At 49.3% G+C, this 68,106-nt stretch overlaps 8 protein-coding genes and 1 long non-coding RNA gene across 10 annotated transcripts in view; 3 read left to right on the top strand and 6 right to left on the bottom strand.

Moving 5' to 3' along the window:
* The window catches only part of LOC131913312 (histone H2B type 2-E-like), a 1,522-nt gene extending 793 nt beyond the window's left edge, over positions 1-729 (bottom strand). The window contains exon 1 of the mRNA XM_059265897.1: positions 1-729. This exon is cut by the window's left edge and continues 793 nt beyond it. Within this exon, the coding sequence (XP_059121880.1) occupies positions 1-10 (10 nt within the window). The 5' untranslated portion in view covers positions 11-729.
* LOC131913310 (histone H2A type 2-A) lies at positions 329-760 on the top strand. Its single transcript, XM_059265895.1, has one exon. The coding sequence runs from the start codon at positions 346-348 to the stop codon at positions 736-738; it is 393 nt and encodes a 130-aa protein (XP_059121878.1). The 5' UTR covers positions 329-345; the 3' UTR covers positions 739-760.
* On the bottom strand, positions 733-1,295 carry LOC131913311 (histone H2A type 2-B). Its single transcript, XM_059265896.1, has one exon. It carries the CDS (start codon positions 1,271-1,273, stop codon positions 881-883), a length of 393 nt encoding a protein of 130 aa, XP_059121879.1. The 5' UTR covers positions 1,274-1,295; the 3' UTR covers positions 733-880.
* A 21,231-nt stretch (positions 1,296-22,526) lies between these two features.
* Bola1 (bolA family member 1) lies at positions 22,527-23,486 on the top strand. Its single transcript, XM_059264896.1, has 2 exons — positions 22,527-22,696; positions 23,008-23,486. Exon 2 carries the CDS (start codon positions 23,011-23,013, stop codon positions 23,422-23,424), a length of 414 nt encoding a protein of 137 aa, XP_059120879.1. The 5' UTR covers positions 22,527-22,696; positions 23,008-23,010; the 3' UTR covers positions 23,425-23,486.
* A 1,482-nt stretch (positions 23,487-24,968) lies between these two features.
* On the bottom strand, positions 24,969-37,939 carry Sv2a (synaptic vesicle glycoprotein 2A). 2 transcript variants are annotated; one of them, XM_059264895.1, is made up of 13 exons: positions 37,842-37,939; positions 33,429-34,399; positions 31,701-31,881; positions 31,039-31,190; positions 30,798-30,931; positions 30,119-30,208; positions 29,801-29,911; positions 29,540-29,628; positions 28,802-28,966; positions 28,475-28,608; positions 27,686-27,892; positions 27,050-27,209; positions 24,969-26,681 (listed from the first exon to the last, which is right to left on the bottom strand). In XM_059264895.1, exons 2-13 carry the CDS (start codon positions 34,048-34,050, stop codon positions 26,498-26,500), a joined length of 2,229 nt encoding a protein of 742 aa, XP_059120878.1. In that variant the 5' UTR covers positions 34,051-34,399; positions 37,842-37,939; the 3' UTR covers positions 24,969-26,497. The 2 variants fall into 2 exon arrangements, with proteins under 2 accessions (XP_059120878.1, XP_059120877.1); XM_059264894.1 differs by lacking the exon at positions 24,969-26,681 and having other exon boundaries at positions 26,857-27,209.
* Positions 37,940-41,999: 4,060 nt separating this feature from the next.
* On the bottom strand, positions 42,000-47,010 carry Sf3b4 (splicing factor 3b subunit 4). Its single transcript, XM_059265893.1, has 6 exons — positions 46,707-47,010; positions 46,210-46,338; positions 45,384-45,926; positions 44,948-45,154; positions 42,711-42,884; positions 42,000-42,404 (listed from the first exon to the last, which is right to left on the bottom strand). The coding sequence occupies exons 1-6, from the start codon at positions 46,738-46,740 to the stop codon at positions 42,217-42,219; spliced, it is 1,275 nt and encodes a 424-aa protein (XP_059121876.1). The 5' UTR covers positions 46,741-47,010; the 3' UTR covers positions 42,000-42,216.
* LOC131913309 (uncharacterized) lies at positions 46,858-52,195 on the top strand. The gene is made up of 3 exons (XR_009379863.1): positions 46,858-47,045; positions 48,446-48,573; positions 50,756-52,195. It is a non-coding gene; the product is annotated as an uncharacterized LOC131913309 (long non-coding RNA).
* On the bottom strand, positions 47,890-57,874 carry Mtmr11 (myotubularin related protein 11). The gene is made up of 17 exons (XM_059265892.1): positions 57,576-57,874; positions 57,143-57,233; positions 56,646-56,767; positions 56,218-56,278; positions 55,940-56,082; positions 54,448-54,526; positions 54,208-54,343; positions 53,906-53,993; positions 53,694-53,782; positions 53,488-53,612; positions 52,247-52,313; positions 51,813-51,883; positions 51,172-51,338; positions 50,728-50,901; positions 49,954-50,136; positions 49,311-49,604; positions 47,890-48,546 (listed from the first exon to the last, which is right to left on the bottom strand). Exons 1-17 carry the CDS (start codon positions 57,639-57,641, stop codon positions 48,400-48,402), a joined length of 2,103 nt encoding a protein of 700 aa, XP_059121875.1. The 5' UTR covers positions 57,642-57,874; the 3' UTR covers positions 47,890-48,399.
* A 5,788-nt stretch (positions 57,875-63,662) lies between these two features.
* The window catches only part of Otud7b (OTU deubiquitinase 7B), a 21,332-nt gene continuing 16,888 nt past the window's right edge, over positions 63,663-68,106 (bottom strand). Inside the window, exons 8-11 of the mRNA XM_059265891.1 lie at positions 67,787-67,936; positions 67,185-67,299; positions 66,333-66,417; positions 63,663-64,865 (exon numbers count right to left, since the gene is read on the bottom strand). Of these exons, the coding sequence (XP_059121874.1) occupies positions 63,663-64,865; positions 66,333-66,417; positions 67,185-67,299; positions 67,787-67,936 (1,553 nt within the window). The remainder of the gene's footprint in view (positions 64,866-66,332; positions 66,418-67,184; positions 67,300-67,786; positions 67,937-68,106) is intronic.

Genomic DNA, 68,106 nt, shown 5'->3' with positions numbered 1-68,106 from the left:
GCTCAGGCATGATTGAAAATAAACACAAGAAGGTTGCCTAGTAAGTGGGAAAGCAAGCTGGAACCCGGAGGACTCGAGCCTTTTATAACCACCTTATGTAAATTAGGCCTCAAAATACTTCGCATTCCCATTGGCCCATACACGAAACTTCCGTTTTCAGTACAAGCCTACCTAACAAAGACTCTGAATTCCAGATTTCATTGGACTTCTCTGGGGCCAAATTACGACCAATGAAAAGCTGGCTCCTGACCCCACCCCTAGGAAAGCTTATAAAGGCCTTAAGCCGGTACACCCTAGTACTGTAGTAAAGTCTGCAAGGAGTTGGTTTTACTGTAGATTAAAGTCATGTCTGGTCGGGGTAAGCAAGGAGGCAAGGCCCGCGCCAAGGCCAAGTCGCGCTCGTCCCGCGCCGGCCTGCAGTTCCCGGTGGGGCGCGTGCACCGGCTGCTGCGCAAGGGCAACTACGCGGAGCGCGTGGGCGCCGGCGCGCCCGTGTACATGGCGGCCGTGCTGGAGTACCTGACGGCCGAGATCCTGGAGCTGGCGGGCAACGCGGCCCGCGACAACAAGAAGACGCGCATCATCCCGCGCCACCTGCAGCTGGCCATCCGCAACGACGAGGAGCTCAACAAGCTGCTGGGCAAAGTGACGATCGCGCAGGGCGGCGTCCTGCCCAACATCCAGGCCGTGCTGCTGCCCAAGAAGACCGAGAGCCACCATAAGGCGAAGGGCAAGTGAAACTGACGTCAGTCCAAAACGGCTCTTTTTAGAGCCACCAAGTCTTCCCAAAAGGAGCTAATGCGCTAGTTTGTTATCAGCCCTTCAGTTGACTCTTTGGTGGCTCTTAAAAGAGCCTTTATGGGTGGAGAGGGATATTAAGTTATTTGTTCTTGCCGGGTTTGTGGCTCTCCGTTTTCTTTGGCAATAAGACAGCCTGGATATTGGGCAGAACGCCGCCCTGGGCGATGGTGACACCTCCTAGCAACTTGTTCAGCTCCTCATCGTTCCTCACGGCCAGCTGCAGGTGGCGCGGGATGATGCGCGTCTTCTTGTTGTCGCGGGCCGCGTTGCCCGCCAGCTCCAGGATCTCGGCTGTCAGGTACTCCAGCACGGCCGCCATGTACACGGGCGCGCCGGCGCCCACGCGCTCCGCGTAGTTGCCCTTGCGCAGCAGCCGGTGCACGCGCCCCACCGGGAACTGCAGGCCGGCGCGGGACGAGCGCGACTTGGCCTTGGCGCGGGCCTTGCCTCCTTGCTTGCCGCGACCAGACATGATGGCGGAATAGGCAATAACGGCTGCTTTTTCAAGCAAAGGATATGGAAAGGTGAAGCAATTTGGTGTAATTTATAAGATCTGTCGGGAGGGGTGAAGGAATAGTAGTTTGATTGGCTGAAAGCGGAGCTGCCTCGAACAGCCAATGGGAGAGCAGGAGCTGGACGCAATGGTTTACATCCTGCAGTACCGGAAATGACGGATTTTTTTTTTTTTAATTTACCAATCGATAAGCGCCACATTAAAGCTCCCTATTTACACCCCAGGATTTTTAAAGGCAGAAGACTTTCGCGGAGCTGTTTATTTTAATATGGTAACTTATAAGGGTTTGGTTTGCCCAGTTCAGAGCTGGAAAATCCAAAAAGAGCCTCCCTCCTCCAAGAGCACAAAAGGCGACAGCCACTCCCCTCAAGAGTATGGGATTTTCCTCTGAAGCTTTGCATTACTCTTCAGGGCTAACCTTTCCTGTCTTTCATAGGCAGGCTCCGTAAGGGAACTAAAGAAGTCGCCTCCCTTAGCCTCGTCTGTGGTTCGCCCAATCCCCACCTCTTTGCTCCTCGGAATCGTTTGCCGGAGGATTGGATGCGATTGCCATTCTCCTCTTTGACCTCTGGGAGGCGTCTGTCGCCACGTTTCTCGTTCCCCTAGCTTTCAACATGGCTCCCTCTTTGGATCTTTTCTCCGATTTTCTTAACCCTGCTCCTGTTCTCTCCCTACTTCTAAATCCACGAGCTTAGCTGAACTGTCCTATCTATCCCCAGCTCTCAACTCTGGGGAGGTTTACACGCTTCCAGCTAATCCAGACTCGTTTCTCTATCTCGGACCGCTGTATCAACCAACGCTTACCAGATACTTAACTGTTTGTCTCAACAAGCACCTTACAGCATTTGAACGTGAGCTCCGCATTCCTTTGCCCTCTCCCAAGAATTGCGCCCACAAACTTTCAGGTACCAAGATAGAATCTAATCTTGCCTTTGTCACAGCAGCGTAATGCTGTCATTTACTTCCTTAACATCAATCCGCCCTTTTCCAGTTCGTATTCTTCCCAAAGATTCTAGCGACAGCTCCCAATGAATCGTTCGGTCTGCAGACTCTGGCTTAACGATTGTCCCCACCACCTCCACCCCAGCACCTTTCCTTTAAAGTCTTTCTGGAAACCCTCTGTTTCTTCCTTCCCAGTGTCTCCTCCGGCCCCCTGTTCAGCAAAATTCTCGCCCTTTCCTTGGTAATCCTGTGAAGGCAGTATGCTCATAAAGAAGACAATAGAGGTCAATTCTACGCTTTTAGCGCTCTTCTAATATTCTTTCTCATCCTCATTCTTTTTGGAGTTTATTTATTTTATGTGTATGGGTGTTTTGTCTGCACCTGGTGCCAGCGGTGGGCAAGGCCTCGAATCCCCTGGAACTAGAATCGAATCCCCTGGAACTAGAATTGCAGACGGCTGTTAGGGTGATGGGAATCGAACCTTGGTCCTCTAAAAGACTAACCAGCGTTCTCGATGGCTGTGGAGCCGCCATCTCTCCAGCCCGGTCAACTGGCATTTATTGAATGTGCGCCACTGGCCAATGAACAATACGGGTCATTAACACTAATACAAATGATGAAATGTCTAGAAATGGCAGAAGGCTAGTGAATTATGCGAATTGAAATAATATTAGCTATAGAAATTAGCCTGGATGTTGTTACACACTTGGGGAATGCCCAAATCCAGTCATAGGGCATGAGGTCACAAGTCTAACCCCAGCATTTAGAAGGCTGAAGTATGAAGATTGCCAGGAGTTCAAGACTAGCCTGGCAATTTAAAAAAAAAAAAATTAAAAAAAAAAAAGTCAATGAAGGTGTTTCCTCAGTAAGTGAAATGTAGCATAATTCAGAAAATAATCCTAATCCTTTTTTGATGGTTTCATTTCATTTTAGAAAGTGACGGGCAGTGGTGGCAGACGCCTTTAATCCCAGCACTCGGAGGCAGAACCAGGCCTCTGTGAGTTCGAGGCCAGCCTGGTCTACAGAGCGAGATCCAGGACAGGCACCAACACTACACAGAGAAACCCTATCTCAAAAAAAAAAAAAAAAAAAAAAATAGAAAAGAAAAAAAAGAAAGAAAGAAAAGAAAAGAAAGTGAAAGAGTTTACAGAAAGGTATGATTCACAGATTTCACACGTTGCATTTATGATGGGAGTGTGTTGTGTTTCTCCAACGTTAAGAATATAGAGAAAGGCCGGGCGGTGGTGGCACACGCCTTTAATCCCAGCACTCGGGAGGCAGAGCCAGGCGGATCTCTGTGAGTTCGAGGCCAGCCTGGGCTACCAAGTGAGTCCCAGGAAAGGCGCAAAGCTACACAGAGAAACCCTGTCTCAAAAAACCAAAAAAAAAAAAAAAAAAAAAAAAAAAAATAGAGAAAGAGCCCTTGCTACTCTTGCAGAATTGGGTCCAGTTCCAAGCACCCTCATGGTGGCTCACAACCATGTGTAACTCCAGTATCAGGGGATCCATACACCCTCTTCTGACTGTGGGCACCAAGAAATACATGCAGGCAGATACAACATTCATACACATAAAATGAATCCCTGGGCGGTGGTGGTGCACACCTTTAATCCCAGCACTCAGGAGGCAGAGGCAGGTGGGTCTCGGGGCAATTTCCAGGACAGTCAGGGCTACACAAAGAAACCCTGTCTCGGGGAAAAAAAAGTAAAAATAGGAGTTTTTAAAATGAGAGCCAGTTATGGGAAATGTATCTAATGCTGAAGTTATACTTTCATTCTAAACTGTTCCTTCCAGAGTATTTTGTTAGCATAAGAAGCCATTCCACTACACAGCTTCTAACGCTGTCAACTTTTGAGACACTTGGGGTCGAGAACAAAACCCAGATAACAGGGAACACCCACACATAGCCCTGGCACCTTGTAAGGCCCTGCTTGAAGGGCCTCTGTCTCCCTTTCCTCGAACTTCCGGATTTCTCAGTGGCCGTGTTAGGAAGAAGGCTAGAGGAAAAGGGACTGCCAAACTCTGCTAGAGGCTGGCTACAAAGTGGATGTCACTTTCTGTTTGACAGATAAAGGAGCTCACGGGGACTTAGGCCCTTGTTGAAGGTCACGTACTCACTCACTAACCCAAGTTTTTCAGACTCAAAGAACATACTCTTTATGACTTCGTTCATAATCTTTCGCTAACCAGATGTTGGGCATAATGAAGTTACAAACAGTACAGCTCGGATGGGAAGGTATCCTGGCAGCCAGGAGCCAAGGAATACCACAAACTCACACCGTACAGCAAACCTCACACTAGATGTTTATTGGGAGGGAAAAAGCCAGAAGGGTGGCTGCCTCTCCTCAGGCGAGAAATAGTAACAAACCGAACAGGATAGAGGGCTTCTGTAGATTTCTTGGGAGGGGGTGGAACTTTCCAGGGTGGAGCTATCCAGGGTGGCAGTTGATGGGATTGCAAGTCCAGAGACTGGGCTTTTTATTCTGTAGGGTGGGGGCAGGGTCCAGCAGTTAGAGCAGTTAGAGGTCCTCGGGGGGAGAGGCCTGGCCATTCATGTGGCTCTGGGGACTTACAAAAGTCACTTGTCCACCATCACACCATCTCTTTCCTCCTCCGTAAAAGAGAGTTATTTTGAGACTTGAAATTTCGTACATAACTGTATTAGGTAAGTTTACATAGGCCAGTGGGTATCAGGCCCCATTATTGTCTGTTGCTCCCTAGAACCCCCTTCCCAGCATTTTAATCAGAGCCTTCCTAGAACAGACAGAACGGCCGTTTGCTAAGTGCACACCATCACTAGCAGGCTGTTTCCCTTTGATACTGCGGGGATTATGGGCCAAAGGCCGCTGAGTTCCTTCCCAGGCAATTTAATTAAGCAAACATTGATTTTGTGCTCTACCTTGTTCCCCTCCCCTCCCCTCCCCTCCCCTCCCTTCCTCTCTCTCCTCCCTGCGCCGCAGTCCACTCATGAGATGAGCCAGGCCTTTCCACAGCTCCTGCACTGAGCCTCCAGTTGCCTGGCTCACGTGCTTCCCCTTCCCTTGATCAGCAAGTTGTCACCCGTCCAGTTTCAGCCCCACATCCTCCCTGAGAGCCCCATTTCCACACACACAGTGTCCACACAGCTCCGTTCACATCCTAGTGACAGCGTTTGCCCCTCTACCTTTTATTAATGTTTATTTCACCTCCATGTCCTTTTTTTTTTTTTTTTTTTTTTTTGGTTTTTCGAGACAGGGTTTCTCTGTGTAGCTTTGCGCCTTTCCTGGGACTCACTTGGTAGCCCAGGCTGGCCTCGAACTCACAGAGATCCGCCTGGCTCTGCCTCCCCATGTACTCTTTATATTTGTGACAATAGTCAGTGATTCCTTCTACCTGGCTTATAGTAGGTAATTAACTATTTTGATATAAATTAATTAAACAAAACTTTTAGAGAATTCATGGTTTTTGTTTTTGTTTTTTTCTACAATATTTGTTTTTACTCCACAACACTTTCCAAATGCCACCAAATTCTGGACTATTGCTCGGCTGGGAGAGTACTTGCCTAGCATGCACAAGGCACTGGGTCGGATGTCCAGCACCCCATAAAAGGGGCATGTGGTTCGTTCCTGTAATCCTAGCAAATTAGGAGGTGGCATCAGAAGTCCAGGGCCATCCTTGCCTACAAAGCAAGTTTGAAGCTAACCTGGGATAGATGAGACTCTTGTCTCTAAAAAATATTGGAGGTGGGGTGCTGAGGAGAGTTACCCTGCCCTAAAAACTATAAGTATTTAAAGGTTGTGGGAAGAGAGACAGAGACATTTTCTTCAGTTCTGGAGCCAATGATAAGTTTTATTTTCCTGCAAGTAACCCCTCACGCATGCTCCTATAACCAATAGCAGTTAAACTCAGTGGGTCACAAAAGGGAAAAAAAAGACATGAAAAATTAGAAAGATTTTAGTAAAAATAAACATTTACAAAAGAAAGATTTGATGACAGTTCCCTGTGAGCCAGTAGTATTGACTCCCTGGGTGCCTTCTGAAGCAGTGGAAATTTCCTGTCTCTTCATACGGTGCACTCATGCACTGGAGATTTCCTGTCTCTCCATACGGTGCACTCAAGCACAACTAAGCTGCACGGTCACGATTTCTGAATTTCGTATGTGTAAATAACGAACACAAAAGTTAGTGAACAAATAATAAAGTGATGTCATATCATGGGGGGGGACAGTGAGTGGCTTGTTGGGCACCCCAACCCTCATGTTACAGGTATTTGTTGTGTGTTGTGGCCATACAGGGTGTCCACCATAATTTCTCAGAACCTAATACCTAAAATATCTTGATCTGCCCAAGACAGACCCTTCAGCAAATAAGATAGTATTGCAACCATGAATTTATTGAAAACAAAGACAATAAGCTTACTATACACGGCTTACACTTAAATTATTTTCTTTTAAAAGGACTGAATAAACAAAAAATAAAAAAACAATTTTGCTTGTCAAGTTCAGTGCATGTGGTGACTGTGAGTAACTGAGGTGGATATTTGGACATATTTGTTACATCTTTATGTTTCTGTTTAAGTTGTTTTAATATGCTTCTCTTACTCATTCATTTTTATTGAATGACTGGCCATTATACATTTATAGTCATCCTAAAAGTTAAGTTAACTTTTAAAATACTAAAATGATCCAGTATCATAAGCCTTCAAACAAGAAAAACACTGTAGAAGCCCCACAAAACTTTCTTTGCAAATGCAGTAATAATGTTGGCTCCTTCTAGTTGTACTTATCCACCCAGTGCATTTTCTGGTTGTTAATACAGGTCTTACTGTATTGCCTAGTCTTACCTCAGCCTTTTCTACTCATCAGAGTCATAGACATGTGCCACCAAGTCCAAGATATTCCATCTGATACATCCTACTGAACACCTAAGGATGCTCACCGTGAACCTGACCTCACACATTTAGAATATAGTAAATGCCATGTCCTCTGCTGGAGGCCTCTTTCCGTGGGTTAGTTGTCTATGCCCATTTAGATAGTTAAATGTCATCTGTTCAGCTTCCCCAGTATTCCCTACCACTGAGGATTAGCAAGTCTCCAGGCCTTGACCTGAATGATCGAGCCTTTCTGTGGCCTTTGAATCATGACCACCTAGAGTGTGTCCTGACTTCACTCAACTTCCTTTCACCCACAATATTGACAAAGGCTCCTCTTGTCCCATGCTACCTCAAATACATTCCTCACACACTAGCCAGGGTTGTCATTCAAGTAAACATTTCTATTCTTTTTTCTTTTCTTTCTTTGTGATTCTGTTATGGGTCTGGGGTCACTCAGAGATTCGCCAGTCTGACTGTTAACAAATTCTAACAAAGAAGAGGCTTTTAATCAGATTCTTGTGCCAGGTCTATACCCAGGACTCAAGATTCTGAGCCATTTTAGTCAGAGGTTTTTATATATGCTGCGGAATATTTGTTTAGCTACTCAAAGATATGTTGCATTTATTTATGTTAAGGAATATTTAACTATGTAAAGATGTGTTGCTGTTTCATCTTTCCTGCCTAAGGCACCTGATTGGTCTAATAAAAAGCTGAATGGCCAATAGCAAGGGAGGAGGTACAGGTGGGACTTCCAGGCATGAAGAATAACTAGTAGGAGGAATTTAGGTGGGGAAGAAAGAAAAAGAGATGCCAGGAGTCAGCCAGCCACACTGAAGGAATCAGGAAAGCAGGACATATAGAGGCAAAATGTAGTTGAATAGAAATAGGTTAAATTAAGTTAAAAGAGCTAGTGGGACAAGCCTAAGGTAAGGCCAGACATTCATAATTAATAATACATCTTCATGTCTTTATTTGGGAGCTGATTGACAGCCTAAAGAAAATTCCAACTATATATATAAGCAAAGAACATAAAGTTACACTCTGCTTACATCAAGAAGAAGGTTACATTTTGCAAAGCCTTGGTTATCTGGAACAAAACAAGCTTTTGTTTACAGAAGCAGAAACAACAGTTAACCTTATGATCTAATATCTTGCATAAACAACACTTTTGTTAAAATTATATAAGATCAGACAATTACAAAAACAACCCTTAACAGCTCTTAACATTTAGAAGTCCAATTTTGCTTTATAGTTCTCTTAAGCACAGTAATTTTAAACTTTTAAACATAAAGTTGGCATCGCAATTCTTTTTCGACCATATGCTTTCTCTTCAGGTGACTTCATATACACCCCCAGGCACACTCACGTACCCCAGGAATTGTGTTTCATCTTCAATAACACAAGACTAAAAGACACCTCCAGTATACTTCCAAAATGCTAACAAAACTTTAATAAGAAACAAAAAAAAAAAATACTTACACTCAAAATATAGTGGTCCTCCCTATCCTAAAAGAGAAGCATCCCAAGATGCTCAGTTGATACCTGGAACCTCAGATAATGCAAACCCTCCACACTCAGTCATCCCTCAAGGGATTGGTTCCAGTATGGGTATCAATACTACGGGACTCAAGTGGCTCATGAATGATATAGTATTTTGTCACTTCTTTTGTTTGTGGGTTTTTTTTTCAGTGCTAGGGGTTAAACCTAGGGTTCTATGCACAGTATTGTGTAGCAGTTTCTTCTATGATTAATACATTCCATCCTGAAGGGAAACTTCAGACAGGAAGTAACTCAAAATAGCTTCAGGAAGTCCCTGAAACTGATCAGATTCACTAGGTCCCTCCCTCCCAAGAGTAAGCAGTAAAGACTTCTGAGAGTCACTCTCCGAGAAGCCAAGCTACAAAAACTCTCAGATACACAGACCAGCTGCCTACAAGAAGCAGAAACCAGCTGAACTGCCTGGGAAAGGTTTAGACAAACCGAGTCACTTGGAAAAGACACTCTCATGCTGTGGATAATGCTTTTATACACTGTAAAGATTGGTCACTGGAACTGGTTTAATAAAATGCTGATTGGCCGGTAACCAAGCAGGGTGTATAGGCGGGGCAGGCAGATTGGGAGGAAGGGCAGAGTCAGGAGTCGCCAGCCAGATGCAGAGGAAGCAAGATGAGAATGTCGAACTGAGAAGAGGTACCAAGCCACGTGGCTAAACATAAGATTAGAATTATGGGTTAATTTAAATGTAAAACCTAGTAAGTAATAAGCCTAAGCTACCAGTTGAGCATTTATAAACAATATTAAGCCTCTGAGTCAATTATTTGGGAAGTGGCTTCTGGGTATTTGGGAACAGGCAGTCGGGAGAGAAACTTCCACCTACACTCTCCAACCTGTTGAGCCGCCTAAATGCTATGCAGCATGCTCCAGGTTCCCAGATTGTGAGCTGTCACTCATGCTGGGGTGGGCTTGGGTGATGAAGCTGCCTCGGAGTCCTTTCTGTTCGTGTAAGTGACTCCTTGCCCATATTCTTATAAGTAAACCCAGTAAAACTAATTGGTTCACCTAGTTGGACATTGGTGATCTGGCCACATTGATCTGTCTTGGGCTCTCTGTCTGGGGTGAGTAGATGTGTGTGTTGATCTCCCCAGATGTTCTGACTAGTGCTGTGGGATGGTCTTTCTGTGCACTGTGAATATGTGTTGCTATGATTGGTTAATAAAGAAGCTGCTCTGGCCTATGGCGAGTCAGGTTATAGCCAGACAGGAAATCCAAGAGAGAGAGACAGGAAGAAGAAAGGCAGAGGCAGAACAGATGCCAGACACCGCCAAAGGAGAAGCAAGATGCCCGCAGACTGGTAAAGCCACAGAATACGTGGCAAAACATAGATTAATAGAAATGGGTTAATTTAAGATTTAAGAGCTAGCTAGCGAGAAGCCTGACTCATAGGCCATACAGTTTGCAAATAATATAAGCCTCTGCGTGTTTACTTGGGATCAAGCAGCTGCTGGATGCAGGTAGGAGAGATTCATCCTGACCACAGGGCGGGGCAGGACCGGGGAAACCTTCCAACTACAGACTAGTTATTATGAAACTAAAACAGAGGCCGTGTTGTTACTAAGTCTCCTTACCTTACAAGAATAAGTTTCTGTCTCTTAAGCCCAATAATGTATCCTGCAAACCGTGTTTTTCAACCTCCCCTGAACTTGTGACCCCCATGATGTATTCTGAAACTTGGCCTTCTGAAACTTCTGAACTTGTGATATGTGATTGCCCTTTTGCCTTACGAAAATGTGTCTTCCCTGATACCTTGATGGCTCCCTTTCTACATGATGGATTCTTGCACTTTTTTTTTTTCCAGACAAGGGTTTCTCTGTGTAGCCTTGGCTATTCTAGAACTTGCTCTGAGATCTGTCTGCTTCTGCCTCCTGAGTGCTAAGATTAAAGGCATGCACCACCACCACCGGCTTTATTTTTATTGCCTCCTTTCTAACTGCCAATTATCCCGACAGTTGTTTTCTATTACACTTATCTACGCCACAGGCAGCCGGGAGCCCTGAGTCCCCCCCACCCACCCCCCAGACACACACACACTCTTTTGTCCAGGTATTAACAGCCAAATTATCTCAACAGCTGTTTTCTATCAACCTAACCCTCCCCTCAAAAGTCAGTGAGAGGATGAGCTCAGAAATCCCGACTTAGGGGGAGGCAGCCATGTGGCCAGTCCCTTGGGCACCTCTAAATGCAGCTTACTCAATCAGATAGTCATGGAATTTGTTTTTCTCAGGTCCAACATTACATATCAACTTGACGCAAGCTAGAGTCTTCAGAGAGGAGGGAGCTTCAGTTTAAAAAAAATGCCTCTGTAAGACTGGGCTGTAGGAAAGCCGGTAGAGCATTTTCTTAATTAGTGATGGATGAGGGAGGTCCCAGCCCATTATGGGTGGTGCCATCCTTGGGCTGATGGTCCTGGGTTGTATAAGTAAGAAATCAGGCTGAGCAAGCCCCGAGGAACAAGCAAGCTAGTAAGCAGCACTCCTCCATGGCCTCTGCATCAGCTCCTGCCTCCAGGTCCCTGCCCTGTGTGAGTTTCTGTCCTGACTTCTTTCTGTGATGAACAGTGATGTGGAAGTGTAAGCCAAACAAACCCTTTCCTCCCCAAGTTACTTGTCATGGTGTTTCAGCACAGCAGTAGTGACCCTGACTAGGACACCAGGAGAAGTCTGTCACAGAGCAGATAAACAAACACTTTAACACTGATCCATATTATATATAACCCTTTTTGTTATTTTTGAGACAGGGGCTCACTTAGTTGCCCAGGATGGGCTTGAACTCACTATGTAACCCAGGTAAGCCTTGAATTTGAGATCTTCCTGCCTCAGCCTCTTGAGTAGCTGGGATTCCAGGCCTGTGTCACCACACCCAGTTCTTATATTTGGACATAATGTGTTTACTTGAAGTCATCTCTAAATTACTTATAATGCCTAATACTGTGTAAGTGTCATGGAAATTGCTGTTATACTATGTTGCTTGGAGAAGAAAAAAAAGCTGTAACTGGTCAGTATGGATGCAGTTTTAGTTTGTCTGGGTTGTTGTTTGTTTGTTTTTAAGGCAAGATCTCTCAATGCCAGGGTGTGACAGCACACATCTTTAATCCAGCACTCAGAAGGCAGAGGCAGGCTGATCTCTGTTCAAGGCTGGCCTGTTTTACATAGGAAGTTCCAGGACAGCCAGGGCTACGCAGAGAAACTGTGTTTAAAAACAAACAAACAAACAAACAAACAAACAAAAAGTTCTCTCACTTGTATAGTCCTGGCTGGCCTGGAGCTTGTAACATAGACAAGGCTAGCTGGCCCTGAACTAGCAGAGATCTGCCTGCCTCTGCCTACCCAGTACTGGCATTAAAGGTGTACCACCATACCCATCTTTATATATACACACATACACATATACCTTAAAAAAACAAACCACACACACAAAAAAGTTTCCTGAATAAACTCCAACTTTTATTTCACACTGGCTGGTCCTGAAATTCTTTTCTACAGCATAAATCAAGGATCCTAACTTAACATGAGTAAAAGTTAGAACTCCACAGACCAGGTGGCAATACAAGGCTGGGTCTCCAGCTGCCACTGACAGTCCAGCCACTCAGAAGGCTGAAACAGGAGCATGGTCCGGAGCTCAGGAGCTTGATACTAACCTGAGCAGCATTCCAAAGCTCCAACTCTGAAGGAAAATAGTCAAGCTCCAAAAGTCTAAACTGAGGGACTAGTCCCGAATATTGAGGAAAGAGACAGCTGGAGAGCAGCCTTCGATTCGGGGGTAAGGGTCGTGGGACTGTAACTAACCATTTTCATTCTGGTTGTTATGTACCAAAGTGTCTGGATTTTTAAATGTTCTGGTAAAACACTAGGAACCCTCAGAGAAATAGAACCACAAGGAGAGAGAGATGGACAAGGGATATACAGGGATCGTTTGTATTATTTTATAATTTCAGATGCACAAAGGAAAATCACTATAACACTTTCCATCTCATAATCTATCGCCACAACCTGTGTGTTTTCCTCTTGGACTGTCTTGTGGTCACAGTGTCTCTCCATTTCTACTACCACCTTGGCTCAGGCTGAGACAGGGCAGATAGATAAAAAGGGGAAATCCAGGGGATGTAAGAAGGAAAAGGAGTCACTGACTCGAGTCTAGTTCAAGTCTTTCAGGAGCTGAGATGGAGACACTCCAGCACAGTTGTCAAAACCTGCTGTCAAAACCGGGAGGTTGCCTACCTGGAGGCAACATTCCTTTTATGTAGAGATGTTTCAAATAAGAATATTGAAATAGCAATGAAGCATGCTTGTAGCTTGAGTTTTCCTGCCTGGCCCACAGTCAGGGCAAATCTCTGTCACCCGCCAGTCCCACAGCCACTCAGACCCGACCAAGTAAACACAGAGACTTATATTGGTTACAAACTGTATGGCCGTGGCAGGCTTCTTGCTAACTGTTCTTACAGCTTAAATTAATCCATTTCTATTAATCTATACCTTGCTACATGGCTTGTGGCTTACCGGCATCTTCACATGCTGTTTCTCATCATGGCGGCTGGCAGTGAGTGTCTCTCTCACTCAGCCTTCCACTTCCCAGCTTTATTCTCCTCCTTGTCCCGCCTACACTTCCTGCCTAGCCAATGGCCAATCAGTGTTTTATTTATTGACTAATTAGCAACACATTTGCCATACAGAACATCCCACAGCACATGCTATTTGTATACATGGCCTTTGAATGTAATCTTATTCCTTTCCCAGATGTAAATGTGAAAATCCAAACGTTTCTGGGAATCTTACAATTAAGGTTTTAATTGTAAAGTCTTTTTTGTTTACAGTAAAGACACCTTAACTTGCCTGTGTCCTACTTTATCAGCTGTGATCCTAGTCATTGCTCCCTAGGGACCACTCTGTGATCTCCTTCCAGTTCTTCAGCAACTGTGAGACCTAACCTCAGAAGATATCAAAGTCCTTCACATGGAAAGACACTTGAGCGGAACTCTCTAGAGCTCAGGAACACACCTGAGTGTTGCTTCCCACTCTGTGCCAAAGCTCTTCCTTTCCAGCTCCAGCTCACCTTCATCCTAGCTCAGCCTGAAATTCTCTTCTGAGGTGACATGGGAATCCCAGCTGAATCTGAGGCAGGGCCCCGGGGAGAAGGCAGGGCTGCTGCAGGAGGCGGCGGTGGCCCGTGCCTCTCTCTCCCTGAGAAGGCCTGGGCAGCTGCACTAACATCCCAGCTCAGCTCCCTGTTTCATTTCTTGCCTCTTTTATCATCATTTTCCACACAGTAAACGGTGATCTTTGCAAAATGGGAGTCTGAAGCCGAGTAAGTGCAATGCGTGATCCTTGACTGCGTTTCCAAAGACTCAGCATCGGATGAGACGTTGCTTTTGTCTATTGTACTGCTGTACCAAAATAGCACTGGCAGAGTGATTTATAAAGAACAGAATATTTTTTTTAAGTTCTAGAGACAGAAGGCCAAGATCAAAGTGCTGATGGACTTAGTGTCTGGTGAAGGCCAGTTCTCAAGATGACACCGTCCAGATGTCTTTGAGAAGGGCTGGAGGAGTGGCCTTGCTTCCTCCAGCCCATTTCTAAGGCACTAATCCATTCTGAGAACAACACCCTCATGGCCTCATCACTCCTAAAGCCCCGCCTCGTCGTAATACTACTACCACAAGGACTAAGATAGAACACGAGTTTGGAGGAAGCCGGTAAAGCATGGCAACCACTAGAGAGGACTGCGTAGACTGGGTTATCAGCTGGGGATTAGATAGGTGGGTTCTATGAGTCTCCATTATGTGAGGTGTGAGAACGGTCTTGTAGGATGGCATCCTGGTTCTTAGAGGACATGTGAGTGTATATACAGCAAATAGTAAAAATATTTTTACTTATTTTATTATTTTATTTTTTATAGTAAGAAGTAAGCATTAGGTATGGACAAAAGAATTTTTACAATTTCGAAGTTCAAACTTAGAGACCTATTACATTTTAGGATTTACAATTTCTGCTCACAGGGTTTTTGCTTAGTGATATTGGCAGAAGCCTGCAGCTTTTCTGACATGGCTGTACTCCCTGTAGCCGGGAAGGATACAAAACAATGCAAGGCAGAAATTCACGTAGGGACAGTAGATAAAGGTTATGGGATGGGATGTACGCTAGGAGTCGCGTAGAAACAGCTGTTAAAAGTTAACTTTGGTCCACGGCAGGTTTTGGCTGTAAGAAGCAGGGGGGTTATTGTTAAAAGTTAACCCCTAGCTGCTGACAGAGGAGCTGGCCGTAAGGCAAAAAAAGCCTTTGTTAAAAGTTAACCTTGGATAGCTACGGAGCTATTGGCTGTCAGCTCTCATCTCTTTAGGCTTACAATTTTATATTCCTGTATTCCTGGACCCTTCAAATACTGTCATCTTTCTGAAAGTTTTAAATGTCTCAGAGGCTGGGGAAAATGTCATTGCATGTCAAATATCTTGGATCTGACGATCAGTGTTATGGTTGTATCTTGCCCTCAGGACATCCAGGCTGGACCACTTCAGGTATGTAAAAATTATTTTCAAGTTGCTTAGCAAAACAGAAGTATAAAAATATGTCTTAAGTGTACACTGTGGGGAGCCATCCCCCACCCCCACATTTCCCCAGAGTACTCTCTTGAATAGAAGCAGCAGGAAATATTACATAGAAGAATAGAGGGGAGAGAAAAAGAAAATACAGAATAGCCTCGAGAGGGCCTGGATCCTAATCCATCGGGTCCTGTCTCTGCCAAGGGGTGGAGTAAAAGACCTCCCCCAGCACAGCCAAGTGCAGACCGTCCCAGACACCTGGTCCTCAGGCCCGTGGTCTAATCATCCTCTTTATGCAGACCTGCTGGGTAAAGCCACTAGGAAAACTACATGGGCTCCCACAGTACATAAAGTACTTAGACATGCAAATGCCTGTGTGAGTATCCAAATGTACGAAGCGGTGAGTCTAAGCCAGGCACAGTGGCTCTGAGCACGGTGCATCAGCCTGTCAGCCCAGGCTGAGGAAGAGGAAGGGAGACTGTGAGTTTGAGGCCAACCAACCTGGGGTTACAGTTAGTACCAGGCCCCAGCACACCCACCTCAGACTGCACAGAAATCCACAAAACAGACCAACAACAACAACAGCAGCAGCAAACCTGGTAGAAAGGAGAAGGCATTGATTGCTTCTTGGGTTTGTCATCGTTGGAAGCCAGACTGATCCGAGGCTTTCTCAGAGACCCGGATGAAAGGACAAAGGGAACAGGAGTTCTGCGTCCTTACCTAGGGGCAGACTTGGCAAGGTCTGATCTAGGGTGGAGCCAGGGCCTCAAAGGAATTACAGTTTCAGTTCCTGGGAAAAGGACTCCCCCCACCCCCACCCCCACCCCGCCAAGGGCTGCGGTTATCAATCCTAAGGCAGATGTGTCTGAGGTTATCCTGCCTTCTTTTGCCAGCATTGTCTGACTTAGCTCTCTGCTGACCTTGGCCATTTTCTTCTGCAAATAGTATATAAGATACGACACTTCTTAATGACCTGGCTTGGCATGAGACATGGCTTACGCAAGACCTCCTACCCCAGCTTTCTGTGTTCTTTATCTTCTTATCTCCTGACCCTCCCCCTTAGGACCCTGTCACTGAGGAGTGACCTCCGCCTGCCTGCCTGCCTCGCTCTCATTTGTTTTAATTTTTTTTATTAGTGTTATGCGTCTGTGTGTGGGTGTGGGCGTGGCCATGAAGGTGCCTGCAAAGGCCAGAAGCAGTGTCATGAGCCGCCTGACGTGGGTGGCGTCCAGGACTCAGGTCCCCGAGAAGAGCAGAAAGTGTTATTAACCACTGAGCTGCTTTTCCAGGACTAGGACTGAAATTTTTCAAAATGAAAAATTGGCAAGAGTGTGTGTGTGTGTGTGTGTGTGTGTGTGTGTGTGATATGAAAGAAACTGTTAAATGATATAACATCTTGGAAATGTTACATTGTCTCTAAAACCGTTAGCTTTCAACTGCTACCTAAGGGCTAGAGAGAGAAAATCTCCTAAGAAAGCCGTCTGTAATCACCTAGACCTGTAATCCAGCAGGATCTGGCCGCTGCCTCTTCTTCCCACTACTGCCCACTCACTCAGAGGGTACAGCAGCAGTAAAGACCCATCAAGGGAAAACTGGCTTCTTCTGGTCAAGAAGATGAAATCTCTGTCCTGGGTGGAGCCCTAACGTTCCAAGCTGCTCATACATGAATTGATAATCCAGTTAAGGCTATTCAACCACCTGGACAACGGATCACCGCTGGGTGAGGCAAGGCCATCCTTAGAAAGCCAGGCTCAGCTGGCCAGTGCTGGCGCACACCTTTAATCCAAGCACTCAGGAGGCAGAGGCAGTTGGATCTCTGAGTTTGAGGCCAGCCTGGTCTACAGAGCGAGTTCCAGGACAGCCAGGACTACAGAGAAACCCTGTCTCAAAAAAATAAAAAAATAAAAAAATAAAAGAGAGAAAGAAAGAAAGACAGAAAGAGAAAGAAAGAGAGAAAGAAAGAAAGCCAAGTTTACCTTAAGCCTTCTTAAAGACATAGGTGGAATAACTATCTCTTTAATGAGATGATACTCTTTTCCTTCCTATAATCACCAACACACACACACACACACACACACACACACACACACACACACACACACAAGCAGCCATGAAGTTCTGTTGTTGTATAACCTGACAACATGACTGCTCCATGGAATGGTTTAGGGGGAGGTTTTATTATTGTAGATATGAGAGAGAGAACAGCCAGGGGAACTGAAGAGTCCAGAGCAGAGAGAGAAGACAAGGCCAGAAGGCTGGACCAGGCTTCCAGGAGAAGCAGGAGCAGAGGGGGGAGGGGAAGGGGAGCAGAGAAAGATGTCAATAAATAGCAGGGTCATAAGGAGAGTGAGTAGCTGGGAAAGGGGGGAGCCCCTGAGCTGGGGGGCTGGGGGGAGTCTAGGGTAGGGAGGAGGTGAGAAGAGCTAGGATGCTAGCCTGAAGGGAGCCTGGAGGCCAGCATGGGCTTTGGTATGCTAACAGGCACCACAGATAGCCATTTTGGGATTTGGGGAGAGTTTCCTTTGACTTGACAGTTGGGTCCAACCTCTTCTTTATTCCTTCTTTCAGATGCTGTCCGGAACTTGTGTGTTCTTTTCTGGTGGGCTCCCTACTTTTTCTCGGAAGCTCCGGTCTCCACCATGTGGCTGTCCTCGGGCCGGCTTACCTCAGGCGGCAGGGCAGTTAGTCGTTCCTGCGCGTCTCCACCCTCCTCCTTGAGGCAGCTGCTGAGGTTGCCGCTTGCCTGCCTTGGTATTTGTTTGGCTTTGTTTTAAAAACAAATCCACTAATAAAACTGTCTTCTTTAAGTAAGCGTTGGCTTTGCTTGACCTTTGAACTTTTCCTGCCTTTTAATTCTTTAGTCAGTGGAGAAAAAGGACTTTTTCCTGCGCCCTCAATGCTATCGTCCCTGACCCCAGAGCTCCAACCATACCTACATCCTCATGCTTCCAGAAGTAATGACACTCCAAACCTCTCCTCTTCCTGGCTTTGGCACTCGAGGTTGAGGAAGGGAAGAAAGGCAGAAAAGGTAATGGGGACCTGGGAAGGGAAAGGCACGCCTCACCCCAAAATCTAGTTGAAGCTTCTCACCATCTTTAGTGAAGAGCTCCAATATGGTTAACGCTTGCTGAGAAGGTTGCTTACATGGGGACAGTGTTCTTTTTACACAGAGATGTTTCAAGTGATAATAAAATAGCCCTGAGCCATGCTTACAGCCTAAGCATGCATATCCCTTACATGCATTTCTATGATTTAAAACTACAGATTTCTGGAAACCTCACAAACAAGACAATAAACCGTATTTGCAGTGAAAGCGCATCTTAACTCACTTGTACAAACCTCATGTCTGATTTTACTTTATCAGCTGTAATGCTGTCTGTTGGATCTCAGAAACCACCTATGATCACGTTTAAAGTCCTTAGCAACTCTTAGAGATGTAGCTTCAGAAGCCACCAAATTATATAAAGGCTAATGTAGAGATGCAGCCAATTCCCTTGAGACGCTCACGACCCACACCTGTGTGTACTTGCCTCTTTCTCAGTGCTTCAGTTAACCTCTCTGCTTAAAGCGGTGTTAACGTCTCTCCTTAATAAATGCCACTCTGCAGAGTATGGTGGCGCATGCCTTTAATCCCAGCACTTAGGAGGCACAGGTGGGCAGATCTCTGTAAGTCTGAGGCCAGCCTGATATACATAAGGAGTTCCAGGACAGCCAGGGCTATGTAGAGAATAAAACTGTCTCCAAAAAGCAAATAATAATAAAACAAAATAAGTAAAGTAAACTCCAGGTCTGTGTTATGCTGACTGTCCTGAAATCTTTTTCGGCAACAAAGTCAAGAACTTGGCCTCCCCTGAGTAGATGTCCCGGACAAAAACTCCTCAGGCTGCTACAGGTTGCAGCAGCCTAGAGCTGACCACCCCACTGCCAATGGCAAGGCTACTGGCAGGTCCCAAAGAAGCCAATATCTAACAGTGGTGCCCGTTAGCACGCCAAAGTGCACAGTGGCTAGGCTCGCTCGTACCTGTGGCCCACCTCAGCTTCTCTCACCCAGCCCAGGGCTTCACTTCCCTTCCCCCAGCATCTACTCCTTATATATCTGACCCTGCCATTTCAGCCCTGAGCTCTCTTGGTTCTCTCTCTCTCTCTCTCTCTCTCTCTCTCTCTCTCTCTCTCTCTCTCCTCTCTTCTCTCTCTCTCCCCACCTTCTTCTCTTCTCATGGCCTGGTTCAGTCTGCTATTTTTTCTTCTTGCTCTAGATTCTTCCAAGTGCCTCTGGCTGTTCTCTCTCTCATATCTACAATAAAAACCTTCTCCTCAGCCATACCTTGGAACATTCATGTCTCATTTCATTTAGCTACCACATCCTGACCAAATGAAGTAAGAAAGTAGTCTTGTTGTTTCTTCTAGACTGCTCTCTAGAAATCTCTTTAAAAGTGTGGTAGTTTGAATGTAATTAGTCCCCATAAGCTCACAGGGAGTGGGACAATTAGGAGGTGTGGCTTTGTTGGAGTAGGTGTGGCCTTGTTGGAGGAAGTGTGTCACTGTGCGGGTGGGCTTTGAGGTCTCCTGTGCTCAAGCTACACCTAGTGTCTCAGTTCACTTCCTGTTGCCTTCAGATCAAGATGTAGAACTCTCAGTTCCTTCTCCAGCACCACATCTGCCTGCACTTGGACTTTGGGATTGTGGATTCGAAAAGCAGTTGAATGCTTTAAGCACTGCTTACTAGTAGGAGCATAGAAGACAGTGGTGTGGAGGGTCATTTGAACTGTGGGGCCTGACTCAAGAGGTTTCAGAGGAGAAGAATTTTAGTATGTTGCCTAGAAATTGTTCTTGTGGTATTTTGATGAAGAATGTGGCTGCTTTTTGCTCTTGTCCAAAGAGTCTGCCTGAAGCCAAAGTGAGAGATCGGGATTAATTCCATTGGTAGAGGAAAGCTCAAAACAGCCTAGTATAGACTCTGTCATGTGGTTACTAGTGTTCATGCTTATAAGAATTTATAATGAAAAAGAGCAAGCTAATAAGAAAAAATACAAAATGTACAATTTGAGGAGAAAAGGAGCATCAGGAAGTGGAATGGAACTAAGTCCTGTGTTCAAGGAGATAAACAGATAAAGAAATGGAATAGCCAGGCGGTGGTGGCGCATGCCTTTAATCCCAGCACTCGGGAGGCAGAGGCAGGCGGATCTCTGTGAGTTTGAGGCCGGCCTGGTCTACAAAGCGAGTTCCAGGAAATGCGCAAAGCTACACAGAGAAACCCAGGCTTGAAAAACAAAAAAACAAAAACAAAAAAGAAATGGAATAAAGGGAGTGGTGACCTCAGGGTAAGGTCCCACCCATTTAAGTTTCCAGCTTGCGAAAAGGAATTTTAAAAAAGCTTGGAGCTGGTGGTGCACGCCTTTAATCCCAGAACTCCAGAGGCAGAAGCAGGTGGACCTGTGAGTTGAGGCCAGTCTGGTCTACAGTTCCAGTCTCAGGAGAGCCAAGCCTAGGCAGTGAAGGAAACCTTGGAAATCAGAAAGCTGATGAAGATGTAATTGAACAAGTTTCCAGCACCAGCAAGCAGCAGAACTTGGCAGCTTTGGCCACATGGTTTAGAGTTAAGGATAGAAGAAAGGAGTTGTGGAATAAAGCTACTGAGACCAGGCATGTGTCAGAGGTGTCCCTGAATGGAGACCTAGTAGACAGGCCATTGTGTGAAGCTGTGAAGGGGAACCCTGATTACCTTGGAGACCCCAAGATGTTGGAGATGCCAGAGCCATGGGATACCTGCCGAGGAAAGCTGCTAACAGGGAGTGGAACCAACCAAGGGAGAGAAGTGTGCTGCAGTCAACAAAGCTAAATAGAGTTGGAGATCTAAAGAGCATTTCAACATCAGACATGAAGATGCAGAGTTTGGAGTTTGCCCTGGTTTTCGATCTTGCTTTAGTCCAGTATTTCCTCACTACACACCCTTCCCTACATTTTGGAACAATAATGTATATCCTGTGCCATTATGTATTGGAAATATGTGATCTATTTTTATTTTGATTTTACAGGGGATTACAGTTAAGAGATTGCATAAATCTCAGAAGAGACTTTGAACTTTGGACTTTTAAACATTGTTGAGACTATTGTAGACTATGGGAACTTTTGAAATTAGACTAAATGCATTTTGCTTTATGATATTTTTACAAGATTATAGGAGGTCAGGGAGTGGAATGTAGTAGTTTGAATGTAATCGGCCCCCATAATCTCTTAGGGAGTGGCACTATTAGGAGGTATGGCCTTGTTGGAGGAAGTGTGTCACTATGGGGGTGGGCTTTGAGGTTTCCTATGTTCAGGATGTGCTCAGTGTGAGTTCACTTCCTGTTGCCTGAGGATGAAGATCTAGAACTCTCAGTTTCTTCTCCCGCATCATGTCTGCCTACATGTCACCAGGTCCCCTCAGTGATGATAATGGACTAAATTTTGAACTGTAAGCCACTCCAATTAAATGGTTTCCTTTATAAGAGTTGCTGTGTCTCTTCACAGCAAGTTCCTTTAGTTCCCAAATCTGGGTAATATGCTTGCAGTAAACCGTGTTTAGTCCCACCATACACTTGGCACACAGTATCACCATGGCTCTCTCACTGTTCCTCTGACGTTCTGTAAACTCCAAGAGCAGGGCCTGGCTTTATTCTCCAGCCTCCAGCACTGGTCTGGCACACAATGATTATGTGTTTAGTATATAGAATGGGCTTCTTGTATGTATAATAGAGTAATTGGGATCCTCGGGTGTGACTATTAGATTTAGGAGTACAGAGTAAAGAGACAGAAGGCAGAAAGAGACCAGAGTCTGACCTCAACAGGTGAGCCTGTTTATTAGTGCACACAGAGAGGGACAGTCTATCTCAGGAACAAAGGGGTCTGCAAGAGGAAAAAGCTGCTTGGGACCCTATATAGGGGTGAGTGAGAGCTTTGGGGATGAGGAAGTTGATGCAGCTGTAGGGGACTACGTGAGGGTCTTCAGTTTCTTCTTCCTGGAATGATCGGCTTCAAGCAAGACAGATCATCTTGGGAAAAAGGCTGCCCCAGCAGACATTCCCCTCTGAGTTGTGGCTGACCTACTGAGCACAGGAATCCTGTTTTTACTTTGGAGGCACTCTATCAGTGACATGGGACAGTAATCCCAGTAGATAGAGGCAGGAGGATCAGGAAATAATTAATAGGCATTCTAGAGAGCTGGAGGCCGGCCTGGGCTACATGACATCTTGTTTTTAATTAATTAACTATAGAAGAATAAAGCTATTTGAGTTACAAGATCAAGAAACAACAGATCCTGTGCAACAATCCCAAATTTGCAGGAAATCCTTTTACCCTTGTGTTTTTGCACTGCTCTAATTCCGGATTTCTCAGTACTTCACCGGTTGGGAGGAGCCGGGACTACAATTCCCATGAAACCTCCGGGTGCTACGTAACGCCTACCAGACGCAACCAGGACTGCGTTTCCTTGCGAGCTTCCCGACGCCTCGAAAAGCAAGGTAACGCTGGCTGCGCAAAGGTACCTCCCTAGGGTTTGGAGGGGACGTTAGGGCTCTGACTCAGCCAAGAGGACGAAGTTGCACATTCTCCATTTTCACAGCTCCCAGCCATGCCCTCCCAGTGCCCTTCGTGCCCAGAGCGCCTCCGGCCGTTCCAACAATCGCCCCTTGTCCCTCCGCTGCCGGCGTAGGAGCCGCGTTAGCCCGCCAACGCCGTGCAGAGGCGGTCCTGGGGTGCGTGGGGAGGGTGTGTGGACCCGGGAGGGTGTGTGGACCCAGCTCTCAGCCCTGCGCCCTTGTCTCTCCCGCAGCGGATGCTGAGGGCGCAGTTGGCCCGGTGCGTGGTCTCCATGGCCACGCGCGCGTGTGTGTCGCGGGCCAGCGCGGGATCGGCGGCCGGCGGGCCCGTGGAGGCCGCTATCCGCGCCAAGTTAGAGCAAGCCCTGAGCCCCGAGGTCCTGGAGCTGCGCAACGAGAGCGGCGGCCACGCCGTCCCAGCAGGCAGCGAGACGCATTTCCGTGTGGCCGTGGTGAGCTCTCGGTTCGAGGGGATGAGCCCCCTGCAACGGCACCGGTTGGTTCACGCGGCGCTGTCGGAGGAGCTGGCTGGACCGGTACACGCGCTGGCCATCCAGGCGAAGACCCCCGCCCAGTGGAGGGAGAACCCACAGTTGGACACTAGCCCCCCCTGCCTAGGTGGGAGCAAGAAAACTCGAGGGACCTCCTAATACCCAGATTGGGAGAACAACGATCGGAATGGGCCGAATGAAAATAAACTACTAAGTCACTACTACGTAATACCTTGATTTATGTGGACCAGGGCCCCTACCCTTTCTGCTAGCGTACACCATGCAGAGGCAAAGAAACTCCCGGCCGGTGAAAGCTAAGGTAGCCAGGGAGAGGGCAGCTACTCACAGCTGCCCCTGCTTGGGCTAGTCAGGAAGGGCTGCATGGTCCTGATGAGTCAGTTAGGGCCATGAAAATAAAGAGAAGCAGCCTTGGGAGGTCAAAGCCGTGTTCTTAATACCTGTTAAGCTGGAGCTACTTGTTATTGTGTATGTGATGGGAGGTACATGACACCATGGCGCTCATGTAGAGGTCAGAGGACAACTCTTGGGAGTCCAAGAACCGAGGTCATCAGGTTTATGCAGCTGTTAGGCCCCTACAGGCGTTGTTTTGTTTTGTTGTTTTTTTGTTTTGTTTTGTTGTGAGAAGAAGGGATTCGAGAGGAAATGAAGTATTGGAGTATTTTACAAGAATCCCAAAATTACACCGGAAAGAAAAATTCCTGCATCTGAAGCAGGAAAAGGACGGAGACAAACACTGCCTGGTTTTTCAAGGGGAGCTCAGGTGATGCTCAGAAGCAGCTTCCCAATGCCTCTTACCTGGAGGTTACCAGAGAAAGGTGTTGCTGACCGTAGCTTGGGCCGCGGATGTGCCTCAGTGGCAGAGCACTTGACTAGCTTGTCTGAAGCCTTGGGTCTAACCCCAGCAATGCAGATGTGTATGTCTGAGTATATGATCTTGACCGTTTCTGACTGTAAACAGTGTCTAGATGGGACCTGTTTGGGCAGTAGAAGGTTATTAAAGTCTTCAGAGCCCTGTGTGGTGGCGCATGCCTTTAATCCCAGCACGAGGAGCAGCAGGCAGATCTCGCTGAATTCAAGGCCATTCAGGGCTAACTAGCGGGACTTGTCTCACTAAAAGAAAAAGTGTAATGTGTCTTGGTTAAAGCAGCAATGGACTAGAGTGAAGGAATCCAGGGCAAGCTGCAGGCCGTAGGAATTCCCAAAAGACATGGCTTAAAATTGGGGGCTAGAGATGGCGCAGCACTTTCGGCTCTTCCAAGGATCCAGGTTCGGTTCCCAGCACCCACATGGTGACTCACAACCATCTGTAACTCCAGTTCCAGGGGATCTAATGCCCTCTTCTGGCCTTGATGGGTACACAGACCCATGTGCAAGCAAAAGGCTCATGCACATAGAACACATGTTTTTGTTGCTTCTCGCAAGAGTAACAAGGGCTCTTAACCCATAGAGCTGTCTTTCCAGCCCCCATAAATAAATGGTTCTTAAACAAAACGTGGATTTGAGGCACCCTATTCCACAAGTCAAGAATAATAATAGAGGGGGTTGTTTATTTTGGCTTTGGAGGTAGAATTGTTTCTCCAACACTATTTTATCGTCCAGACTGTCGGGGGGCAGTTAAATGTGAGCGGAGATGCAAGAAGCGGACAGAGCCTCTTTGAATTCTAAGGATTGGTACCCTTTATTTTCAGCAGTATTTTTCATTTCATTTTTCACATCAATGAGTCAGGTGTAGGGTTCCCAAGGAGACAAGAAATTGGATGAGTCTCCCCCGGGGATATAAGGAAGAGGGCTACGTCCAGCCACGGAATGGTAAGGAGGGGTACACACTCGTACACTGGGCACTGGAGGAGAAGGCAGTCCTTTGAGCACAGACACCAGAGTTACACAGTCACCACCTGGTTCAGTGTTACAAAATCAGGGAACGGCCTTAGGGTCGAGGGCACCGGACGAAGCGCGAGAAGGGTGAATTTGGAATTTTCTCTTTTTTTTGTGGTTATTTTTAACTTCCTTTTAACTTTTTAACATTTTACAAACAGCTAAAAACTACAACACATCACAGCTACGGAGGGAGTCGGGGGAGAGTACCAAAGAAAGCAGCCACACAGTAGGGTAGGACGGGGGCAGCTCTACCTACAGAGGCTGTTCTGTGGACGGCGAGATGGGGAAACTGAGGCTTCTGGTCCCTGCATTGGGGGTCCCCCACTGCCCAGACTCTTTGAGAAGGGCTGAGGGAGGACCCCTGCTTCCTGCCCCAACTCCTTGTGCTTTTGGATCTGCTGGTTTGACCTTATGCCTGGTTCTTTCCCTTTTTCCTCCGGTTCCTGCCTGTGAGACCAGGTCAGGCGGGAGGGCTGTGGCTAGTGGGTGGAACCTCTGGAGGAGGAAGGAGACTGAGGCCTTGTCAGGTGCCCCCAGGTCTCCCTAGATTGCAGGACTATCATCCCAGCCTGGCTAGTGCTTCTCCCTCCCAGCTCCAACATGGAAGATTCTGGGAGGTAATAAAAATAGTGTTGTGTGTGTATTCACTGAAACTACTACCCTGGGCTTAGATTTGAGCAGTATAGTGGTACCCCTGCCCCATGGCACACACACACACACTCATACACACACACACACATACACACACAGTCCTGCTAAGCTGCCTCAGAACTTATATATAAATAAGAATCAGAAAACTAATTCCATAAAATCCAGGCTTCATATCTGTAGCCTGCAGTGAGGTGAAGATGGAGGTCAGAGGGATGAGGGTTATTGCTACTCCCCAGCATCCTTGGGAGGTTAGAGGGCACCCAAGGCCCTTCCCACTCAAGAAGTTCTTTTGGTCCAAGCCTCAGGCCCCAACATAACTCCATACCTGTGGTTCACCAGGGCCTAGGCAGAGGGAATGAAGGGGAGGCAGAAGTTCTGGAACCCCCGGATCAGGGAAACAAGGGCCCCCCACGAACACTGGGGGAGAGAAGGATGCAGCTCAACCTTCTCCTGTGCAAAGTTGAGGGGTGGCAGCAGGTGGGGAGTGCCTCATCCCAAACGTGGGATGAGGGGACCTTCCCTGTAGACCCTGCCCGTCGGGGTCACACACATGCACACAGGCACACACAGCTAAGACACCAAACACAGGGGAGTGAGGGTCAGGACGGCAGGGCAGGGGAGGGAGAAAAGGAATTATTGGTCTCACAGTGTGCCTGCCACCCCTAGAGCCCCGAGACCCTCCTCACTGCAGCACCTGCCCCCGGGTCTCAGGCAGTTTCAGGGCCAGAGAGCTTCCAAGGGCAAGAGCAGCCGAGGCAAAGAGAATAGGAGCAGCCTTGGTGATTCCCACGAAGGAGGTGAAGATGCTGATCCCCAGCACTGCAGCCAGCTTGCACAGAGCATTCAGGAAGCCAAAGGCCGTGGTCCTGCTCAGGAGGCCCCAGAGCCAAGCCACACGGCGGTCAGGGCCCAGGAGAAGGAAGACAGGCAGGTGAAAAAGTGAAGTGAGGAAAGACGGCAGGCAGTGTTCAGGAGGGGGGAGGAAGGGTGGAGAGGTGGGGGGACCAGGTGGGAATACAGACAAACCAGGAGAAGAGAGAGGAGACAGGAGCGTGAGGTCAGTAGCCAGAAGTACAAGGAGTAAGTGCAAAAGCTCCCAATGCTGGGGAAACTCAGCGGGGATGTGTGTCCTACCCCTAACGATAGTCCTCCCATTCAGCCCCCCACTTCACCCCACTTCTCCCCTCCTGTAGCTCCTAAACCTCCTCCCCTGCCCCACCCCACTCCAAACTACCTCTTGTCCGAGGGGTAGAGTTCAACAGTCAGCACGTCCAGCGCGTTCCAGGATGCAATGCTGACCCCCCCAAAAAGGCAGAGCAGAGCAATCATGGCTGACTCGCTGTTCCCAAAGGACAGGAAGAAGCAGGAGACACAGGACATCACACTGGAACCGGCTGGGGCCAGAAGAGAGAGCAATGAAACCCAGCCATGGCCCAGCTTGGACCAGCTAGCCTGTTTCCCAAGGTACCTCGACCCCTGCCTGCGTTTGTTAATATCGGTAACAGCGGCAGCCGTTCATTCCAACCAACTAAGAGACAAGTAACTTGACGACTCAGATGGACCTTTCTGAGGCATCGGCCCTCAGAGAGAGGTGCTGTCTTCATTTCCTATGTTGCAGGGGAGAGCTCACAGGGCAGAGCCTGCCCCAAGGTAAGTGGCGGAGCTGAATTTCGAACCCATAACCTCAAAGTCTGTATCTACTTGCCTGTCATTCTCTTTAACCCCCTAGAGTAACTTCTATGCCAGGCCCACCCCCATTTTGCAGCACCCCTAAACAAAACATGACAGGGGGAAGCTCTCTGGCCCATCTCTCCCACGGCTGCAGTGGCCTCGATGCTGATCAGCCGGCACCCCGCCCTCACCCCCTTACCAAGCATCCTGAGCCTGCCAATCTTGTCCATGAGCAGGGCAGACACGATGTTTCCAGGAAGCACAGCCAGTGTCCCCAAGAAGCTGACGAAGTACACCATGTAGGCCCCCTCGCCCGTCCCTGTCACATCTAGTGGGCACCCTTCCTTATTGTGCAGGAACGTACTGTTCACCAGACGGCTGTTCACAAACTTGTACTTAAACAGGTCTAGGAGGGCAAGACACAGAGCGGACAGTGAGACCGAAGCGGTTATGGCTTAGGGATCGGCTGCGTTTGCGGACGTTAACAGTTGGGGGCTCGATGCTCAGCCCCTGGCACTCGCTGCAAAGCATCAGATAAGATCACCATGGGAACTAGCAATCTTTTCAGCAGACCGTACTCAAGAAGCATGGCGTGTCTGAGGCTTTACTAGTCTCTGTCTCTTATTTGTCCTTTTTGTCCTCCTGAGCTGGCTACAAACAGGAGCCCTGCTGCTGGCCTTATTAAATATCCCTTTATTGTCTTCCTTTTCCCCAATAACCCAGTTACCCTCTTCAAAATTACATTAACATTACCTCACTGAACTTTCATAATTACAGCTAAAGGTAAAGAAATGGGACATTTTCCTCAGATAGTCGATCCAAATACCCAATGTTCATTATATGTCCCAACCACTGAGGGTAGCCAGTGAGTAGCCCCAAGGCTCCAGGGGACTCTCAGCTTGAGAACTGTGAGCTAGGGGACGAGGAAGCCTCCTTCTCCCTTCATCCAGGTTCCAGTCCTTGAGCTGACACCCACTGGCCACCTTACCAGTGTTATAGAACACGGTGTTGATGAACGTGCAGTTACGGAAGAACGTGTTGCTGGACGTGACGTCTTCGAAGTAACACTCCTCAAACAGGGAGTCCTCGAAGGACACTGACTTCAGACGCAGCCCGATGAACCTGCAGGACCAGGATGATGAGACGCGCCCCCTCAGCCTCACCCCTTCACTGACTTACTCCCCCAGAAGTAGAGAGATCATCAGCACCGAGCACACACAGGCTTTGCCCCATCCACCTTGTCTTGGACTCAGACTCATCAGTGACAGGAAGTAGAAGGGGCGGGGGAGAGTGGCGTTGAAAAGCCCCCACATACTTGTCATTGAAGTACTGCCCGCCTCGGTGGATCTGGTTCTCCAGCGTGAAGTTAAATGTCACGTGCTCTACGCGCTCCCCGGGGAACACTTTGGTCCGTGCTGCATAGTCCACAGCCTGGAGATGGCGGATCATGTCGGGGAACCAGACAGTCAGACCGTAGTAGCTGGAGAATCAAAGGCGTGGGGTCAGATGGGCAGATAAGACACCAGAAGCCCATCAGAGGGTCCGCCTGCGTAGGGGCGTGCCCACCCCTGCCTCATCTCACAACACCCCTTCTGTGTTCTGGAGACTTCTATGCTACCCATCATACTCTGCTTCCCAGGTATCTCCTCTTCCTTCCCCGTCTTATTCCCATTCTCTCTGAGGATTTAGATCCCCACCCGCCAAGCGCCATGTGTCCCCCTAACACAATGCCCTCACCTCGCTGTGGCACCACTGCTAGTCTTATCTATTCCTGACAGAACATGGATTTAACAGCTAGTTTTATCTCTTCCTGACAGAATATGAACTCTAAGGACTGGGACATGTCTACTCATCCCAGTACATTGTCTGCACAGGGTAAAAATGGGATGCCCGTCGGCTTGAATTACAAGTTGGATGAATTCATTAAGTAGAGAACCTGGGGAAAGCATCGATCGATCGATCGAGAGGATGTGAACAGACAGCGTCTCCCCTCCTCATCTGCCCCCTCACCTCCAGTCCCATCGCTCGTCAGCCCACACATTCGCCTTCTCACCTGAACGACATGGTGAACCATACACCCATCATCATTAGAGTGATGCGCCGATACTCCGGACTGAAGCAGGAGAGGAAATTCCCCCAAACCTACAAGGGACACAGTGAGGGCCAAAGGTGGCCACACTGACTTCTACTCACAGATCTCCAGGTCTTTTTGCTTTCCACCTCCCTCCAGTTCACCTTCACCACCACACGGGCTCCAGCCCTCCCTGCCCTCTCCCGCTCCCTTCTCTCTCTCCACCACGCAGTCCCCCATTACCTGACCCCCCAGGCTCAAAGCCCGGACTCCCCAGCGCTGGTACCAGGTCCCTGTATCAGACTGGATCTCAATCAGTTCATCCTCCTGATGAATCGTTTTAATGTGCGTTACCTGGGCGCAAGAGAAGGGCTGAGCTGTCACACACTATTTCCCCAGCCCACTCCAAGCGTCTCTTTCTCTCAGAAGCATGATGGGGAGGCAGGGGGTGACATGTGCCTGGGAGTACCACAACTGCAGTGTGGTCTGAGGGTAAAAATGCGCATCCAGAAAGGGTCTGAGAGGGGACTGTAGGGGTGAGTGGGAAGAGCTGTAGCTTACAGAGAAGACTCGCTCGGGATGGCCCTTGGCTCGCATGTTGGTGTCATGAACCTGCTTCAGCACCATCCAGGCCTCGTCATGCTTCCCATTCTGGAACCACAAACGTAATTCTCAACATGTGACTCAGGGCTCCCAGACCCAGTGTTCCAGAAGCCGCCCCTTCCATCTGGCTTCTAGGATCCCCAAATACAAAAGGAGTCCCAGCTCCCTGCAACCCTGGTCTCTGGGGATATACATCAGCCCGAGCTGGGGTACAGCAAGGCACGATCAGACTCGGGCAAGAGTTGGGGGGTTTGCAGGGGAACAGACGCCAGCATAGATCCTAGGGATTTCTCCAGTAAAACAGAAAGGAAAAGCCTAAGATGAGGGACATGTCGGTCAGGTCTGTGGTCAGAGAAGGAGACACATCCTAATCTGCCACAGCCAGGTATGGCTGGAAGGGAGATGTAAAGGGGGGATCCCAACTTGGGCCTGCAGAAGCCTAAGCCACCCAAGATGAGCAGGTTTCCCGGTCTCCCCAAACCCCTCTGGAGACACATTTGAAGACAAAGGAAACCAGATAAAGCCCCCCCCCCCCCCGAGTTATGGGCACATGAAGGAGGAAGCGGTCACAGGAGTGTACCAACCCCACAGCCAGCATGTTTATCCCCTCCCCAGCCCACTGAAGCCATCCATTCACCTCCAGGAAGAAGCGGGGACTCTCTGGCTGCGTGGTCAGAGCCCCGATGGCAAACACCGAGGGAAAGGCACACACGAGGACAAAGACCCTCCAGCTGTGGAACTGGTAAGCTGAGCCCATCTGGAAACTCCACCCTGGCAGACAGGCGCAGAGTCAGCAGAGAAGCAGGAAGCTGAGTGCTCCCATCACAGGGAGCACAGCAGAGCCGGGAGGATGGAGCATCTGGGGGACCCCTGCTTACCATAGTGGGGAATGATGGCCCAGGCCATTGCAGCTGCATACACCCCACCGATCATCCAGAACATGCAGAGCCAGCTCAAATGTTCCCCCCGTTTCTCCTGGGCCAGGAACTCCGAGAAATACGAGAAGACAATGGGGATGGAACCGCCAATCCTGCACATTTCAAAAATTAACATTAGGAAACAGCCATCATCCCAATCCCCACCTCAGTGCTCCGGGTCCTCAGCCCCCGCCCCCAATCCTGCACATTTCAAAAATTAACATTAGGAAACAGCCACCATCCCAATCCCCACCCCAGTGCTCCGGGTCCTCAGCCCCTGCCCCCACCTCCATCTCATACATCATGTCCTACAGGCTCTTCTTGCCACCAGTCACCATTTTGGGGATGGCAGGAAACAGGCAAGCAGGTCTCAGGGCAGGAAAAGGCTGAGCTGGGAGAGGGCAAGGCGGAGAGGCGCCCTGGACCTCTGTGCAGACAGCCTCAGAAGCAGAGTTAGAGCTAAGTTGGAGGACTCAGGGATGGACCAGGCAGAGTATTCTGCATGTTATCAGGCAGGCCCTGGCCAGGCACAGCTGGCCTGAAGGTGGGGGTGGGGGTGGGGAAGGGGACCATTCACTCCATTCACACATTGCAGCAGGGTCTTTGAGGGCAGACACACTCACCCAACCCCAGAGAGGAGGCGACAGAAGAGGAAAGTGCCGTAACCCTGGACGAAAGACGAGAAGAAGGCGAAGACACTATTGACTGAGAGCGAGATGAGGAGACACTGTCTCCGACCCAGCCGATCAGCCAGGCCTCCCCACAGGAAGGCTCCCACCATCATGCCCAGGTACACAATGAGGCCTGCGGAGAGGAGGAAACGGGAGGGCCGTGAGCAGGTCCGCCTCAGCTCTCCCGTCCGCTGAGCACTGTAGGGGCTGAACCTCCTGCAGCAGAGTGGCTCTGTGGAGCTTCTAGAAGCTACGTCTACCCAGAGATCAGAGAGAGGGTGGCGTGTGAACAAAGATGGACGGACCAGGGGTTCAAAGGCAAGGCAAATATGTGAGAAAAACCCTCCCTCACTTTTCTCTCCCTACCCCGTTCCTTCCCTCTCCCTAACGCCCCTCTTCCTCCCTCTCCTCTTCTCTTCTTCCTCCCTCGATCACATATAATATTCATCCCCAACTCACCTAGAAGTGAAATGGATCTGCCTAGATTCCTAGATGCGCCGCGGCCCCCCCACCCCCGCCCCCGTCCACTCTACCCAGTTTGATTTGTCTGGTGTTTTTTGTTTGTTTGTTTATTGGTTGTTGTTTTTTTTTTTGTTTTTTTTTTGAGACAAGGTTTCTCTGTGTAGCTTTGGAGCCTTTCCTGGAACTCACTCTGTAGCCCAGCCCAGGCTGGCCTTGAACTCACAGAGATACGCCTGGCTCTGCCTCCCAAGTGCTGGGATTAAAGGCTTGCGCCACCATCACCTGGCCTGTCTGGTGGTTTTTTAATTGTGTTCTTTAGATGGTGTCTCACTGTGTAGCCCTGGCTGGCCCAGAACTCACTGTGTAGACCAGGCTGACCTGGTAGAACAGAACTCACTGTGTAGACCAGGCTGGCCTCAAACTCACAGATCCACCAGCCTCTGCCTCCTGAGTGCTGGGACTAATGGTGTTCATTTACTTCACACCTGGCGTCCCCCACCCCCAAAGAAGGAGATCTCTTGTTCCTTGGAAAGGGGGCTCCAATACAACGTTTCTCCTTTATCCTTCTAGCCCCAATACTTGGGGTCCTAAAATTCCCCAGTGTACTGTTTCTTTCCAAAAAAGCATAATTGGGACTGATTTTTTTTAGATCATCTCCAAATTCTGCATTTTATCAATGCCCAAACCAAGCCCCAAGAGTGAGACCTGTTCATGGCAAAGCCAGCCCTCTATAACTTCTCAGTGAGCCTATGAGATTCCTCCTTCTAGATCCGTTAGGAAAGGCCATCAAAGACATTCCTGGTCCCTGGACACTCCCATGTCTGAATTGTCCCTACCCACACCACTCCAAACAGACCCTTCCCATGTATACCAAAGTATTTCAAAGTTGTTGTTGTTGTTGTTTTGTTCTGCAGCAGGGAAGGGCAGTTAACTGAACCACAGGATGGAAGGCTTTGAAAATGCACTCAACAGCAGCCCAACCCACCAGGGCCAGATCCCTCAGTTAGGCAAACTACCACCCACTCAGACACTAGTGAAAGCCCCAACCCAGCTTACACTCACTCCCTCTTTCACACACAGTTTCATGAACTCAACCTCCAGAAGAGGGTGTCTATGGGGGGGTTTGCAGAGGCTCCGTGGGCCCTCTAGGTACATGTTGCACAGCTATTGGGAAGGCCCGGGCAGTTCCCAGCAGCAGGGTGTTCACAGGGCTCTTACCTAGCATGCCTTTGTTGGAGTCAGACAGGCACATATCTTTCTCAGCACTGGGCAGTACAAAGCCCACGACAAAGACCTCCACGCCATCGGCCATCAGTGCCAGACCCAGTACGAAGTAGAGTGTCCACTGGAAGCGGCCATGACCACACTCCCGGAGGATGGTCTCATACTGCTGGGCCAATTCTTCCCGATCTTTCCGCCGCTGTGCCTCCCCCCGGCCCCCAGGAGGACCCTCCCCATCACTCAAGCCCCCTCTCACTCCAGCCAGGGGTGCCCCATCTGCCATCCGTTCGCCTTTGCCCCCAGACTCTGCCCGGGGAATGCCCTGATATTCTCCCTCGTAGATCTCGTCATCTTCGTCGTGGCCCTCCGTGGCATCGCTGGAAGCGCCGCCCTCCTCCTCATCCTGGGCCCCTTCTCCGCGGTAATAGCCATCAGCAGGGGCCGGGAAGTCATCGTCATCGTCCTCCTCCTCGAATCGGGAGTAAGACCTTCGCGAATACTCATCCTGGACCCTGTCCAGACCCTTCACCACTTTCTTGGCCGCGTGCTTCTTGACTTCCTTGGCGATGTCTTTGGCCCCACGGATGAACGCTGCCCGGTCTCGGAAGCCTTCTTCCATGATGGGGCTTGGGCGCACCTCGCTCAATCTACCCTCTCCCTCGCTGCTTCTTTTTCAGACTTTTACTCAACGACTTGTGGGGTCAAGAAGACCCCCCTCCCCAGATGAAGTGTGGTCCGGTATCTTTGGGCTCAGAGTAAGAGGAACTAGGGCCTGGCCAGTGAGGTCCCCAAGGGTACAGGAAGGGAAGAGCTTTGTTCTGCACCCAGTTCAGTAGGGGGAGTGGGGGAGGGAGAGGGGGAACAGGGGGAGGGGGTGGGAAGGGGGAGCCAGGTTGGAGAGGCTAAACCAAGGAGCCAAGCTATCTCAGGGCGGGCTGCCTACTTCTCTTCTAGGAGCCTCTGGAGACCTGGAAAACAGAGAGAAAAGCAAGTTCATTAGGCTACTGAAGGAGGGCCAAGATGGAACCCCTCTCAACCCAGAGACAGGCCTAGACCATGTGGTACAGGTGGTACCTCCACCTCAAGCCACCAGCCATTAAAGGGGGTGGTGGTGTGGGCCAACAGGGCCACTGAACACACAAATCCCGTTATGACCTTGGAGGGGAGATCTACAGGATTCGCTCCAGAATCAGTCATCTGTCTGTCCCTCCCTAACTAACCACTGCCACATCCAGTTCAGACCCGCTGCAAAGAAAACCCAGGAGAAAGAAGAACTCCTGCTCTAGTCAGCTGAAGGGTTCTGGTTGGGACAGAGCTTGAGGGTGATGTCAGGGAGGACAAGCCCTCTGACCAGGTTCCTCACTCCACTGATGGAGCTAAAGGTGGGGCCTCCACCGTCCCTGGAGGTCTCCTGAGGAGAGATTTCTCCCAGCTTAGCCTAATAGGTAAAGCTCAGCCAGCAGAGGAAGATAGACTTGGGTTGGGCATACTACAAGAGTATGACATGTTTCTGAATATCCAAGCCTTGGATCCCTCTCACTTAAAAGAGGGAAGCAAGGGTTTAGGGATTCAATGTATGTATGTTTACCACAGGACCTGGCACAGAAAAAGTGACGAGAAGCATCAGCTCTCATGTGGCGGTGAAAGCACACCGTGAGATAGATGCCCTACGATCCCTCCCAAAGATCCCTCGGCTGAGCAACCTCTGCATGCTCTTTAGAGTGAATGGCAAAAAGGGACACTATCAAGGAGAACGCTGGTTGGATGCAAAGCACATGACAATTGAAGTCCCCGCCCCCTACTTGCTAACAGCAGATGGGCATGTTGCCCCAATTTACCCGAGCCTCGGTGTCCTTCTATTTAACCTGATGATAATTAACTTGGGGAAATCCGTTTCTTGGAGTTGTGAAACTTAACCTCACAGTAATATTCTATGACTTATTAGTTTGCTTCCTTCCCTATTGTATTGAAAAGGAGTAAACGAAGCAGGGGCAGTCAACAGAGGTCCAGACTTGGTTGTCGATGCCCAGGATCCTCCCAAGAACTCTGTACTTAAACTAATTCCAACAGCTGGAATGAGTTATATCCTTTGTAGACCAAGAGGATAAGGACCCCAAAGGGAGACTTGGAACCCGGGTCAAGGGACAAAGGAAGATCACGAGCTAAGAAGAGACAACTAGCTGCTACCCCCTTCCTTCAGAATGTCACACAGAGATCCCCTTCCGCCTGTGGGTTGGGGGTAGAAATAACTGGTTGAGGTCACATTGCTGATGAGTGTCTCAGACCTATACCTGTGCCTCGGGGTCTCCCTTCCTAATCCCCCTGAATCCCTCTGTTTCTTCATGAGTCAATGAAAAAAGAGTCCACAAATACCACATTGCGTAGGCAGCTGGTGGAGAATGAAGGGGGCCTAGGACTTCCCCCTTTAAAAAAAGAAAGAAAGAAAGAAAAGACATCCCATGAACGGGGGAATAAGATAACCTCCTTCATGGCAACAGAGGACACAGGCCTAGATTCTGAGCAAGATCATTCCCCTAAAATTACCCACTCCTCCTACCCAGCCAGAGCCTTGACTAATGTCACACACACACACACACACACACACACACACACACACGCACACACACGTGTGCTACTGGAAACGGGTAAATAGTGCCATGTCATTCAGAAATGGAGCACTGGGAAGGACAGCTGTAGGCAGTTGCTGTCCAGCGGTGACCAGAGCAGTGACCCCCACGTCACCTTTTCTTCACGGTCCGGGGACCAAGCATCCTCAGTTCAAGGCAATTTTGATTCCTTGCCTTTCTTTCCCAACCATGACCGCCCCTCAGACCCTGAAGGAAGCATTTGGACCGACCAGGAGCTGTTCCCCACGCCTGTGTATCCCTCACACATGACTATGGAGGCAGCAGAGGCCCCCACAGTCCCCACACTAGACGGCGGCTCAACAGCCCGCTCCCCCAGGGCCAAGAAGCCCAGGAGAGAGAAAGAAGACAAATTCTTTGAGCTGGTGAGGAAGTGCTGCTATATTTAGCCTGCAAAGCAGCACAGAGTGGTGAGCCTGAGGAAGAGAGACAGCACCAGGAGGTGGAGGGGAAGGAGACCAGACCGGGCTTTACCAAGTCCTGTAAGGCTGACTGACTTCACCTGACCGGAAGAGACGTGTCCAGATTTTCTGCAGAAGGTAGAAAGGGCATATGGAAGAGACCTCATAAGCAAACCTGTTCCTGTCAGGACAGCTGCTCAGGTCAGACCAGGCCCCTAAGCAAAGCCCTTGATTTGGGGGACACCCAGGTTTTCAGCCCATCCTATCCCAGGTCATTAAGAAGTGACAAGGTCATTAAGAAGCAGCCATTTATCCAGAGGTTCTCATGGAAAAGGACAGGGGACAGAGAAGGTAGGCTGTGGGGGATTCCAGAGAGCCCCTCCTACATCACAGCTTGAGAACTGACCCTCCTACCCCTCCGCAGGACCAACAAGGCTGAGCCTCACCCCTACCATCTACCCCTGGGTTTGGAAGATGGGAGCATCCAGTTTTGTCCGTGGAGGGGGGGTTGGGGGGCAGTGTCAGCTGAGAATGCACACGGAGGAAGGAGAATGCTCACGGAGAGGCCAGAGATGCAGAGAGAATGCCCCCCCCCCATGCACAGGCTTAGAGACACCCCCCCCCCCACCTCGCCTCAGCTCTGGTACCAGGCAGGAGGCCCTAGGACTGACTGCACGGTTGCTCCCGCCCCTGGTCCTGCGCTGGACAGGTGCCCAGCATCACTCTGCCCCCCTCCCCTGCCCCCCTCAGTAATTGCCTCCAGCCCCGAGCCCCGCCACCTGGCTGCTTCCCATCTCTCTCTCTCCACTATCATTTCTTCCATCCTGCACCAACCCTACCCCTCTGCCCCAACCCACCCCAGGCCAGGCAAGAGGCAGTACCCATTCTCGGGCCCGAGCCAAGGTCATTTTTCATGGGGGGGGGGGGTGGAGTGAGGGAGAACATAACGTCAAGGTGAGGAGGGGACTGGAGTCTGAGGGAACCCCAGCTTACCTAACAACCCCATTTTATTATCTCCAAAGAGTGTAATGGGGACTTAGACTAAGGTAGGAAAAAAAATCCTCATATATGTGTGTGTGTGTGTGTATATATATGCATGTATCTATGAATTATGTGTGTCTATACATACATATATGTGTATATGCACATATATATATATTTATTATTCAAGTCCATTCTCAAAGAAACTGAAATAAACGGCCCATTCCCCAAACTGATACCACCACCACCACCACCACCCTCACCCCTACAGCAGGGACAGCCGCCCTCCCCAGAAGCAAAGCATCCGAGATAAAATGGCTGCAAGGCTAGGCAAGGATGCTTCTGCCTTGGGCGGGGTGGAGGTGAGAGGAGAGGGGTCTCACCTGAGCTGGGTTCCCGGGGTCAGGGAGTCCCCGGGTGAGGGAGGGGTTCCAGCCGCAGGGCTGAGGCGGCAGCGGCGGCGACTGCTCCTCGTACCAGGGGAAGCGGCACTGCAGACCTGCCCCCCGCACGCGCTCCGGCCCCGCCTCCGACCCCCCCTCCCCCGCGCCAGTGAGCATCGGGAGAGACCATTGTTGGGGGGGTTAGGCGAAAGAAACGGGGATGGGGAGGGGACTTAGGACACAGGGAAAAAGATGATGAAGGGACTGGAGGGGATTGTCAGGGCGACAGCTGGAAATGAGCCTTGCCCAGCCCTTCCCTCCTAGCAAAAGATGACAGAAACCAAGGGAAGGCACTAATAGTGGTTAGGGGAGCAAATGGGGAGACGGAAAAGGGGGTGATGAACGAAGCAGCCCCCTCCTTAGCACCCCAACCAGGTGACAACTCAGGAGTCCCAGCACCAGCCTCTCTTGCTGCCTTAAAAACAGCCCCCTGCTCCCTGGAATCCAGAACCACCCTCTCAAGCCCACGGCTCAGAGCCCAGGTTCACCTGGCTATGTGAAAGCAGGGATAACAAGGTGTGGTCTCAGTACCCAACAGCCAGAGTCAGAGACTCCTGGGTCCCTGCCATCTGTCTCCTCCAAACCAGTCCAGACTGTTTACCTACAAGGCCGACCTCCTCCCTCCTTCTCCATTCAGTTGCGGCTAGCAGAAGCCGGTGCTCGAGAAGGGATTTGTTTGTTTGCAAGTGTGACCAGCTGGACATTTCCCTTCCCATCCACTCCAGTGATTCAAGAAAAAAAAAAAAAAAAAAAAAAAAAATCCCATCGATCAGCACCCCTCCCCCTCCAGAGGGAGTGAACTGGCTTGGGTTCTCTTTTTTTTTCTTGTATCTTTCCCGCGTCCTTGTCAGATAACCTGGACTCTGACAGATCCAAGAGCTATCACTTGGTGACCATCTTTGAGGCTTGAGGATGTACGCACTGAATCAGTCCACTCCAGGTAAGACGGTGGGTTGTTTGGATAGAGCACTGACCAAGGCCTATCTCAGATTTTACTTCTGATACACTGTTGGCTTTTAGCCAAGTCCCCTGCCTCTCTGAACCTCAAGTTTCTTGTCTAGAAAACGGAGTAGGTGCTACATCAAGTCTTTTGTAGATGTAATACTATATGAGTCTGCTTGGTTAAATGTGGGTTAAATGTTGAGATATATTAAATACCGAAGGCTAGAAGTCTGAGAGATTTCCCAGATGACATTTGACATGTTAAATTTACTGTGATAGGAATGGGGACCTAAGTTTTGTGGCACCCAATGCTGGACTTCGGAAATGTTTGGGTCAATAAATTTCACATTTATTGAAAGTCATAATAGATGCTGGTTTACCCTAAAACACTTACCTCTTACCTAGACTGGAAATGCTGTGTCCAGTACATTCTCCCCCAAAGGCAAATCCTCACTGTTGTATAGTTGACAGTGAACCTACTGAACAAGAGGATTTGTATCTTTAATGGCATCTGGCCATCCCCAGCAGGATGCCAATGAATCCCAAAACTCACCTGGCGACAGTTCTCTGCCCCAGCTCTCGGGAAGCCTTGCCAAAGCTCTAGAAGTACTTACTCTAAATCTGCTGGCTGAAGGACTCCAGGATGCTACACGGAACAGCTCTGCACACGGGCCTCAGGAACTCGCCCTTTACTAGGCTTTCATTGATGAAACTTCTTAAGGTCAATACATCTTTTAATTTAAATACATTATTTCCCATCTTTGGTTATAGCCAAGCCTTGCTGACAGGAAGCTGTTTCTCTTTAAAGTGATTCTGCATGCATACTCTGCACCGACCTATTAGCTTCCCAGAAGAAATACTGTACTTGTTAGTCAAGGGTGACAGAGCAAGCCTATAGTCCCCAAGAGTCAGGAAGCTGAGGCAAGAGGATCACAAGTCCCAGGCCTGCCTGGGCTACAGAATAAGTTAAAGGCCACTTTAGTGAGACCCTGTATCAAAATGAAAGGCAAAGACAGCCAGGGATATAACTCGGGGTGATTCCACCCCCCTGAAATGTAAGCGGAAAAAGGGAAACGGTTTCTTTTTAAATTGAGGGAAGACTTAAATCATGTACTAACCATCTACACTTTCCCACTTCCCTAAACTGGATTCATTAACACTCCAGTTTCTTCAGGCTTGGTACCAGGCTGAAGGTACCAGTACCAAACCCTCCATACCCTACCGAGTTTCTACTTGTTCTCATCAGGTGGTCCCACAGCTTTGCTACTGTGTCTAGGTGATTGCCACATTTACATCTCCAATCCAGATCTGTCTCCAGCCAGTTGACTAATGCCTAGTCGACATTACCACCTTGATGTCTGATAACCATGCTAACTAGGACAGCAGAATTCCTGAGCCAAGAGCCCACAGCTGAAGTAGCATTCTCCCTTTTACCTCAGTGTTGTTTTGAAGGGTTCCGTTGCACCACTTGAAGAGCTGAGGAGCCCCCCACCTGACTCTGACCTCAGCCAGCCTCCAACACACACAGCTTAGTGCAGCGCCCGCTTCTCTGCATGACAAAAATCGCACCTTTCAAGATAAAACTCAGCCGGGAGCTGGGGAACCCCTAATGCCAGCATTCTCCTGGCAGAGGCAGGAAGACAAGGCATTTTGAGGCCAGCCTGGGGTAGGGTTAGGGTTAGACTATCTTTTCAGTTTGAGACAGGGTTTCTCCATGTAGCCCTGGCTGTCCTAGGACTCACTACGCAGACCAGGCTGGCTTTGAACTCACAGAGATCCACCCTCCTAAACGCAGAGATTAAAGGCATGCACCATCATGGCTGGATAGTTAAGACCATCTTTGACCAAAGACTACATTCAGATATCGCTATTTTTCTTTTTGGTTTTTCAAGACAGGGTTTCTCTGTGTAGTTTTGGTGCCTGTCCTGGAACTCACTCTAGACCAGGCTGGCCTTGAACTCACAGAGATCCACCTGGCTCTGCCTCCCAAGTGCTGGGATTAAAGGCGTGCACCACTGCCGCCCGGCTTCAGCCATCACTATTTTTCTAAGAAAGTCTTCCTGAACTTTCAAACCAAGTTACGTATCTTTTCTCCTGCTCCCAAAACACGCTTCAGTCACTGTGTCTTGTGTCAGTTCTGACAGCAACATTTGTGGAGCTTGCATCCTCGCCACTAGCAGACAGAGCCTCTGTAGGAACCAGGAAAATGTTACACGAGTGGAAACAATGTGAATAAAATTAGGAATAAGATATAAATCTCATATGCTGAAAATGAACATTTATTGTCCTTCCTCATTTTGCCCGGCTATTATTTAAGACGTTTATATGGCTCCAAATGAAAAGCATGTTAACAGTACACTCAGTAAAGAAGCTTCAACTGAGCAAGGTAGCGCATGTATTTAATCCCACAAAGGCAGGAGGTATCTCTGAGTTGGTGGCCACCCAGGTCTACATGAGTTCCAGGACAGCAAGGGTTACAAAGACCTCCTCCTGCCCCCCCAAAAAGAAACAAAGCTTCCCTCCATGTTTCCTACCTCCCTAGTGATGATTTCCATTGGTTGGTTGATCTATTTTTAAATATAAGCAAACACACATTTGTGCTACCTCTTAGGTAAGGTAGCAGCACACCATATATATGGGCACATAAATACATAAATGCACGTTACATATAATTTCATTTACTACAACCTACACATCTTTCCCAAGAATATCTCTTTTCCCCTCTGGTATCAAGGACAGAGCCTAGGACCTCACAAATGTCAAGGATGCACTCCACCACTAAGCTAATCTCCCAGCTCCCCCTTGGTTGTTTCAAAGCTGCACAGTGCTCTAGTGTGTGGATTCACCAGTTCAGACACCTGCCCCTTCCTGACACTTCCCAACTGACCTCCAAATAGTGTTACAACGGATACTCTTGTGCATGTTACTTTTTGCTAACGTATCACCAGACATTTTATTTCTTGTTGCTAATGTCTCCATGTTATAAACCGGGAGATAAGGTCTATATTCCAGGAAACAACTGCTCTAGTGAAGATGTCTGGTGGTCCAGCAACAGCAGCACACGCAGAAAAACCTTTACAATGTAAACAGGCTCCCTCTTTTCTACCACTTCTCCCACAATACCCTGAATTCTCTAGAAGTTACTTCACCAAAGAATAAACAAGAAGTAGAATTTTATTTTCTCTATACATGTGTAAAACAATTAGGACCAACATTTTAAAACAAAGATGAAGAGAAAACCCCTGTGGACAAAAATGACATAGAAATGGGGACAGAGTTGCTGAGAGGGTCAGGACATTAGCTACAGCGACTCTGCTTGGTCCAAGAAATGAAGATACTGGGGGGACATAGGAGGGAGACAAAGGATGGTAGTTTACTGAGGAAGTGGGCCCCGGAGTGGACCACGAGGTGGAACTGGGGGCCGTGGGGTGGGTCTGGGTGGAGGGAGGGGACCCCGCTGGTAGCCATAGGGAGGAGGTCTTGGAGGACCAGTGTATCCATGAGGAGGCATCAGTGGAGGAGGCCCTCGCATCCCGTGTGGAGGCATGGGACCTGGATGACCTGCAGGAAGAAAAAGAAGAGTTAATAAAAGTGAAAATAAGAAGCAGTTGATGCTGAGAGATCGGTAGGGATAAGATAAAGAACAGAAGAAACAGGAGACATCAGAGAAAGGGTCTGGGACAGGGCGATGACAAAATGCTGTTAGAATAGACCCAGAACCCACAGCTTGGTGGCATATGCCCCATAACACTGGCACTGAGGCAGGAGGAGCAGGAGGCAAGGCTACCCTGGGTTACAGAGTCTCCATCTCTCCCACACACACATTAAATACAGGTAAGGATAAGAAAGGGACTAGCACCCACTCACCCATGGGAGATCCAAAAGGAGGCCCTCGAGGGGGCATGCCCATCGGAGGAGGTCCAGGATGAGGCATTCCAGGAGGTGGCCGGGGTGGTGGCTGCCCTCCAGAGCCTGGCGGCCCAGCATGGGGATGTCCTAGGCCATGGGGGCCATGGTGCGCCAGCTGCATCTGGGACATACCTATGAAAAGAGAACAAAGAGAAAGAGACAAAAGGGACACAGGGCAAAGAAAACAACAAAATGACAAGGGACATGAAGATCACACCATGGCTGACCCTGTCCTTGACCCTTTCAACGGCAAAACCCACCAATGCTGCAGGCTCTTCACCTTCCTGATTCCTTTCAAAGGACTTGTCTGAAGGTGACCGACAGCAGCGGCTACAGGAGGCATGCTACTAATTACCTCCAAGTTTGCTTAGCACATCAGAAATACCTTTTCTCTCCATGTGAAGAAAAGACAGTGAAATGTGCACTCCTCCTTCCTTTGTGACTGGAGCACAAGATGCGAACAGCAAAGCACACAACAAGCAGATCTTTGCTCTGTGACAGGACTTGGGAAGGTGGTAGTCATACTCCAAGGGCAAAGGCTTAGTTCTAAAAGGCCAGTAAGAATTCCTAGCAGGGCAGTGGTGGTGCACACCTTTGATCCCAGCACTCAGGAGGCAGAGGCAGGCAGATCTCTGTGAGTTCAAGGCTAGCCTGGGCTGTTACAGAGAAACTCTGTCTCAGGAAGCTCACACCTGCATTCCCCAGTATGCCAAAGGCTGAGGCAGAAGTCGTAATTGAACAACCTTAGTTACCTAGCAAAGTTGAGACCAAAGTTCTGGGCCATATGAGACTCTGGCTCAAAAAACAATATAAAGTAAATTACAAAAAATAAAATTTTAGCCTGCCATGGTAGTGCACACTTTTAATCCCAGCACTAGGGAGGCAGAAACAGGTAGATCTGTGTGAGTTTAAACTAGCCTTTTCTACAGAGTGTTCCAGGCCAGCCAAGAATATATTGTAAACGCAAAACCACCATCACCACCAAAAAAGGATTCCTTAAGAGGACAAGAGAGAGCCGGGTGGTGGCACACACCTTTAATGCCAGCACTCAGGAGGCAGAGCCAGGCGGATCGTTGTGAGTTCGAGGCCAGCCTGGTCTACAGAGCGAGATCCAGGACAGGCACCAAAACTACACAGAGAAACCCTGTCTTGAAAAAAGGACAAGAGAGTGGATATCAACTGTTCCAGGCACAAAGTTTGTAATACCAATAACTAGGCCATCAGGAGAAACCTGAGTACCAAGTGCTATGGCAATTTCAGAAGAATTTTAAGGAAAAGTCTATGAAGATCCTAGAAAAATTACTCAGTAAAAGTAGCTCAAAGACAGAAAATTAGAGTCAAAGAGATAGGAGATTACCACAGTAAGTGTATGTACAGTAGAGCAGGGTGCTGGTTGTGGCAAAGGGCAGAAACATGGGTTAGATCCACAAGTGGAAAACAGAACTGACAAACTCCCCAAGCTGTGAACTGCTACAACAGGAGTTGTAAAGGAGAGAGAAAACTGAACTGTGGGTTGAGCAGCAGCCTTGTCTAGCCTGTCAAGAACCATGGACTAGAGACCCAGAAGGAATCAGTACCTGTACATTTAACACAAAGATAAACACAGGAGAACCAACACAAAATCTACAGACAGAAAAAAGGGGCTGACCTAGGTTGCTAAGTAACACAGAGAATCAAAAAAAAAAAAAAAATCAGAAAAATACAAGAATTTCAAACGGGAAGACGTGGCTAGTTACATGTACAGCAGCAGTTACGAAGCAGAAATGGCTGGTTAGTGGTGGCATTGTCTTTAATCCCAGTACTCGGGAGGCAGAGGCAGATGGATCTGAGCTTAAGGCCAGCCTGGGCTACAGATAGAGTTCCAGAACAGCCAGGGTCCAGGACAGAGAAGTCCCGAAAACAAAACAAAACACACAAACAAAAGCAGCAGAAATGTCGGCGAGATTTGGCAACTGGGCTACTACCTGGGAATCAGAGGAGAGGCTGAGAGGAAAAAAACATTAAGTACAGGCTATTCTGCAGAAAATGTAAAAAATGGAGATAAAATGGGGAGTACTGAAGTATACAAAGTACTGTTTGTTTTCTGAAGGAGAGGGGACTCTGGACTACTTCCACCCAGGACAAAGAGCAGCGGGACAAGCAGGGACAGAGCCACCCTGCAAGCTCAGCCCCTTTTCCCAGCAGAGAGCACTTACCTGGATGGGGCATCCCACCTGGTGGGAACGGGTGTGGATGTGAATGCCCGTGACCGGGATGCCCAGCTCCTGGAGTTCCTGCTGCCGGGGGCCCGTGTCCTCCAGCCCCAGGTGGCATAGGTGGTGGGGGCATGGCTGGAGGTATCCCAGGTGGGAGGGCTCCGGGAGGCGGCACTGGAGGTGGGAAGGAGCCAGGAGGAGGCATGCCTATAGAGGAAATGAGAGTTCATGGTGAGGAAGACCACCTTACAGAGCGCCGGCCTCCCGCAGCACCAACCCCAGCCTCCCATGGAAACCCAACGTCTTCACTGCCAACCCCCACGCCTCACGCCTTTCTCACTGGCCACTGACTGAACGACTGACTCCAGTGGTTTTTCTGCCTCCTGACCCTCCCTCCCAAGGGCCTCCCCGGTGTAGTTTAAACTAAAAGCTTTACCTGGTGGAGGAAGCCCAGAACCCAGGGATGAAACCACAGGGTTGGGGGCAGAGGGCGGAGGGGGTGCATCTGCAAAGAGCTGATGAGGGCGGTCAGCCTGGGACAGTGGGTTCTGGGCTGCCAGAAGTCGTTCAGCTGCTGAGCCGTGGCGCTCGCCCTTGGAGTCCTTCTTGAAGGCGTATGACACAGTGATAGGGCGGTTGCAGAGGTACTGCCCATTCATGGCCTCAATCGCAGCATCCGAAGCATCAAACGAAGCAAAATTAATGAAGGCATAACCCTTGGAGTTGCCAGTGTCGGGGTCCCGCATAATCTTGGGGGTTTGTAAGATGACCCCAAAGGCGCTGAAAGTATCATAAAGCAGCTTCTCGTCGATTTCTGGGTCCAGGTTCCCAATGAAAATGTTGGCTCCTACATCCAGGTTTTTGTTGTGAGCCGAAGCCTTGTTCACCCGTATCGGCTTCCCATAGAGTTTGATCATGTTCATAATCTTAATGGCATAGTCAGCATCTTCCTCGCTCAAGAACTCAACAAAGCCATAGCCTGGGAAACGGAAGAAAAGAGGACTACTCAGGTGAAGAGATTCAAAAGGAAACATCAACTCACTAGCCGCCAAACAAAGAACAACATGGGAGAACCTCACTTCAAGTGAGACCGGTCCCAGTAACCTCAACCTAGAGCCCAGAGAACACCCCACAAACAAGCTGTGAACTGACGCTTAAGGGAGAGAAACCTTTAGGTGGCTCATTCCAAGAGTTATGACTCTCGCTGAGACCCTTCCGGGGCCGTGACCCCTATGCGGGGTTACTTCTTGCCAAATACTCACCTTGGTGCTGGCCAGTGACTCTATCCTTTGGCATGTGGGTGTTGACCACGGGCCCTGCCTGGAGAAAGAGCTCCCACAGCAGCGGTTCACTGACTTTCTCGTCCAGACCTCCCACGTACACCGTGGCATCTAAAGAAGGTGCGAACAGGGTCGGAGTTAAAAGGCAAACAAAAGAAGCGCTACCTAAAGCCCTGAACCGCGCTCTGCCTGCCCAGTCTACAGAGTCGGCTGACGTCTAATCGGGCGTTCTTGCCGATGCTGTCCTTCCCGGTGGCGTTCCGCTGGCCTGTTTGGCAGTGGGGGCAGGGGGCACAAGGGAGCTGGATCTGGAGGCAGCCCCCTTACAGGCCTCGGCCTGCACCCGGCCGTGGCCCGGCACGCAGAGGTCGGTCTCACACCGGCCGAGTCTGGTCTACCCACCCTGGCGGAAGCGCCTCTGGCCCTGATCTGCCCTCCACCCGCCCCGGGCCCATCCTGGGCTCTTCTCTCCCAATTACCCTGATTTCGTTCGGAGATGGGCCCGGCAGCCATGGCGAACGGGCTCCCGCCGTCTCTAAGCAGCGGCACCGCCCTCTGACCTCAGTCACGACTTCCACTTCCGGGCCAAGGCTGGCCGCAGGGGCGGGGCCGGCCGCAGGGGCGGGGCCGGCCGCAGGGGCGGGGCCGGAAGGGGTCGCGGCCATCTTAGGGGCCTGACTGGTGTCTGGGCAGGCGGTCTGGAGCCGTCCCGGCACCCGGGGCGGGGCGGACGCCCTCAGCCCGTCTTGGTGCAGCTCTCGACCGTCAGGGGACCACATTGCTCCCCAAGTGCAAATTCAAGTGCCAAACCAAGCTTTGTATGTTCTGTGACGCAGGGACGTGTGCGGCGGGGTGGGAGTGGGGGGAGGACGTGGGGCGTCCCGCCAACCCCAGGGCTGGGCTCGGGGTAGTTTGTTTTCCCCAAAGGGAAGAGACTGAAGTGTCTGAGCCCCACTAATCTTAGGGAAATCTGAAACACGAGGCCCGGTGTGTTCCCAGGCCGGTACTGAAGTTTGGAGGTGCCTGTCTCGCCGGGCGGCGGCGGCGCACGCCTTTAATCCCAGCACTCCGGAGGCAGAGGCAGGTGGATCTCTGTGAGTTCGAGGCCAGCCTGGTCTGCAGAGTGAGATCCAGGACAGGCTCCAAAGCTACACAGAGAAATCCTGTCTCAAAAACAAACAAACAAAAAAAAATGCTTGTCTCAACCTCCAGAGTACACTCTGGTCTCAGCAGCATCGTACATACTTGTCCCATCTTTTATAGTCAGGTGCACAAAGAGAGAGCCTTTCTTATGGGCGTGATGGCACCTGTTAATCCCAGCACTCAGGCGACAGGCAGACTGGTGGATCTCTGAGATCCAGGCCAGCCTGGTCTACAGAGCTAGTCCTGGGACAGCCAGAGCTACACACATACCCAGTCAGGGGTGTGGGGTGGGGTGGGAATTCCAGGCCAGCCTGATCTACAGAGCAAGTTCCAGAACAGCAGGACTACAGAGAAACCTGTCTCGACAAAAAGGGGGAGCCCTTCTTTCCTCAAATTTCATGTGAATTCTGCCGAGACCCACCTGACTTGGGTCCTTTATTTCCTTATCAATAATTCCTTTTCTCTCAGTTCATAACCCTTCCCCATCCACTTTGCTGAGATCTTCATTCAACACAAGAAACAATACCAGCAATGTGTAGAAATACTGTGCTTTAATGAATTCCTTAAATAGAAATACCACTACAAAAATACACGGTGGGAGGAGAGGGTGTCTCCCTTATTCACCTCATTCCCACAGAAGACTAAGGGACTGGATTTCAAAGCAGCGGTGAGGGGCTGAGAATGAGGTCTCTAGGACATCTTGTTGGGAATGATGAAAAGTGTCTCTGACCTCAGAGTTTTGACAGTTTGTCATCTAAAAGGTACAGAATTGCCTGGGAAAAAAGGCAGCCATACTCTAAATTGGTTTTGTTTCTTACTCTTTAAATCAAGAGAAACAAAAATAGCTCCAGGAACCAAACCAGACGGGAGAGCTGGAGGTGGGAGCCACACGGATGATAGAAACTCACGCTCTGAGTGAGCTCCTCTGTGGGCTGGGATGGGAAAGCTGAACGCCAAGGTCAGATAGAAAGAGATTAGCAGAGCCCCCTCCACACCCCCTCCGCCCTGCCCTGGAGAATGCCAGCAGTTTCAGCGGATCTGAGAGAGGATGGTGTTTGGATCTCTTCTCTTGCAGCGATCCTCAGGAGATACTCTTGGTGTCAATTTTCTTAATAGTTCCTGAAGACAAGAGAGCTCATCCTGGAGGCCAGAGACTGTAAGAGCTGAGGAGCCAGTCTGGGGAGGGGAAAGCAGGGTACAAAGGTATGTTGTTGCAAGTCTAGCTTTCTCTCTCTTTCTTTTTCTGTTCTTTTTTTTTTTTTTTTTTTAATCTTTCAAGACAGGATTTCTCTGTATATCCTTGGCTATCCTGGAACTCACTCTGTAGACCAGGCTGGCCTCGAACTCACAGAGATCTGCCTGCCTCTGCCTCCTGAGTGCTGGGATTAAAGGCACTGCCCAGCTAGTTTTCTTTTTTTTTTTTTTTGTCTTTTTTTTTTTTTTCCCCCAAGACATGGTTTCTCTGTGGAACCTTGGTTGTTCTGGAACTCACTTTGTAGACCAGGATGCTCTACACAGGCATGGGCCACCACTGCCCAGGAAAGGAGGTAGTATCATGTTTGTTTGTTTGTTTCTTTGTTTGTTTCGAGACAGGTTTTTTCTGTGTACCTTTGGTGCCTGTCCTGGGTCTCGATCTGTAGACCAGGCTGGGCTCGAACTCACAGAGATCTGCCTGGCTCTGCCTCCCAGTGCTGGGATTAAAGGCGTGCGCCACTACCGCCCGGCAGTATCTATTTTTAAGATCCTTGCTACTTCGAGAGTCTTAAACGCTCTCTCCTCTCTGACTGTGCCCTAGATTCCACATGGTCCAAGCCACAGGCAGTTTTCCCACCACCTGTTATCCCGAGTGGACCCTGTTTGATAAATGGAGTGCCCCCACTTCCTCCAGCCCTTTGCCTTCCCAGCTCTTTGTCCCCCTCCAGTCTGTTTTCCCTTCTCACCTGGACCTCAGGCCTTCCCCTCAGGTAACAGCGTTTCCAGAACCTGATCTGAGGTCCCAGATATCCAGGCAGCAGTAGCCCAGGAGGTAGAGGGCAAGCTCCCCAATGTGAGGGGAGCCCCCATTCCTGATCAGCTAGGCTTTCAGAGGATCTAGCAGGTCGAGGGAGCCAATGAGAAGAGACTGCCAGCAAGGAGGGGCTGTCTTGCCAAGGACAGAGCTGATTCAGGGCTGTCAGGGCCCCTCTAGAGAACAGCCACACAGAACTGGGGGGTCCAGGAACCATGAAGCTTGGCTAAAAGAGAAAGCGAAGTCAACAGGGAACTGAGAAAACCACTGCTTTCTAAAGTGGGGAGGGACTTCCAGTCACGTTGTACCCGAGACTGAAGAAGTCCCAAGCCTCCCTTGCGCTCACAGCTCACTAGGCTTTAGGGCTCTGGGCCTCTTAGCTTGAGTTTAGAGGAACTTGTAATGTATGGATATGAAACAAGGAGCCCAACAGAAATGAAGACAAAAAGGATGCCGTTTGCTATTCTAGGACATCGGTTGCTTTCTCTGAGGAACTCGGATATCCTGTCTTTCTACATCTCATCTAGTAGTGTAAACTTGGGCAAGTCAGGGGAATTGAAGTGTAGACATTTTACCTGTTGCCTAGGGAGCCAGGAACCTGGGCAATGCTCCGGATTGTAGCCAGGATTAAGGAACTGTGATATCTGTTCCTTGCTGTAGCGTAAATCCCAGTCCCAGACAGACAGATGTAGATCTGCAGAGCTCCCATCGAGAGGCTGGGAGTACTCAGGGGTGTAAACTTGTGTGTAGGAGTTGAACTGGACAGCGGAAGCGAGAAAAGGGATGGATGGTTAGAGCTTAGGAAGTGGCTTGCTGGATGAGAAGAGCACTTGCCGTGTGAGGGTGAGAAGTTGAGTTTGAATTCCCAGAACCCACACAAAGCCAGACACATAACTCAGGATCAGCCATCTCAGTGCTTCCACAGGAAGATGGGAGGCAGACACAGGAGAAGCCCTGGAAGCTCATGGGCCAGCTAGCCTGGAGTATACAGCAGACAAGGCGCAGGTGGACAATGAGGACGGACTCCTGAGCCTGACCTCTGACCTCCACGGGACTGCCATTGCGTGCAGCCATCCACATTCACACACACGACTGTGCACACACAAAACTTTCAAACAGGGAGTGTTAAGCCAGTGTGTGTGTGTGTGTATCTGTCCTACATCTAGAAACAAATTATGACCCTCTTACCTCCGATTTCAGGCATCATATGGAGAACAAAAGTCTAAACTCAAGAGTGAGCTCCCCCAACCCCTTCCACAAACCTCAGTTTTCATAAATCAAGACCAAATTTCAAAGTCCGAATACAGGAAGATACAGAAAAAAATAAATAAAAAACAGAAGTCACTAACCTGTCCACTCTTCTTCCCACGCTCCCAGGGAGTATTTCTCAGGAAGGTGAGGGTGTCGGGAACCCAGATGCTGTCGTGCAGAGCGAGAAGGAAAAACTCAGAGAATTCAAATTCAGCTGGAAACTTCTGGAGGAGCTGCCAGACACAGTCCAGGAAAAGAGGAAACACTGCGGCCTGGGAAGAGAAAAAGGGATCGAGAGTCTGCAAGGGTCTAAAGCACGGGGTGACAAAATCCGAGAACCGAGGCCCGAGGGGGCAGGGCACCAAGGGGTCAGGGGTTAAAATAGGAATTGAGTAGTAGGGCCGTGAGCCTGACGCATCTGAGTGTTCACTGGGGCTGACTTAGCCCATTGAGACCGGGTTCTCTTCAGTGGGTTAGGGTATATCATTCTCTCACCCTCAATTCTTTAGTAATGCCCCCCAAACAAAACCTAGTGTCCTCACCTCCTCACTGGCCCCGGTGTCCCCAAGCCTCGTCAGGAAGGGGTGTCCCGCCGCTACCCACTCTCGTTGCACTAATGACTGGAAACCAAACAGTGTCCGGGCTTCGGGGGCCGAAAGCAGCTGGACGAGTGAAGAGAGGAGGCCATTGAGATCACGGTCACCACGCTCTGGGCGATGAGGAAGGAACCAAAAAGGGGGTCCAGGAAACTAGGGCAGGAGGGAATGGGAAGAGGAGCCGTGGGGAGAGGACGGAGGGCAGGGGAAGGAGGGGAAGCGGGATTGAAAGGGCAGGGAGAAGTACAGAGAAAACAAAGCTCAATGGTTCGTTTCACAGACTTCACCTTCTTGAAACACCCAGTGCCACAGAGGAACCACCATCCCAGGTGCCCTTCCCACCCTGACCTTGTCCCCATCCACTGATAAAGGGGTGGGAGGGACTAAGAGCATCGTAGAGTTGGGGACAACTGTTACAGTAGGGAGACTGTCGCTCTGAAGGATGCCTTGGCCCAAGTGCTTCCTACTGACAGGAAGATGCTGGTATTTAAGGGCACAGGGAAGTTGTGCGAACCTCCCCCTTCCACACTACCCAGTCACATGAAGGAAAAGGTAAGGGACACAAAGAGCTGACCCAAGGGCCTCACCTTGAAGAACTACAGAACGGACTCGGGATGTCACTAGTACTGAGATGTCGCTGGCCTTTCGAAGACAAGACCTGGAGGGGCATGGGAGGGAGGGAGAGAGGGGTGAGTTAGAAGCGAGGCAGATTCCCAAACACCTGCTCCTTCTTCTAAGAAAGAGCAGTACAGTCTGAGGGATGAATTTATGGGAGGCTGGAAAGCCCACGTCAAGAGAAGCCAGAAGAAGTTGGATTGTTGTTGTTTTTTGTTTCTTTGGAGACAGAGTCTCACTAATAGCCCTGGCTATCCTGGAACTCCCTATGTAGGCCAGGCTGGATTAGAACTCACAGACACCCACCTGCCTCTGCCCCTACCTTGTGTGCTGGGATTAAAGATGTGCACCACTACATTTGGCTAGAAGTTGGAATTATTCATCAAGATTAGAAAGTTGGGCGTACCTGACATAGTCCAACCATCGTGTTCCTTCCAAGGCTGAGAACCACTTCTCCTCAGCTGTAGATGAATCTAACAGGGGGGTCAAGAAGGGCAAAGAGGTCAGGATCCAGGTCTAACCATAATCGGCTAAGAAATCTGAGAGGGCCGAGTGTGGCATGCACTCTAATCTCAGCATGGAGGCAAAGGCAGATCTCTATGAGTTGGAGGCCAGCCTGGTCCACATAGTGAGTTCCAGGACAGCCAGAGCTAGACTGTAAGGCCCTGTCTCAAAAAAGCAAAACAAACCAAAATAAAATGGTTTGGTAGTGGGGGCTGGAGAGATGGCGTGGTGTTAAGAGGGCATATTGCTCTTCTAGATGACCTAAGTTTGACTCTCAGAACCCACGTCAGGTGACTCTTGGCCGACACCACTGGCCATTGGCCTCCACAGGCACCCCCAAATACATGGCATACAGACACACACATACACATACACATGATAAATGAAGGCCTTGGGTTTGATCCTCAGCATTTAAAAATTTTTTTTTTTTTTTTTTTTTTTTTTTTTTTTTTTTTTGAGACAGGGTTTCTCTGTGTAGCTTTGCGCCTTTCCTGGAACTCACTTGGTAGCCCAGGCTGGCCTCGAACTCACAGAGATCCGCCTGGCTCTGCCTCCCGAGTGCTGGGATTAAAGGCATGCGCCACCACCACCCGGCTTAAAAAAGTTTTTATGAGTATACAATATTGTAAATAAAATTCATCGTACACTTAAGATGGATAGAGTGAATTTCATAGTTTTTTTATTTTTCATTTTTGTTTTGAGACAGTGCCTCGTAGCCCAGACTGGCCCTGAATTCATTATAGTGATCCTCTTAATTTTATTTCCCAAATGGCGTGATTACAGGTTTGTACCACCACACCCATTCAGCCAGGAAAGTTATATTTTTAAAGCTGGGGAGCAGGGTGTGGTAGTGCATGCCTTTATGCATGCCTCCCAGCACTCATGAGACAGAGTCAAGCAGATGGATCAGTGAGCTTGAGGCCAGCCTGGTCTACATAGTGATCTTGAGGCCAACCAGGGCTACATAATGAGACTCTGTCTCAGAGGATAAAAAATAAAAAAAAACATTTGGGAAAAACAGGCTATTGGTAAATCTGTGGCCATGAAGATAGGATGGAAAAGTGAAAGATTATTGGGCTAAAGGATTATTCATGTATAATATACAAAATAGGTTAGGGTTGCGGGCTCAAAGATTATTCTCACCAGGCAGGCAAAGGGCCCTCAGCTTCAAGTGGGCAAGTTGGATATCAGCAAGACTAGGCATCTCATCCATAGTATCTACCAAGACAACATCAGAGTGCCCAGCCTGGAGCATTGACTCCACTGCTCTGGAGGGAAAGAAGGGGTCAGGAATGAAGGCAGCGAGTCTTCCCAGAATAGCTGCCCTGAGTCTCACCATGTCATCTCACCTGATATCTTCTTTGTTAGGGTCACTGGCTACATAGAAGCCTCCACATCGGAGAAGGTCACTGCCGCCAGGGTGGTGCCAGGACAGGCGCTTCATAAGGGTGAGAAGAGGGTCATCGTGGAAGAACTGCACTTAAGCTGCCCTTGCCCTGACAATGACCTCACAGGAAGCCCTCCCATCCCTGGTCCCCTGACCCTCTAATCTCAGACTGACCGGTCCACGGCCCTGATGGAAGTGGGCAAATGCTCTTCTGACCTCACTGTCCAGAATTCGATTAGGGACCCAGAAGTAACCCGAGAGGCTGCAAAATGAAGAGTGACGTCACAGCTTGTCAGTGACCTCTGCTAACAGGAAGCTATTATGACAAGGAAGTTACTTTGGAAAGACCATCCCAAGGGATCTCAGGTTTTAAAAAGAGGGAACAGGCTGGAGTTTACGGGAACTGCTGGCTTAGAGGACCAGGGAGCTCTGGGAAGACTTAGGGGCAGCAGGAGCTGGGCGGACAGGGACATCACCTGGTGGCTATATCGAATCTCTCATTGACTGTGCTGACCCTCCAGCCTCGGGCCCCCTGCTGCTTCCGCTCAGCTTCCCAGTCTTCTAAAGTCTCCAAGAGAGGAATAGGTGGTTTTCTGGAGCCAGAAACCTTGCCTGGAGCAGGAGTGAGACAGAGAGGAAGAAGAAATATTTTATCCAACTAGCCCCTTCCATTTCAGACTCTTCCCATTTCCTTGACCTAAAGCATCCTCACTTACCAATTTTGCTCATGATTATTCCTCTATACTGCTGGATTTGACTACTCTGAGCTCTGGCTTGAACGATGGCCATGGTTACCTGGGGAGGAGAGCATGCATATCCCATTCTTTAGCCTCAGACTAGCAGTAAAAAGAATGAAACAGCATGTGTTTCTCTGTCTTTACCATCAATAGAGCAGAGCAGCTAACACAGGCCCCAGAGAAGGAGACCTCCACAATCGGTAGGTGCTGTGGGCAGAGGAACAAATCTAGAACCATAGGATCATAGAATATTAATTTGGGGGAGGAATCCTAGGAATATTATCCAACTTTCCACATTTTTCAGAGGTGAAAATTTACCCATAGTTACTGTTCATAACTGACAGAGCCAGACAGGTCAGGCTCCCCCCCTTCACGAGACTATCACTTACTCCAGCCTTTGATTGGAGTGAGAGAAATGATTGTTGTAGAATATTGTTTTAAGATATGTTACGTTTGTTTCTGCTGTGGAACATTTGTTTAATGATGCAAAGATGTGTTGTATTCGTTTTGTTTGTTTTGTTTTTAAGATTTATTTACTGCCGGGCGGTGGTGGCGCACGCCTTTAATCCCAGCACTCGGGAGGCAGAGGCAGGAGGATCTCTGTGAGTTCGAGGCCAGCCTGGGCTACAGAGCGAGATCCAGGAAAGGCACAAAGCTACACAGAGAAACCCTGTCTCAAAAAACTAAAAATAAATAGATAGATAGATAGATAGATAGATAGATAGATAGATAGATAGATAGATAAAATACCATTCATACATATAAAATAAAAATAAATCTTTAAAAAAAAAGATTTATTTACTTATTATATACAATGTTCTGCCTGTATGTATGTTGGTCGGCCAGAAGAGGGCACCGGATCTCATTACAGATGGTTGTGAGCCACCATGTGGTTGCTGGGAATTGAACTCAGGACCTCTGAAGAGCAGCCAGTGCTCTTAACCTCTGAGGCATCTCTCCAGCCCTGTTGCATTCTCTTATGCTGCATTTGTTTAACTCTGTGAAGCTGTGTCACTGTGCCTGTCTAAAACACCTAAAGGTCGAATAAAGAGCTGAACAGCCAATAGTGAGGCAGGAGAAAGGATAGGCGGGGCTGGCAGGCAGAGAGAATAAGTAGAAGGAGAAATCTGGTGCGGGGAAGAAGAGCAAGAGAACAAGGAGGGGAGGGTGCTAGGGGCCAGCCACCGTCACCCAGCCAGTCACAGAGTAAGAGTGAAAGATATACAGAAGTAAGAAAAGGAGAAGCCCAGAGGCAAAAGGTAAATGGGATAATTTAAGAAAAGCTGGCAAAAAAATAAGCCAAGCTAAGGCCGGGCATTCATAATTAAGAATAAACCTCCATGTGTGATTTATTTGGGAGCTGGGTGGCGGGCCCCCAAAAAGAGAAAAAACAACCACAACAAATGATGAGAGACCCTGGAGCATGGAGAGGATCCTGGCTTTCTAAGGCGAGAAATGAAAGGGTTCTTACCTGAAAGGCCTGAGGCCCTAACCCTCCAGCTTCAAAACCAACTCTAAGCAGACGGAAGTCTCGACCGTGAATGAGAATCTCCTCTGGGATGAACTTCAGCTGGGCCCCCGGGCGGAGGAGCTGCACCCTGGACAAGCCACTCACTGAAGTCAAGAGTCAGAGAGTGGAATAACCATGGGGTCGCTCTGGGAGGATTCCTTCTAGTCCACCCTGCCCCACCCTTCTGGGGACAGAAAGGGGATGTTCTGAGGCCCCTTTTATCAACCCCTCACACTTACCAGCCTCTAACCGCCCAATGTTGACCAGGGAAAAATCATGGTCACTGCTCAGGGGAGTATCCTAAAGGAAGCACAGGAGTGGTACTACAGACCCCGGGCAGCCATCATTGTCCTACCCTGGGGCCTCCTGCCTCCTCCTCTGCCCTCCCCAGTAGAAGGCAACTTCCCTAGAAATAATTCCTACTGTCAATAATACAGTCAAAAGACAACCCCTAATCCATGTTTGTCCAAATCCAGACTCCCTTCCCAGTGCACTCTAGCTGTCCTTTTATTTTGTTTTGTGTTTTTTAAAAACAGAGTATTGCTGCATAGCCTAGGCTAGCCTGGAATGCTCATGGTCTTCCCACCTCCCCCTCCAGAATGCTGGGATCACAGGTCAGTGCCACCAGGCCCAGCTTCTGTCTTTTCTATTATACTGATCATCTCACCTGATTTCGCTGCCATCCACCAGGTTGGAAGGTGACCCTAAAGTTGGTGCATATCAGAGTTCCAGACAGCTCCAGTTCTCGCCCTTTCCGCAGCCCTGGTGCCCACGCTAGGATCTTCTCCCCTAAAAGAGGAACAGGGCAGCAAAGTTCCAGCTGTTCCTACTGCTGCCCACATGTCCACATACCTACTCCTCTTTCTAGAATGTCAGATAGCAGGGAAATGATTTGCATTTTGTAACCTCTAGCAGCTCAGTGACAGAACATGGCACAGAGCAGACATTCAATGATCATGGACTAGTTAATAAGAAAAGGGCTAACCAAGGCAAGAAAGCAGAGGGAACGCCAAGGTTGGAGCTCCCCACCAGCTCTTGAGGAGACAGGAGAGCAAGTCTCAGGCAGAAACACTTTGAGGAAAGGAATACAGAGCCATCTCTGGTGAGAACTTAAGGATGGGGTAGGAGGTATTCTGAAGGAGTCTTGGAAAGTCAGATTATTACCTGGGAGGCAACCAGAGGCCAGGCAATCACCAAGCTGATGACTGCTGTGCTCCGGCATCCTGTGGCCTGCGTCAGACTTCGGTCCAGAGAACTGAGAAGGGGAGAGTTAATCTGGGACTTCCCAAACTCAGGATCTGGGATTCCTTCAGCAGCTGCCTTTGGGGACCCACACTGGGCCTCTCCCACTCAGGGAAACTGAGACCAGTGACTGCCAGGAGCTCAGGCCTGGGGCTGGCAGACAGGACAGGGAGGGGCTAGTTAATGAATAATGAGACAACTCGAGACTGGAAGGGCAGAGCAAGCTCCATGACACTTGATAAAACAGATACACCCTCCTCTGGATCCTTTCTTCCCTCTTAATTTCCAGAGCATCCCCATCCACACCGTCTTGCCACTCCCCGCCCCCCTCCCCACCCCCATTCCTTCTCCTTACCCCTATTTCTGGCTCCTCTTTCTGGGGGGCAATGTTGAAACTCTGGCCCCGGCCCCCCCACCACATTTCCCTGGCTCCATCCGGGAGTGGAGCAGCTAAGGGCGGGAGTCCTCGAAGATGCTCACTCTCTCTGGGGAGAGGCTAAAACCAAGCGGTCCCCGGAGAAAGAGGCGAGGGAGGGCCCAGGGGAAACACCGTTTGGGATGTGAAGAGCACAGTTCCGGGGGTCTTATTTGAAAGGTGTGTCCTGCCCAGACAGGGAAGGCTCCTTGGAAACTTCGGTAACTCTAAAGAGGCCAGGCAAGATGCCCAGCCCCTTAAAGGAGAACACTCACAGTTTTTTGGAAAGTAAAAAAGGAAATGGAGGCCTTAAGAAAGATGGGAGAAATGGGGGTAACTGGGGAGTACCCAGATCCCCTCTACCCAATCCCACATTCTAATCTATGTTCGTGAATATTACAAGTTGCGGGGGAGTGGGGGGGGGCGCAGTAATGTAATTATTAAATGGGAACATTTTGGGCCAGCTCTCTGTACTGTTTAGTGAGAAATGAAATACTAGGAAACTCGTTATTTTTGTTTGGTTTATTTATGGGTTTTATGATTATGTTGTTGTTTCGGCCTTTGATTTTCAACCTCCTCTGACAACGTAACAACAGGGGTTGAGAAGAGGATGTAAATGGGAACGGGACCTTGTGTCCTTTTCCGGAGAGCGTGACAGGCCGAGGGGCGAGTGAAGTGGGCGGAAGTTGGTGCGTCTGGGATGCAGATGCAGTACAGGTATTTTGGCGTGCAAATCTCAGCAGCGGAGTAGGGAGAGGTGTAGAAAGCCCAGGAAAGGGTCGTAGAATCTAACCCAGCCTTTTCTCACTGCAAGCGCACCTCCCCGCTCCCGCCCCCACTTATTCCCCAGGAAAGCCCTGCCCAGGTACACGACTCCTCCCCCTCCAACCCAGTCACCAGATCTCCTAATGAATGATTCATGTTCTGGACTTTGAAAGCTAGGGGTTGGAAACCTTCTTTCAGCTCCAGGATCACATCCCCCCCTCCTTCCCTGCTGAACTCAAGAAGCAAAGATGGGGGGGTGGTGCCAGGAGACAAGGAACGGAGACGGGGGAGGGCAACTTGAGGGTAGCATGTTTCACCGAGGAAGACAGGAAGTGAACACAAAATAGGGTTAATGAGCTGCTGTTTTATTGTTTTTGAGTCTGTACAGAGGCAGCAATCCTTAGGTGGGGGGTCGTGACATTCAATACTCCCTTCCCCACAGCACACATCCTTCCAGCCTCAGCTTCCAAAGTTCCTTGTGTTGGCTGCGACTGTGGAAACAGTGAAGCTAGCCCGAGCCGAGTCAGTCTGGAACAGGCATGTGCTTGCTAAGAAGGGGGCCCAGAAGCCTTATTGTAAAGTCCAAAAGGTTGCTGAACACCTCTACCCCACCACACACCTCTCAATGTCGTGTGGAATAAAGTATGAACTGTAATAAGGAAGCAGCGCAGGAAGAGGTGTACCCCCCGCCCCCCATGGTTTAAATTCCTATGATCCATTTTTCTTCTCCCCACCACTCTTCCGAGGGCCTCATTCTAGTCTTTAATACCTCGAGGTATGGGAACAGCAGAATACAGAGGAAGAATGGTCAGAGGAATAAACTGGGTGATTCAGATCATCACCTAACCAGAAATGCAAGGGTAGCAGCTGAGCGTTAGGTAACGGAAGACTCTCACCACCTGCAGCACAAACCCAGTGGTCCACTACTGGATGGAAAGGGCATAGAGAGGCAAAGAGCTGTCTCAGATTTTTCCATTTTCAGACCCCTGTTTTGATTACAGGTTTGCCAGGAGCAAGGGCTGCTGGCAGGGGCAGCTGGAGGAGGGAGGTGGAGCTGAGTGACTCACTCACACGATGAATCACAGATCCAGTTATAAACACAGAAAGAGGCCAAGGTCCTTCCCACCCCACTCCTCAGACAGCTTCCATCACTTCCGCTGCCCCCACCCACACAGCCAATGGAGGGGCACAGGAATTCGACATGGAAGCAAGATAGTTAATCAGCTTAAGCACAGGAGGCAATACACCCTAATTTGTGACTGGGTATCTGCAAAATATTTTTAAAAGAGACAGAGCCTCTATGACTCACTGAATCTGCAGTTGGAGATGGAGGGAAAGAATTCAGTTCTAAGACTCTGGAGTACGTGTTCCCAAGCCAGAAAACGGCTTCCAATTCTGTTCTCACCTCTGGCTATATGGGAGGTACTGCCTCCTTGGAAACAGAGGGCAGAGTCCAGAGGTGTCTGAGTAATACCCAGACAATAATTTCCCAAATGCTCCTTTACTGAAGGAAGAAAGGCAAGAGCCAGATCTCAGGGAACCAGCTCCATTCTCTGGGCTCAGGATCACCCCCCAACCCAAGTATATAATATAGAGTCATGGTAATTTCTGCTCTATTGTGTGGACTCTGGAAGCCTATGGTGAGGGAAGGTACTTCTATTTTAAGGCACAGCAGGCAGCTTAACACCATCCCTCACTCTTAGAAATTGCATCTTAAAAACTAAATAAAAAGATATAATTTATATTCTTTATAAAACACAGTATGAAGAAGTCTTTTGCAATTCTCAATTAAGCCAGCCTGAGTAAAGAGGAAGGATTTGGAGGCCGGCTTCTAGTGGATTTTCGGGAAGCTGGGGACAGGGTGTAACCATGTTAAGCGGAAAGGAGAAAAGAAGAACCCTGAAGATCTCCTCTCTCCATTAACTTCAGTAGGACCCCAGATGCCCTGGATTAACAGGAGTAATTGCACTTAAATGTGAGCCTGAGAGATGAGGCCATGCCTCACCTAGGGATACAGGGTCTACCTTCCTGTCACTCCCATGACCCTCTAAACAAGGGAGGTTTGAAAGTTCCCCACATAACCCTCCCTCACTTCTCCCCACCACAGTAATTGCATGGCCAATTCTGATCGGTTTTGTTTTCCAGACATTATTCATTAACTCCATCCTACTCAACCCCTCGGTCACCCCCAAAAAGAATGAAAAATAAAGTTCATCATTCCTTATTTAAAAGAAAAAAGAAAAAAAAAACCCTTAGATAGAGAGGCCTTTTGGTGCCTTAATAGTCACCCTCCCAATTAAAACTAATTTAACAAAAAGTTAAAGGGCCTAAGACCCATTTTCCACATAATCGTAGAACTCCCTTCCCGTCCCTGGAACTTCCTTTTATTTTTGCTTTGAAAAGGCAAACAATTAAGATTGGGTACCATATAAATAAAAACAAACATGATACAAGGTTTCTGTTTCTCTTCATTTGTTCTCAGTTTTTAAAAACAGGAGTGGTCAATACAATCTACTAACAGATCAAGTCTAAACACAGCAATCCAATGAGAGCAACTTCCCTGGTCTTATTGGGCAAACCCCAGCTGGGCGTCTCTGTTCCTATTCACCTAGGCAGGTACCCAGGGAGGGTGTGGGGGATGATGAGCTGTGCACACCAGGGTGTCTGTAGTGTCAGGAAGGGAGGGGGCTCATCTGTACCACTCAAACTCCAGAAACTGGGACAAGTCTAAGGTGATGAGAACAAGGCACAAGGCATTCATTCACCTTGGGAGAAAAAATGAAGGAGTGCTTAAAACCCATGAATCAAGATAAATACCATCTGGATGCAGTATTTTGTAAAAAGTCAAAACATGTAAAAACAAACGAACTTTATGAACATCAAAATGTAAATGGACAGGATTTGTCCTCATATTTGTTCAATACCATTCCTGTTACATCCCAAGATGTTTGGGTCAGTCTGGGCTTTTTATATTATGTTTATATACCGGATGGTGTGATCCCAGCACTTGGTAAGCTGAAGCAAGAGGGCCATACATTTAAGGCCCAAGGAGGACCCTATCTAAAAAAACAAAAACATAAAAAATCCTCCATTTCTGAATAGACCTTTTAAGTTATACACCTGCCAGAAATACTTGTCTCTATTAGGTTCCAGCCTAAAGAAACCTGGATATGGTGGCTCACACCCAGGTCCCATAATTCACAAGACTGAGGCAGGAGGGTGGCTATAAGTTAGGGGCTAGCCTGGGCTATATAACAAGTACCAGGCTGGCCAGCCAGAGCTACATAGCAAAAAAACAAACAAAAAACTGTCTGAAAATAATGACAGGAAATTATTAAATCAACAGATTGACAGATATGGAAGTGACTTTCAAATTTTTTGAGGGGAAAAAAGCCTTTCTAAACTAAATAATTTCAATGAGGAATTGTTGACTAGCTTTGTTACCAAGGGGAGGTGTGTGATCATTATCCTGACTAGGCAGAAGAAACATGTAGACAGGAGTCCCCCCAAACACACACACACACACACACACACACACACACGCACGCACGCACGCACGCACGCACGCACGCACGCACGCAGAGCCATTTGTGCCTTAGATCCAATGTGGGGATTACATTCCATCAAATGTGGGTGATGACATACCTCAGTAAAGAAATCAAAGCACAGAACAGCCAGTCAACACTGTGGACACGGAAGCACACTCACACCCTTCTTCATGTACAGCCACAAGTGTATACAATTGCATAGATGATTTCTCCCCCAGAAAAAAAATACAAGGAGAAAGGACAACTGGTGAGGGGGTCTTCTGGTTTAAAGCTCTTCGACATAGCTCTGGGCAGAGCAAGTGCTGTCCAGACTTGTGCTTTGTGCAAACTGCAAGGGACTCTTCCCACTGGGGCCACTCCCCCTCTGGAGAACAGGGTTGGCTCAGAAAGAGAACTCCAAAGGCAGATCACCTCTCCAGGACTAATCTGGGCCTGTGGCTATGGTTCACTAAAATATATTTCTCTAGCTACCTTTATAAATGGCCCCTAGCCCATCCCATGCTTCAACACCAGTCCTAATATCAAAAATAATTCTTCTTACAAAGTATTTTTATTATTTTAATAAACTAACCATAGATTAAGGTCAGCTATGGCTTAACAAAAGAAGCCAAGATGTTAAGTTCATTCTCCAGAAGTAGACAGGTAGGAGAAAAAAAAAATCACTTAAATGGGGTGGGGAGTAAGTAATTTTTAATTTTTTTTTTTTTTGGCCAGGGTCTTATTTTTTCTTTAAAAAATTAGTCAGTAAAGTAAGCTGCTTTCTACAGAAACACAGCAGCAGGAGAGCTCCACAGGGGGTTTTGGTACAGTTTCAAACAGTCTGGCCCCCTCAGGCCTCCTCAGTGCACTCAAAGCCCACATGTAGTTATTGCTAAGTATAAAAACAGCTCACTCTGACCCACCTGAAGACAGCCCCACACACGAGGCTGCTCTCACCACCCTTCTCTCTCCCAAAGAGGGCTTGCTTTTAAAATAAAAACTTCTTTAAATCACAACTTAACTTAGCTGAGCTCAGTCCTCAAAAAGGATGAGGAAAAGATGGGGCAACGGGCCGACTCCCCTAAAACTAGAATGGATGACAGATGACTAGCTAGAACATAAAACTTACTAGGAAAAAGAATCCTCCTCCAAGTTCCTCCCTTCCCTGTTCACTCACTGGGATTTAAATCCCCTTTCTAAGTAGGCCAGGCACACACTGCCTGACCCTTCCTTCCGGAAGAAGAATGTACCCAAGCCTGTCCCCTACCTAATTCAAACCAAGATCAAACGTGTTCAGCATCTCAGATTCGCCCTATACTCCCAACTCCACCACCATGTGCTTTTTTCTGAAGTCAATGAACTTTGGTCTAGTTTTTCCTTAGCTGACTGAGGACCTTCTTTCCAGGTTCCTCCCCCAAGATGTCCACCCACCTCCCACCCGCACACACCAATTATTTCCCTACTTTCCCTTGGGCCCTGGGACAGGGTACAGGAGGTTATGAGATAGTCTTCCCCATCTTGCAGTCTGAGGTCAGCCCTTCCTAAGAGCAGTACAGCCCTGAGGGAGTGCCAGCCCTGTCCTGCCCCTGCCAGCCTGCTGCACTCCAGCTCTCACAAACATTTCTGCACTTGCCCCATCGACACAGGGGCTGGGTCTTGAGGAGCCGGAGTTGAGCTGAACTTTCTTTGTTTAGCCCCTTTCCCGCCGCCGGCCGCCGAGGTTCTTTCTACCCGTTCAGAACCTGTGCGCCAGCAGTTCCCCACCTGGTTCCCGTTCCCTCCTCCTCAGTTCTTCCCGGTAACAGCAAGAGCAGAAGTTGTTTGTCTCCGGGTGTCCATAGAAGCTGCAGTTCGGCTGTTTGCATTTGGTCTGGGTTGGGAGCATCCCCCGGGAACCTCCGGCCCATCCATCTGGCTCAGGGGGCTCTCTGTAGCCATTGCTATAGGAATCAGCCACACGGAACTGGGGTGGTAACAAGGCACCCCTGTGAACTCCATCTTTGCCTGGCTCCAGAGATGGGATGCTGTCCTGGTGAGGGTAGGGTCGCCCAGGAGGGTACTGTCTGGGAAAGGTGGCATAGGGTGGAAGGCCACCTACACACGGACCCCCTGCCAACTGCCTCCGGGGCTCCTGGCAGTGGACTCCACCCCCAGAAGGTCGAGGGATAGTAAAGCCCCCAGGGTAACCGGTAGAGAATGCCAGTGCCTTGGACTCTGCTGGGGAGTCACTGGGCTGGTCCTTGCCGCCATCTGGCTCTGGCTTTTTGGCTGGAGGCGGCCCACTAACTAAGCCTCCATTCATGATCTTCCGCTCAGCTTCCTTCTGCTTCTGCTCCGCCAGGAATCTCTCCTCGGCATCTGCCAGGTAGCGCTGGATCATCTCCTCCTGATACTGGTGCCGCGGGCCCATCTTCAGGGTTCCAACAAAAATAAACCTGCCCTCCCCTTGCATTGCGACCCGCAGGATGCTCAGGCTTTGCATCACCTCCTGGCTGTACTTGCTCCCTCCATTGCCAACAGACTCAGCCGAGGGCTTCTCAGACACAGGCCCATCCCCAGCGGCCTCCTCCTTGCCAGCCTTCCAGGTCTTGAGGGAGCTGTTCTTCTTCTTCTTCTCCAGGGTCTCGGTACCACTGCTTACTCCAGACCCGCCGCCCGGCCCGGCAGGCTTGGGGCCCTTGCCGTGCATCAGGCCCCCCATGTTCTTCTTAAGCTTGCTGCCCAGGGTTTTGCCGAAGCTGCCCAGCTTGTTAGCCACCGAGTCCGCTCTCTTCTTGTCCTTCTCCCGGTCTCGCTTCGACTTCTCCTTCCGCCTGCTGCCGTCATTGCCGGCAGAGCCGCTGCCCACCGACTCCTTGTCCGACTCCCCAGACTCGGGAGTGGACTTGGGCTCGTCTCCAGCTGAGGCTGTGGGGGACTCGGGCTGGGCCAGAGGAGCCTGTAAGAGAGAACAGCAATGACAGTTACCTCACTGGGCTGGTGTGGAGAGGCTCCCAGAGACATGGAACCTATCTAACAGCTTACAGGGCCCCCTGTAGCCCCTGCTTACAGGGACTGGCCACACAAAAAAGGGTAGTATCCCGGTGAGTATCTGTGTCACCTTGATATAGGGTAGGGTCATCTGGGAAGAAGGAATGTTAGTTGAAGAGCTGCCCCCACTATTCTGGCAAGCAGGCAAGTCTGAGGAGCCTTTCTTGATAAGTGACTGATGTGGGAGGGCCCAGCCCACTGTGGGGGGTGCTGCTTCTGGGTAGGTAGTCTTGGGTTGTGTGAGAAAGTGGGGAGAGCAGGCTAGTGAGCAGCGTTCCTCCATGGCCTGCGCTTCAGGTCCTGCCTCTGGGTCCCTGCCCTGGCTTCCTTCAATGATGGAGTGGTATCAGAGCATGGACACCAAACAGACCCTTTCCTTCACGTTACTGTTTTGGTCATGGTCTCCAGCACAGCAATAGGAGCGATAGGAGAGTGGCAAGTGCACCGTGCACTCCATCCGGGGAGTGACTGTCCAGCTCCAGAGAAGGGCTTGAGCCAGGGTGTCATGGGCCAAATAAGACATCATCTGTGTCTGCCTTTCCCTGCCTCTCTGCATTAGGAGACCCAAAGGGCCTGAGGGCCTCCCCAGCAATGAAGCCTGGAATGCACGGCCTCTGGGCGAGCAGAGGCCTTTTCTCTCTCTCTCCTTCCCTTTCTCTCTCTTTCTGTCTTTCTTTCACTCAAGGCAGGGTCTTGTTACACAATCCAGGGTAGCCTAGAACTCACAATCCCTTTGCCTCAGTTTCCCAAAATACTGGGACTACAGGTGTTTGCTACTTTGCCTGGCTGGAAAATTATTTTTGCAGATACCAGTATGTTCGTTATTACAAGTCTATGTCAAATTCTGTTCAAAATTAATCTCCAGGAAGCTTTAACTAACCAGAAGCACCCAAGCCTGAGCACTGCTTTTATACATTCCGTAATCCGGAGCTCAGAGCTTTGCCTTTGCTCCTAAACTCATGACCAGGAGCTCTTGGGCATTCTCTTTCTGGTGCCCAAACAGATCTAACTAAGAGCGAGGGGCAGAGACACAGAAATGACAATCCTAAGTTATTAAGAAAAAAAAGAAGAAAGGTTTCTTAAGGAACGTAGTTTGGTATTAGAAAGCCGAGTCCGGGGCTGGGTGTGTCACTCAGTGGTGAAGCACATCCCAACATGTGGAGGTCCTGGGTTCAGTCCCCAGGGAGTCAAATAACGAAGCAGAGTAAGTAAGAAAGCAGAGTGTGACTAGAGACAGGTGGCCACAGGGAGACAGAGAGGCGGCGGCCAGGTGCTGATGCCATCAGATGCACTAGAACAGACCTCTCTCCTTGTTCTCCCTGTCGCTGGCAGTGAGGACACACAGAGGGCTGTGGGTGGGTGGCAGCAGCCTCACCTGTGCATCAGATGACAGTGGGATCCACTTCACATTCATGTAGCTATGCAGCAGGTGTAACTTGACCTCCAGGGACAGAGTTATGCTGTGAAAGGAGGGAAAATGAAACAGCTGGTACTTGAGAGGCGGCACGTAGTCCCTTGGAAAGGACTCCGCAGTGCCCAGGGCCCAGGCATCAAACAGCGGCCATATCACTGCTCTGACATCAGTTAGCAGATCTGACAACCAGGTGAGGACCACAGCTTTTGGTTTTCTCTTTGTTTTAAAGAAAGGGGCTCACTATGTCGTCTGGGCCGGCCCTGAACTTGCAGTGATTCCCCTGCCTCAAGCTCCCGAGTGCTGTGTGAGGTGTGGCCACCATGCCCCGCTCTAAGGACTTTTTTAAAGTCATAGACTTTAAAATCAACCCCTCAGGCAGCTCCCAAGGCTGCAAAGGCCCCCAAGGCAAGAGGTAGGGACCCGAGTGTACATCCACATCTCTGCAGGCACGGAGGGGGGTGGAGGAGACCTCCCAGACTATAAGGAGGCAGCTTTGAGAACGCATTTTCCTTGCTATCTAAATGCCAGACAGATGAAACTTAAGAGCAGACTGTTGAAAAGCCCTCTGATCCTGGCTTAGAATCAAAGGGGATTTGGTTGTCTTGCTTTTCTGACCAGTGCTTTGGGGACTCTGGGATGTCCTGGGCAGGAACATTTGCACTGTTCTAAGAAAAGAAGAAAGAAAAGGCAGCTGCAGGAGCCCAGTGTCCTGACGCCTGGCCGGCCTTCCACCTCTCCACCCTCCCAATAGGGCCAGCCCAAGGCTGTGACTGTCCTGCCGCTGAACCGGAAGGTGAAAGAAACCGGCCTCACCTGGCCAACCGGACATTGTCGTTGTCGTCTTTCCCCCACTCCCAACCCTTTCCTGGGTCCACGGCAAAGTGCAGGGGCAGCAGCTTATGCTCTGAATCTGTGAGCGGGATCACAGCTGGGGAGGGAAAAACAGGCATCAGGAAGTCTTCCTGAGAAGAGCGGGAGGCAAATGAACACGCGTTGACTCCACTGAACTCATACTCGGGCCTATGACTGACTAGTCCATCCACCCTCAACTCTTAGAAGTGAATTACATTAAAAACCACTGGCCTTCCCCTGACCGCCCAGCACACAATTAGCCTATTAATCTCTGGACTCCTGCCAGGGAACCGGCCTACTTTCCTGACTGGTGCAGCACGCAGCCCTTGGAAGGCTGGTACCTCAGTACAGACCTTCACTCCAGAATAGGGACAGACACACCCTTTTCACCACTCCCTTTTTAAGGCTAAAAACTCTTGGTGATATTGTACAGCTTGGTTTAAAAAACAAAAACAAAAACTGGCACTGTCTGGACTTCTGTTTTCCTCCTTCTTAGCTATCATTTCTACTTCTGAGTAAAAATAACACAGAGCAAAAAGCAGAGACAGACTCTGGATCCTCACCTTGTTCCTTGGCACTGTCCTTCTGCTCCATCGACACAAGTGCAGAAAAGTGGGCCTGATCATAGGCGAGCACCAGAGGTGACCGGTGACACTGGCTGGCTGGGACCTCCAATGGGAGGTAGATCCCTCCAAATGGAATCGGGGCAAATGCTGCAGGAAACCACAACCTTGTTACTACTAAGGCTAGACCTTGAACAGTTCCGTTTCTCTACCCCACTGCTCTCTTTTTTAAAGATTTATTTTACTATTTTAAATCATAGGTATTTGTGGGTTTGTGTGGGGCATGCACACAGGTGTGTGAATGCCAGGTCCCCTGGAGC

This window comes from Peromyscus eremicus, chromosome 6 (genome assembly GCF_949786415.1).
Source record: "Peromyscus eremicus chromosome 6, PerEre_H2_v1, whole genome shotgun sequence".
Lineage (NCBI taxonomy): Eukaryota > Metazoa > Chordata > Mammalia > Rodentia > Cricetidae > Peromyscus > Peromyscus eremicus.
This window is presented reverse-complemented; position numbering and strand designations above follow the sequence as displayed.

Excerpts from the sequence above, each read along its gene's own strand:
- LOC131913311 (XM_059265896.1), bottom strand. The coding sequence starts at position 1,273 with ATGTCTGGTCGCGGCAAGCAAGGAGGCAAGGCCCGCGCCAAGGCCAAG.
- Sf3b4 (XM_059265893.1), bottom strand. The coding sequence starts at position 46,740 with ATGGCTGCCGGGCCCATCTCCGAACGAAATCAGG. Across the intron at positions 46,339-46,706 it reads CATCTCCGAACGAAATCAGG|ATGCCACGGTGTACGTGGGA; the intron begins GTAATTGGGAGA and ends CACCTTCTTTAG. Across the intron at positions 45,155-45,383 it reads TTCTGGGCTTCCTCCACCAG|GCATGCCTCCTCCTGGCTCC; the intron begins GTAAAGCTTTTA and ends TTTCCTCTATAG.
- Mtmr11 (XM_059265892.1), bottom strand. The coding sequence starts at position 57,641 with ATGTGGTGGGGGGGCCGGGGCCAGAGTTTCAACATTGCCCCCCAGAAA. Across the intron at positions 54,344-54,447 it reads AATAATCATGAGCAAAATTG|GCAAGGTTTCTGGCTCCAGA; the intron begins GTAAGTGAGGAT and ends CTCCTGCTCCAG. Across the intron at positions 49,605-49,953 it reads CCTGGCTCCCTAGGCAACAG|CCAAGCTTCATGGTTCCTGG; the intron begins GTAAAATGTCTA and ends TTTCTCTTTTAG.
- Bola1 (XM_059264896.1), top strand. The coding sequence starts at position 23,011 with ATGCTGAGGGCGCAGTTGGCCCGGTGCGTGGTCTCCATGGCCACGCGC.
- LOC131913310 (XM_059265895.1), top strand. The coding sequence starts at position 346 with ATGTCTGGTCGGGGTAAGCAAGGAGGCAAGGCCCGCGCCAAGGCCAAG.
- Sv2a (XM_059264895.1), bottom strand. The coding sequence starts at position 34,050 with ATGGAAGAAGGCTTCCGAGACCGGGCAGCGTTCATCCGTGGGGCCAAA. Across the intron at positions 29,629-29,800 it reads CTTTGAGCCTGGGGGGTCAG|GTTTGGGGGAATTTCCTCTC; the intron begins GTAATGGGGGAC and ends TGTCCCTTGTAG. Across the intron at positions 27,893-28,474 it reads CACCGTGTTCTATAACACTG|ACCTGTTTAAGTACAAGTTT; the intron begins GTAAGGTGGCCA and ends TTGCCCTCCTAG.